The following is a 72089-nucleotide window of genomic DNA, read 5'->3' on the forward strand; positions in this document are numbered from 1 at the left end:
ACTCCTGGAATTTTTATTAATTCTTTAAATGTAAATTGCAGGCCCACGGCTGCACATCCATGCCTCCTGCAGAGCACCAGGTATTGCTGTGCAATTTGCCCTGCAGACCTTTGGTGCAGCACTCAACCCGAGGAACTGAACTCTGCCCTCAGCTGCTTATGAATGAGGCTGGTGAGGTGCCAGCCAGGCAGCTGTTCCCAACGTAGGCACTGCTCCCAGCTGGCGCCTGGCTGACTGTGGGCAAGAGCCAGCCCCTGGCCTAAGTGGGGTCAGGTGTTCGTGGGGGCAAAAACATTTCTACCTTCAGGGAGCTGTGTTTTGGAGTGCTTTCACGTCAGTGTTCCATCTGTGATGGTCTTAGGGAAGAAGTGAAAGAAGGTACTCATTAAGGAGTGACACTTCTTACTAAACCAAGAGGTATAGCTGAAAAAAGGCAAGTCTTTGGGCACCTGTGCTGGGACTTATGCTCAGAAATTCTATTCTATTTCATTTCTGTACCTGCCAATGAAAGTTCTTGCTAAACATGAACTGCAAGCTTTCACTGTTTTGTAATGTGACTGGATGATTTGTATTGGGAAACAAAACAAGACATATAGATATTCAGCTCTTTTGTGTTCAAACCCTTGAGTACCTGCTAGTGTATTAGAGGTGGCTATTTTTAGAGTGGTTGGGTTTTTTTTGCTCACTTCCAGGATTTTGCCATGCCTGATGTCTTCTTGTAGGTTCCTCCCTCCTACCAACCAATGTCTGCCACTTCTATTTTAAAAAGATATTTTTAGAAGCTCTCTTCTGAGAAGCTCACAATGCCCATGCATGGCATGAGAACCATGGCAATCAGCAACCCCTGCTGCCTTCAGGGGTGTTCCCCCAGCATAGCTGCTGCCCATGCAAGGATGCCCTAAAACATGTGCCAAAATGCTGCAAATGTGGCCGATAACCAACTCTCATGGCCCACTGTGCTGGTCCTAGAGAAAGATGTGACAGCAGCCAGTGCCAGGAAGAACCTTCTCAGGGCAGCAAGTGTTGAAGGGACAGGCAGAGCACAGGGACCTGCAGTTTACTGTCGTATCGATCAGAGTCAGCTAAAGATACCAGAGGGCTCCAAGGCTATGAATGTGAGGGAGGCAGAGTCAAGGAAAAATTTTATTAACTGTTTTATTTTCTGTCTGTTTGCTCAGCAGGGTAGCTATCTGTTTGTTCACTCTCTTGTCACATAATGTGATGAGTCAAAATGAATTTTATTGTGTACTACTTGTATTTTAAAAAAAATTCCTTTCCAGTATATACTGCAATAAGTCGTCGTTATTTCCCTCTCAGCTTAATAAAGTTTTCATGTTTGCATGACAGCATAAAGGGAAAAAAAGGCACATAAAGGCTTTCTCAAAAATAACTTATATTGTTTTTCATGGGTGAGAAAAGGTCAGAATCATTGGCCAAGTTACACAGCTTGAGTGGGTTTGCAGTGGAAAGCACCATAACTACAAGCCTGAGCAGCAATAAGACCAATATCTAATTACAACACATACAAATGTGTTGGCTGGAAGCTGATACCTGAAGGTTGTTTCTCAGTTTATAACTGGCAGAACAGTGGATCCCCTAACAGTAATCTCTGCTTTTTTGAGTTTTGTCATGCCATTTGTAATTGGCCAATTGACCATTTCCTTAACTGGAAGAGAAAGGATGAGTCAGTAACCTTAATAGATCATTATTATTAAAATAGTGTTTCATCAGTGAGCAGCAGGGAGAGAATTGAAATGAAGCTCAGTTGGTTGCAGTGAGACCTGTAGCACCTCTGGTTTGCAATAGGTGACCCTTGCTGGCTCTCAGACCTCTTCGCTTTCAGCAAGGGATCCCCTCTGCCCCAAGCCTACAAGATGTGGCCTGTGGTAGACTCCAAATCCACACCTTATGTTTTGTCACATCTTTTGTTTGTTCTGGAAAACAGAGTTACATAATGGTTTGGGTTGGAAGGGACCTTAAAGATTATCTAGTTCCAAGCCCCCTGCCATGGGCAGGGACACCTTTCACTAGACCAGATTGCTCAAAGCCCCATCCAACCTGGCCTTGAACATTTCCAGGTATGGGAAAGTGGGTGGATTCAAACTATAGAGTTTGAAGTTTCATATAATACTGGTTCTCAGCAGGCTTGTTTCACAGCAGCTAAGCTGTCATCAGCAGGCTGGGTGCTAGCACACTTTCCCCGGGACCTGGACTCCTGCAACCAGATGGTGGGTTCTGCCTCTGTCCTTGTGGTGTCTGCTGCTTGGTGGAGGATGCTAGTGGAGGAGAGGGGCTGCAAAATCTGTCTCAGGACTGGGCCAAGTGAGACTTGTCGTGATCTTACCGTGTGAGCGCTGCTGGTCATGAAAGTCCACCCTGTGCCATTCCTGAGTAATTCCAGGGAAGGAAATCAAAATCCTCCAAGCAAGACAAAGGGGACAACACTTCTCCCCCAAGCTCTGGTCTCTCTGTGTTACTGAAAAGGTTCTTTAAAAAGCTGGCTGAGTTTATCCCATAGCACAGCACAGGCCTGGGCCCACTCAGGTTCACTGTTGTATGAAAAGGCTTTACCTCATAATTAGAAGGGTACTTGCACTTTAGGAGGTTTACTATTTCACAAGAACAAAGGAGTCTGGGCCAGGAAAGAAAAGAGGCTGTCTGTCAAACTCCTGAGTCCCTTTCTAAAAGGGAACCGAGAGCACTTCTGGAAATGGATGGGTGGTGTTGCCTACGGATTCTCAACATTGGGTGGCTAAACCTCTATATGGAAAGGACCATGTCCTCATCTGGACTCCTGAACACAGGAAAGCCTTTCAGGAATTGAAACGTGCCTTAATGACTGCTCCTGTATTAGGACTACTAGACTTGGAAAAACACTTTGAACTGTTTGTACATGAAAGGTCTTATTTGGCACTGGGGGTATTGACACAATGACTGAGGTCCTGGAAGAAACCTGTTGCATACTTTTCTAAACAACTTTATGATTTCAGCAAAGGATGGCCATCCTGCCTTAGGGCAGTAGCAGGAACAGTCCTTCTCATCCAGGAAGCCAGAAAATTAACCCTGGGACAGCAATTGACTGTTTTTGTGCCCCATACAGTTACAGCTGTGTTGGAACAAAAAGAAGGACACTGGTTATCACCAAGTAGCATGTTAAAATACCAGGCAGTACTGTTAAAACAAGATGATGTGGAGTTAAAAGTAAGTAACCTTCTGAATCTAGCAGCGTTCTTAACAGCTGACCCGGAACAAGCCCATGATTGTTTGCAGACCGTTGAACAGGTGTACTTCAGTCGAGACAACCTACAGGACACTCCTCTGGAAGAAGTGGATTGGGAATTCTTCATGGACAGGAGGAGCTTTGTGAAAAATGGAATCTGAAAAACGGGGTATGCAGTGGTAGCTCAGCAGGAGGTCATAGAAGCCAAAGCTCTAACCCCCAACACATCAGCTCAGAAAGCAGAACTGATTGCTCTGATGAGAGTGTTAGAGCTCTCACAGGATAAGACTGTAAATATATGGACAGACATGAAATGTGCTTTTGCAGTGGTCCACGCCCATGGAGCAATTTGGAAAGGGAGAGAGCTGTTAACCTCTCAGGGATCCCTCATGAAACATGGACAAATAATACAGAGATTGTTATATGGGGTGCAGCTACCTTAAAAGGTGGCAGTAGTGCATTGTAAAGCTCATCAGTTTGGAGAGACCCAATGAAATATTGGAAATCACCTGGCTGACAAAGCGGCCAAGGAGGCCACCGGTGGGGACATCTTGTTAGTTTTACCTGAGGAATATTGGTATTTGGACAAGGAGGCTGCCTATTATCAGGCTGAAAGTGAGCACTGGCAAAATTGTTAGATCCTGAAAATAGTCCTGAAGGATGGTGGATTACACCCAGCAAACAGATAATAATTCCCCAACACCTTATGAGGAAAATTGCAGAGGAACAACAGAGGGTAACTCACTGGGGAATAGCGTCTGTGGTAGAAGCACTGAAGTTTCAAATTTTGAGCATATGAATAACTGGTATCATAAAAAGCATTGCTAAAAGTGCCAAGCCTGTTTAAAGAACAATGCTTATCAAATTAGACACCCTACACCTGGGACTTAAGAAAGGAAATTGTCCAGGAGACTACTGGCAAATAAACTTTGCAGAGCTTCCATGGCAAAACAGGTACAGGTACATATTGTTACTGGTAGATACTTTTTCAGGATGGCCAGAAGCTTTTTATTGTCACATCAACAGAGCTAGAGAAGTGGTACAGATTTTGTTGAAGGAAATTACCCCAAGGTTTGGAGTAGCCAGTGGGAATCATCAGACAGAGGTTAACGTTTCATTGCTGAAATAGTGCAAAGTTCAACTAAAACGTTAGGGGTGAAATGGGACTTGCACGTTCCATGGAGACCTCAGCTGAGTGGAAAAGTAGGAAGAATGAATCAGAGTATAAAGAGGCAAATTAGCAAGATGTGCCAGGAATCATATTTAAAATGGCAAGATGCCCTTCCTTTGGCCTTACTGAGGATGTGAATTAGACCTACATCCAAGGAAAAGGTGAGCCTGTATGAAATACTGTATGGGCAACCATATCAGGTTACAGAAAGCAAAGGGACTATCCAGATCAGTGGGGATCAGAGTCAAACAGAATGCATTATAAACCTAGGAAAGTGTCTTCTCTCCACAGACAGGTTGTGCTGGCAGCATGCATGTCGCTGGACATCGCTGCCCATCCATACCCACCCATATGGAGTTGGGTTACAATACAATGCTTACCGTTGTGTAGACTAGGTCTATACAATAAGTGAATACGAGGCTTTAAAGAAATTATATTAAAGTCTCAAAAGCAGGATTTGTTACTGAACTTTCTTTAAAAAGGAGTCTATGCAGCAGTGGGGGAAAATGTTGGGACCTAATCAACAAGAAGGGAGATTTAATCCGTGAAACAGATAGCAGCTAACAAGCAAGCTGTAAGTGATGCCCATGTGTCAGAAAAACAAATTGAAATTTAGGGCTTGGAGTGCTACAGTGATCTCAGACCTGGGGGAGGAAGTTAACATGGCTTGGGAAGAAGGATGTACCACTGATGAAGGACACAAACAATACAGAATTTATGGGCAACAAGGACATTTGGCATGACTCAGAAGATAAGGAACAAACTGACAAAAACAATTCAGCAATTGTGCTGAAACACTCTCTGTCTGGGAAAAAGAAAATAAAAAGACTAAAAATGTGAGAAGTGAGAAATTGATAATCAATAGAAGATAGAATACTAATTAATAAAAAGAATTATGTAGTATATAGCCAATGAACATTAATTTACTTGCTAAAATGTATAAATAGTGTCAAATTTTTAAAGGGTGTATACATGTCAAGTGGAGTGATTCCCAATGTACCTCAGTGGTGAATAAAGTAATGTTGGCTTTCTAAGCTAACAAACTGGTTGGAGCATTTATTTCCCAGTTTTCGGTGACACCTGGAGCCCTCAGACACTGCAGTCTTCTGGGGGAAAACTCCTTTGGGCAGCACTTAGTATAACCCAGCACCGGCATCCACCAATTAGCTGGGTACAATTCTGCAGCAGCTGGGAAGGAGGAATTGGGAAGACACAAAACTGCATGGAATACAGATAATTAAAATTCACAACATTTCAGAAACTATACTAAAATCATGGTAACACTGACAGCCCTTTGACAACAAAGTAATAGGTTTTCTTCATTGCAATTCACTCATAGAAAAATCTCATCCTTAATATAACATGAAAGCAAAATCCTTGCTTCCCCAGGTGAGGGAACTCAGAGATAACTCATGTAGGTATATTTTTCAGGATGGCTTCAGATAAGCTGTTCACCAGAATAAGCTAAGCTGCTGACTCATACTGCAGGAAAAATAATGGTGCGGAAATTGTAACACGAAGCAAGAAGTTATCACAGTTGTGGATTTGAGTTTGAAGCTGGCATCCAGCTGGCAGAGATTGGGTGGCTATTAAATATGTCAACAGCCCCAGATGCCAGGATAGCCTTGTGAACAGGAACTCCTGATGGTGTTTTCTCTTGTACTGTTGCTATTTTAGTTCTATTTTATTTCTCTCTATTTTGGATGTTACATAGAGGAAAAAAAGAGACCCTGCACAGCTAGACAAATCAGAGTCCTGGAAGGAGAAGAATGAGGATGCCAGCTGGTCACTTCTGCTTTGCTCCTGGCTAGTATAACTGCTGTGTATTTGATTTTTTCCAAGTCACAGAGGGTTTAAATGATAGGTATAGTATGGCCTCAATGTATGTCATCATCTGCCAGGTGTTCAAGGATTTCTAAGGATTTAAGCTTATCTGTTCTTTGAATATAGAATGAGCAGTGATCCCTGTTCTCTGGCATATGTTGGGTTTCCCTGAGGGTGGAAAGGGAAACTGAAATTTAAAGCAATTCTCATTTATTTAGTATTTCCCTATACAAAAGCTGGGAGTTTTTCAAAGCTGACTGGAGTGCAGTCATTTGTGGAGAACAACCTGTGGCTGCTACCTGGGTTATGTCGGCATGTAACAATACCTGTCTGCCCCCATGAATGTCAGACAAAGCTGTCATAAATCATGAAGAGCAGGCAGTAAAATTATCGGGCATTGCACAGAGCAGGACCTTGTCAGCTTCGTAATAGTTCCATGGGTGGAAAAAAATTCTCATGGTTTCCTTCAGGCTTAAGGCAACTCAGCTACTGATGCTCAGTGGCCATTATCCAATTAAAAGTGCTTTTTTGCTCAGAAGAATTCAGTCATTATTGCTTTTAGCATGTTGGATACTTCAAGGGAGCAGAGCCCACTGCAGTCTGCGGCAGAAGACTTGGGGATCATCTCCTCCTCGTGTCCTGCGGTCTCAAAGCTCTTTGCAAAATTGCTTGTATTTTGTCGTTTGCAGTAGTGCTTTGTCATTTCAGAGGTGACCGGGGTGCAGCGGGGCCCGGCCTCTTCCCTCTTCTGCCCTGTCCAGCTGATCAGTATCAGCCCGAGGTGGGGCGTCCTGTTTACGTCCCCAGGCTGCGGGACTGGGAGTGCTGGCCCGTCCCATCGGCACCACCACTGTCTCTGGTCCCTGGGGCGCTGCCGCCGGCCATCGGGCTCCTCGGAGCGCCGAGGCCAGGCTGTTTGTCCGAGCTGCATGACATTGTATTTACAGTGCCTTTCGGGGTTTCTGCCGGTCACCAGCCGCGACCAGGGAAATATTTTTATTCCCCCTCTACTGCATAACTTGGCTTCTGTTTTCTTGTTGTTGTTTTTTTCCTCCTGCCTTTGTAGCTGTTGGCTGCGGCCAGGGCCAAGTCACGGGGCAGGATGTGCTGCTTCCCTGGAGGTACAGACATGCGAATAAATTACATAGTTTTCAGGAACTTTGCCGGGCACTGAAAGGTGGTAATCTGTACTGCCGAGTTGTTATCATGGCACCTGGCACAGCCCTCCCCTGCACCACTTCATCCCCTCCTGACCTGGAGGCTGCTGAGGGCCAGTCCCTCCTAAAAGGTCTGTGACAGCGGTGTTCGATGGCACAGACAGGTGTTGTTCACACTGCAGAGTTGTTTACACTCCAGCAGCTCTGGGGACGTTTATTTTGCACACATATCTCCATGTTAGTGTTTTCTACCCCCTTAGGCAACTGCAGGCTGCATGTGTTGCCATGACTGGGCTCAGGCTCCCTCGAATCGGCCTCCCTGTTCTAATCTCACCAGCAGCTCTGGGGACCTTTTCAAGGACCTGCTTTGCAGGTCAGGAAACGACCTCTTGTTGCAACTCTCTGGGGGAAGGGGCTGATCAGGTCTGGGCAGCTGTGCCCAGGAAGGGGTGAATACTGAGACTTCCTTGTCTCCCATGGCTGGGGTCCCTCTATGTACCTACAGCTGCAGAGGTGGCAGTGTCCATGCTTGGACCTTTGTTCTGTTTAACTTCCCTGCCCCTATGGAGCATGGGTTTAATGCCCTGCTCTTCTGCCAAGAGCATCTTGGTGCTGGTCCTCAAGCTACAGAAGTACCTATGTATCTTCCTGTTCCCTGATCTGCCCCTGCGGAGCAGTTGGGTGGCTGTAATGGCTCCCTCAGGCTGCTCCTAGGTCTCTTCTACAACCCTGAGGGGATCAGGGGGTCCTGTCATTACTGCCACCTCTTACTGGTGGTAACTTTAGGTAAGGCAAATCTCCAGTCCTTGTTTCTGTACCTGAAATAATGTTTTCTTATGTTACTCAGATAATGTTTTCTTATGTTACTCAGATAAAGCCCAAGGAGAGGTCATGCAGCACATTTGACCACACGGAGGCTTCACAAATGCTTGAGGTCCAAAGTGAGTTGCATCTGATGCAAATGAAGGAAAGCTCTGATGAGGAGCAGAGGCAGAGAACAATCATATTTTTTACAGGTATGTATCTTAAGGTTATAATGGTAGAAATATCTAGTACTGCTCCAACTAAAGATCATACGTGTGAATCAGCCATGGGAAATACAGTGAGGATTGCTCTTTCCTCCAGGTTAACACCAGCCTAATAGATGGTTGGCTGGGTTTAATCTGTTTTTCCCATGTTTCTGTACCTCAGTGTCCCAAGTCTGGAGCTGGGCTCTGTTTTTCACCTGCTGAAAGGGGTGCATATCTATGTCCACAGTAAGTCAGTTCAGGAAAATTTCACTGTTTGGTTTAGGAAGCAACTTTATTCTTCTCAGCAATTTTCATACAGATCTGAGGGCCTTTTGCCAACCCCTATTTCCAAATGGCTTAAAATCCATGTCGTGTGCTCAAAAAATGTATTTAATTTCTATTAATAAGTCTGAGAGAAGATGTCAAATAAAGAAGTGTTGTCAGTATGAGCAAACTGCCTGGTCAGGGAAAGCTCAGAGACATGAGCAAACACCATCTGGGAAATGAAGCAGTGAGCAGTCCTATGGGGATGCACATACACACACTTGCACCCACACCCACAACCCCCGCAAGACCTCTCAACAGCCTGGTAAACTTCTTTTACACATCTTCTGCAGCTGAGAACATGTCCAGGTAGAGCTTGGAGATACCTTAAATTACATATTGCATTGCAGGGAACAAGGCTTGGCTATGGTGAAATTTTTGTGGGCTACATGCATCAGTTGGGCTTAAGTGTTCTCATGAGCACATAGCTCCTGTGAACACATCACACCCATGAGCACATAAATAAATATGCAAGCAACCCAGTATTGTTTTTATTGCAAAGGACACATCAGAATGATGGAGAAGTGAGGAGATGGACTGGACACAGAGAATGGTTGTCCCGATGCCTGCTGCAGCACACTGGCCTCTTGGCCATGCTAACATTTTCAATATGCCAACAAGTTTCCCATATATAGTATATCTCCCAGCCTGTTTATGTCCCCAGGCTGCAGGATTGAGCACTTGCTGAGGGCTCATTGCCTTTCCTTGAAGCAATAAAAGGCATTCATGAAGTTCCTATGCTGAACTGTGGGAAAAGAGCAGCAAGAAGCTGTGACCCCACGGCAAGGGCATGCTTTGGAAACACCGTCATCAAAAAATCAACACATCAGCCCAGAAGGCTCACAGGCAGCCGATCTCCTCCTGCCTTATCAGAAAGATAGCTCCTCTGGATTCTGGGGCAGCAGCCACTGGACATTGTTGAGATGTTTATTCTATCCAGTGTTGATACTGAAGTAAATACAATAACTAAAAATAAAGATTAAAAAAAAATACACTGCAGCTATTTGTTCCCAAGTTGTTATGTTTACCCATACCAGCTCGGCCTTCCATTTAGGCAGGCCTGTAGTCCCAGATGTTCAGTCATTTTCAACAACATGGTCATATCCCAGTAGATTTAGCCTGACGGAGCAACTATATTAAACATGCCTGTAATTTTCCACTGGAACTGGAAGATTGCATTCCTCTGGGGCGAGCGACGGCTGACCGGACAGTCCCCATGCACATACAGGTGGCACAGCCCCAAGTCCTCTCTAGGGTAGACCAAGAAGGGTAGACTGCTTCTGCAGCCCAACAGGTCTTGGTCTGGGATGGAGGAGGCCTTGTCAGTAGCACCTCCTGTGAGATGGGGGATATGCTGCTGGGGATCCATGGCCAGCTGTGGCTGCAGGGGCAGATGTGGCTGGGGCTGCAGGTGGCTTCTCCACCATCCCTGCTTGCACTCAGAGTCTGTAGGCATGAGTAATGTCTGTTGAGGTGGTCCAAAGAAAAAAGTGGTCTTTAACAGAATAAAAGCAGAGGTTTCACTTTAAACACCTCTGTCTGGTCACCTCCTGCTTCTTGATGAATGGGCTTGACAGAGGTACCCATCTCGCAGGCCCTGCACAGCTGGTGGCACTCATCCTGTTTGCAGATGTTTACTGGTGAGCAGGGTGTGTAAGGCCACCTCTCTGGGACATCTCTGAATACAGCCTCCTCCAAGCACTCGGCTTCAGGTTAGTGAAAACTAACGGACAGATATGGGTGGCTTATCCTGCTTTCTTCCACCGATAGCAGTGGTGGCAGAGGATAGTGGAGAAAGCTTTACTCACACAGTGTAGGAGTATGCATTTGGTCCTGACAATACTTATGGCACAGGATTTGCCTTGGAAAGTGCAAACATTGGCAAGGCGGCATTGAAAGCTAGTTGGGGCTGGGTGTTCCCTTCTCTGTGCCAAAGCGTCTGCTGAGAGCTCATGTGCCAGAGAGTGGAATGCTCCTGTCCACCAGAAAGAGTGAAAGAGGTGTCCTGTGAGTACCTTAGGGGAATGTAGGTTCAAGATCACATGTTGCTATACTGGAGGGGCTGTATTGCTGCGTATAGTTTGGGTCTGTGTTGGGGTGTCAGCTAGTTCTAACACATCTGCTTTACCTCCGCCAACCCAAGCACATCACCAACTGAGAGTCATTCCTGCAATGCTGTCAGACAATCAGAAGCACAGGGGCTCAGGCAGCTCTGACACCTGGCCACTGCTTACATCTAACCTCCAGCACTGGAAACAGGGATTGTTGAAGACTCCACCATGCTTCCTTCAGCAGCAGGGAGGTACTAGCTCTTAGGTGCAGGTGAGGCATAAGGACAGCATGAGGATGCTCTAGGGAGAACTGTGGCAACTCCCATCTTTGGTCCCTTAAAACCTGGCACCCACCTCTGCTTCCCTCTTGACAGGAACAGCACAATCCAGAGAGGACAGTCTGGCCTCTGGGAAGCTGCCAGCTGATAGCAATTCTTGCCTGTAAGGCCAGAGGGGCAATTCTGGAAGAAAAGACTCTTCTGTGGGTGCTGCTGGCATTGGGTTGATTTTCCCGCCACTGATTTTTGTCATGCAAAAGGACTGGTCAAGGCATTGCTACTCCTGGAGTCAGCAAGCAATACATCTACTTTTTAGGTGGGCAGACAGAGATATCCTCTTCTTATACACTGTATAACAGATGGGATTTAACAGACAAACCAGGCAGGCTGCTTCCATTAACTCACTGAGTTGCAAAGATTTCCTGTCTAAACAAGATTTTCTTGCTGAGAAGGTCTTGGCTAACCATCATTGTGAAGTGATCTCATATGGATAGAGGGATATGAAAGGTCTGGATGGTAAGTCCTATGGCGAGCAGCTGAGGGAGCTGAGGTTGTTTAACCTGAAGAAAACGATGCTCAGGAGAGACCTTATCGCTCTCTACAACTACCCAAAAGGATGCTGTAGAGAGGTGGGGCTCAGCCTCTCCCAAGCAACTAGTGACAGAACAAGAGGAAATGGTCTCAAGCTGTGCCAGGGGAGGTTCAGGTTGGACATCAGAGAAAATTCTTCGCAGAAAAGATTGTTAAACATAGGAATGGACTGCCCAAGGAGGTGATAGAATCACCGTTCCTGGAGGTGTTCAAGAATCGATTGGATGTGGCACTTACTGCCATGGTCTCGTTGGTAAGGTGGTGATTGGTCAAAGCTTGAACTCAATGACCTCAGAGGTCTTTCCAACCTACTTCATTCTGTGATGCTGTGATATGCAGCTTATCTGCTCTTGGTAAAAAAGCCAAAATCCCCTTACAGAAATCTCTCATGGGCAGATTTGCCTATGGAAGCTAACCCCTTTCCTTCATAAAACCATCAGTGCCCAGCTCCAAGACCAGGACAGGAGTCAGACAAGGTGCCATAAGCAACATCCACTCCTGGAGCCATCCTGGTTTCCTGGTTTCCTACAGTGCTCAAGCTGGCTGGAACTGAGGGCTCACACCCTCCAGCTTTCACAAAGTCACATTAATTAACTAGCCATTGCAAATGTATTTTTAATAGCAATAAAATGAAGCAGGTATGTCAATATGTCAAGCAGGTATGTCAATATGTCAAGCAGGTAAACCCCCAGTTTTAAATCAAAAGAGATATTGGATGCTCTTAGTCTCCAAATGCCGCCATAGGAGGAGCCTTTCCTTGCTCTCTTTTCCGCCAGGGAGATGGGTGCTGCCACAGTGGGGTGACCTGGCAGTCACTGATTAACCACCCACATGGGGGGTTGCTGCCCATGCTGCAGATTACGTCTTGACCCCCTGGCCACTAATTTCTGATGCTTGACTTCACTCTGAAATATTTTTATAGACCTTTTGCCATAGCACTTGTTTCCCACAGCCTTTTGTTTTCCCTTTATAGTTTCAGATGTTTCAAATATAAGGGAGCAAGCTTTATTTCTGCCATCCTCAACTTGCTTTTTTTAAGTATCTGCTCTGCAGCTCAGCCATCAAGCCTGTGTGAGGCAAGGATCTGGCCAGCTTTGAAAGTATTTAGGCACAATTCCCGTTCTTATGAGAAGAGCTTATAAACCTCCAAAAATAAGAGATGAAATAGGATTTTTGTGAGCCATTCATGCTGCTTGGCTTTTTACCACATGCTGATTATTACCCACCTCCAGAGAGGAAAATATCCCCCACAGTGACTTTTCTTCACACAGTCCTATTTCTGTTGTGCTCTTTAGTACAAGCATGAAGACCTCACTGCCAGTGGCATAAGCAGTAACAGGAGAAGATACTTAGATCATTTTATATTTATTACATACATGAGATATAAAAACAAATTAAGAAAATAGTATCATTTTTTTTGTGAGTCCACAGGACCTTGAAAGAAAAATACACACATAAAGTGGATTGGTAGACTTGTGACTTTTCTGGTGTTGTATGCCTTCCTTTTCTTTCCCCTCACACTCACGAACAAAATACACTTTGCAACGTGATTTAAAGATGCTTTACAGAAAGGATATATTTTAGTGCTGAAAACTGCAGTAAACTGTGCTATATTTCATACTGCTGTTAATGAGGAAGTATAATGGCCATATATATTGCAAACAATAACACAGAAGAAAACAAATAAAATGTTCGGTTTTAAATACTAACATAAAAATAAAATAAAATCCAGGCCCACCATGAATCGCTGGGTTGTGATATGTGAATGCAAGTCCTTTCCATTCTCTGCATCCAATCCTTTCCCTGCAATCAGAGTTTTACTCCTCTGGCAATTGCATTTTTATCTCAAAGTCTCTTCTTCTCACACTGTTTACAAAGTCTTGCTGGAGTCCTGCCCACGGGGTCCAAGTGCTGGTCTGAAGCTGAGACTTCAGTGCAAATACTTTATCTTTCAGATTGCATCCTCAGATATTCTGAGTGGCCAGTGCCAGGCTGGCCGTTCCCTTTATACCACCATCCAACTGAGAGGGGTCTTCAGGAGTGCTTCTGTTTCAGGGACTTTTTCACACGCTACCTTCAAACTCTTCTTTCCCCAATACAATTAGACTTCCTGCACTGTGAAGTGGCAGGTAGTAAAGTGCTTTATACAATGAAATATTTACACTAGGGCTAGGTTCATTTTTTAACACTTCAAGGACAAAAGCTCAGAGATGCTGCACCCTCTGGAGCTGGCTCTTCTCTGCAGCCAGGCAGTGGGCCGAGAGCTGGCCTCTGCCCTACGTCACACTTGTGCCAAGGCAGAGGGATTCAATCCAGTGCAGCAACTCTATCCTCAACAGCATCAGCAGAAAATTTAGCCCCTGAAACCTTCAGCAGGGCGAAGAGGTTAAAAGCAAGTGGCATCCAATTCTCTTTGACAAGTGCCATGTCCTAACCTGTAAGGGGGTGTTTCTAAAGAGTGGTCATCATTGCCATGCTGCTGCCAGTGCCTGTCTGCCGCTGTGGCCATCGCCTTCCCCACAGCATTCTCTGGAAGCCTCTGGAAGTCACTCAAGATCCACACTGGTGGGCACTGGCAGTGGTGTTTTACTTCTCATCTGTAGCTCTTCCAGGGTGGCAATTTAGTCTTGGGTGATCAGTGGCTTCATAGGAGTTACTCCAACATTGCACTGGAGCAAGACAAGCATCTGCCCTTCCATTTCTCTCAACATAATGATGAGTTGGGCTCAGGTGAGCCCCTGACAAGGAAGCTACAGGCAAGTGAATGAACATTGGCTAGAAAGGGTTAAATTAGACAGCGCCTACAACTCTGAATGCCTCACTATACATTTTGGCACTATTTTCTTACATTCCAGTTTTCATCCTAGAGGTCTTCTCTCTGTGAAGGGTGTTGCATTTTGTGCATAAAGAAATGCCCTAGACTGTTGCACACATCTAGTTGCAGTCTCTTTTCAAAATCTCCAAGACCTTTCTTCCAAGAGCCGACTTCCACTGATGGACAAAACTTTTCATGTTGACGATGAGTCTGCCTGTTCGGACGTCCTCATGTCCTGCCACGAGATACTCCAAGCCTGCAAAGCAGCAAAGCTGTCAAGGACCGCACAGTACTATGCTTAAGAGGCCTATTGAACTGCAAAGTCAGCCTGGATATCTAGTCCCATGTAAAAAAGCACTTATACAAAGAAATGTATATACATATTGTTTCTCATATATATCTGTATATCTATAGTTCTATCAGTAACTTTGGAAAAATGACCCTTGTGGCTATCTGTCAGTGAGATGGAGGCAAAGGCACAGCAGACCCCAATGAGAGGCAACACTAGATTTGCTGGCACAAGCACCCTAGAAGAACCTGAAGGGGTGGCAATCACACTGAAAAGACCTGTTAATTTCTGCTTCTGCCAGATGTTTTAGAGATATGACAGGAGGGTTTGATGAAGCCTTATGTGGTGTCCAGAAGCAGCCAGAAAGGGCTGGAGTGTGCCCCAACAGAACCCTGCTGCTCGCCCCAGGCATCCAGGTCTGCGCTTAACTTTCAGGGCATGACTCATAGAGCACCTGGAATCAGGTAATAACTGCTAAGCAGAGGGACAGAGCAAAGACTTTGACTTAAATTAGCTAAATAAACACTGCTGCATATCCAAACAGCCTAATGAGCTGCAAATGTGGCATAAATGGGGATAACAAGGAGGATAATCCCTTCCATGGCAGGAGAAGCTCCCTGCCAGGGTCAGCGTTCTGCTGCAGTACACTTAGGGTGCAGCCAGCATTAGACTTCTTCTGTACCAAATCCTTCTTACCCCAGTCTAGGGAGCATAATGTGGCAGTATGAACTAGCATGGGGAGATGGGTCTCCCTATGTGCTCTCAGTCATCCCGCTCCGTCCTGGCAGGGAGTCTGCTCGTGTTTTCTCGAGTTTTCATTCTGCAGTTCAGAATAAAGGGTGAGTGCCTCCTAGTTAAAAGTCAAGGATGTTTTGCTTTAATTCAGTACAATTTGTTATCTACTTCATCTGAGTTTTTGGGCACACACATCCTCTCTTCTGCCAAGTAAACACAGGATATGTGTATGGCAGCATCACCCTTTGCAAGACATTAGTTTTGGCCATGTCAATCTAGCTGTTATAAGACATCTCTTTTCAAGGGCTCCTAAATTTACCTCCCTTGAGAGAGAAATGTGGTATTCACACTCAGAGAGCAAGCAAATATTGCCATGGTTGCTGATTGTTGTAGGGCTTTATAGATTTGCAACCTGGTGCTACAGAAGAGTAAAATTAAAATGAGTCAAATGGCAGGCAACTCTCTGCCTATCTGTGTCTGTGCTTGGCAGAGCCAAGGAGGGGAAGGTCTCCTTTTCCCTTGCAAACAGCTGAGACCTTTAAACCTTTCAGCTCAGTGTCCAACCTGCCTCTGTGGGTGTGTGTGGAGGGGAAGGTGTGCAAGGGTGGTGAAGAGACTCACCTTGTAGGAACTTAAGCATGTTTATCATCTGAAAACAGCCCACGAAGATATAAAACCACATCTGTCTACTTTTATGTTTATCTTTGGTCTCCTTTATGTTTTTGGGAGATGTGATTTCCACTATAGTTATATGTCAGAGAATTGTTTAATATCAGCTTGACTTTTCATCCAGCTATTGTTGGTTTATTCATCTGGAGGTCATAAGCTCTTACTCTGATAGAGGGTTAAATCTGCTAATATTGCATTGCCAACCACTCAGAAATTACTGTGGTAGCTAAAGAAAATACCGAGTTATTAAAAGATACCTGGGATCTTTTTTTTTCCCTTTGAAATTATTGAATCTTAAAGATGCACTCAATTTATGTTTTCAAGTTTCCTATTAGCACTGAACTTCACGGCTTCTTTTCAACGTGAAGGCTGAGATTAATTTATACTCACAGGACCAGCGGCTGCATTTCAATACTATACCAAGCTTTGCAGTGTAAATCATGACAGCTGTCAAGGGAGTAACAAGGGAGTAACACCTGATGTGTCACACACCTGAATTATCCCTAAAGACAGTTGCATATCCACCCTTCTCCTGCTGTCTAAGAGATCTTGATTCTGTCATTACTGCTGTCTTTTCATCTGTTGGGGAAAATCAGTGAAGCTCCTCTAAAGTTAGTGGAGTGGCAAAGCTGGGTGTTAGGTGTGGGGCTGCCCTGCAAGCTTGGTTTCAGACAGCTTCCACAGCATTTCTCCAGGTTCATATTAAGGCAGCTGCATCTGGGCTGTCTTGTGTTTCCATTGCATGTAGAAAAATAAAACAGCTATAGCTATTTGATTATGGATTTATGGTGTTCTAGCAATATCCAAAGCCTTATTGCACTTAAATAGCAGAACCTTGCCTAATGCTGCTGATTCATCCAACCTTTGCACCTGACGAGACTTCATAGTTACAGGTGCGCTATCTTGGCAGCATGCCTTTAAAACTAGACAGTCACTCCAGTGGAGATGAAAGAGGACTGCAAACACCTCATCAGTGAGTAACCTTTCTGCATGATCCAGCTTCACAGACAGCCCTTTACCCTGAAAAGAAGTTTCTAGTGCTGCACACATAAGAGATGTCTCAGTACTGAAGTCGGTGCTTCGATCGCTGATTTCCAAGTGGTGTATGCACCTTATGGAAAGAAAATCCTTTACCTGAATTAGTTGGTAACTGTTGATTTATCTTGGAGTTGTAAAGAAAGCTGTATCAGCTGGAGCTTAGTTTTGCTCTCTGGAAGAAAAACATGAATCTGCATGTCCTTGTCCATACCGGAGTCTGCACACACTGTTCAGCCCCCACTGGATATACTCACTTCAGTGAAAGAAGATGAGAAAAAATTGTGGAGCTCTCATGTCACTGCATAAGAGAATATCTTCCAAATTTTGTAGATGTAAATTAGTGTTACTTGAGTTTAGATTAGAACTTCAGTACAATATCATCACTCAAATTAGATTTAAATGTGTTTTTATGGATTCAAATTAGCTTTAGCTCTGGAAGATATGTCATGCAATTGTGGCATGATGTGCACCTCCCTCCATCTGGGAACAGACTGAGACTGGTAAAACTGAAAGACTGTTACTATGCTACAAGTTTTTCTTTATGAATTCCAATTTGATGAAGACTGCTGTTGGAATCTAAGTGATGGAACAGCCAGTAATTTTTAAGCAGCACTGGGATGCCATCTCAGCTCACTGGCATGAGGTGACAGAGGTGTGGGAATGAAATCTGTGTTAATGTGGTGGAGATGTACTGCTCAGGGAGTAAAACCTACCGGGATTGAGGATGGGACAAGTGCAGCCTCTGTTAGTCCACGATTCAGGGTAGAGTGTCCTCTTGCCCCGGAGGATCTTCAGCTTTGTAGATTTCAAGACTTTCTTGATCTTCACATTAACTTCTGCATGGGAGCCTTTGTCATGAGCTGACAAGATCTTCGTTTTGATCACTGGAAAGCCAGGAATTCAAAACAGGCATATACAAATTATTTACAGTTCTCCCTCTTTTTTTTTTTTCTTTTTTCCTGGTCTAATGCAGGTGTCTGGGTGAAGCAGTGAGGACAATTGCTTCATTACAATGGATCCTCTTTGCTGGGGAGCCTGGGATCAGTTAAGCTTCCAATAGAACACATACATCCTCATACCCAAGGGCAGGAATGCTGACGGTTGTTTTGGCCATGGCCCGTGGACGTGCCACATGGGCAGCAGGAGAGGTGCAATGACCTGATTTTCAAAGCTTGTGAAGGCCCCATTTCCTCCCTGAGCTTAGCAAAAACTTTGGGTTTCTTAGCACTTTTGGAAATCAGCTGGATTTAGGGATGGACCTGGAGGCTTTGCTGGCCTTGGCCTGAGCAGCCAAGGCAGCAGGCAGGGGTGTGAGGACCTGTCGTCATTCCACTCTGGTGCTGGTCTTCCCACTTTGCGGAACTGCCAAATCCAAATACAGTGGAGGAGAACGAGATGTTGGTGGAGACTGGGGCAAAACATGGAGTACCTTGAGCTCACAGATACCCACAGGCACACTCCCACCACATGGCATTCTACTGCTGAGCCCCTGTGGTGGAGGTGCAGGGCTCAGTTCCTCCACCTGACCATGCTGATGCCAACGCTGGAAGATATCCCCATACGGTGGTGCTTTATTCAGCACCACACATTAGGAAGCTCAGGGCAACCTCTCACAGAATGGCCTCCTGGAGCTCGTGATTGGCCCTGTATTTCATCTGTCTCTCCAGTTTAGCTGACACCTTTGCATGTTGAGTGAGGAAAGGGAGGGAATCCTGAGTGCACTTTAGGTGTGATTTATGAACTTGGGGGTTTTGTGCCTTTTTTTTTATTTTGTATCTTTTGCAAGACTAAACACAGTTATTATTGTGGCCAGGAAGCAAAGTAAAGCAGAATCAGATTTTCTCCTAATATCACTAAGCCAGGGCAATATTTCAACAACTGGCAGCCCCTAGAACTCCCCTTTGTCAGTTGCTCCGCAGCCTGCAGAGGTGTGGGTTATCTCTGTGCATTCTCAACTTCGGTATGAGATAAAACAGGTGTGAGAGACCCCTACAATACTGAAGGAAGGGAGTGCTGCACAGAGCATTCCTTGCTCTGCTACGGTATGAAGGAGACGGTTCGCTGGCACATACCAGAGAGGTCTTGGGAAACAAAGTTCCTCCTCTCGTTCATTTAAATCCAAGAGACACACAGACAATATAGATTACCCCATTGCAACAGCTGAACTTTGTTGACAGAGGGAAGTTCTCAGTGGCTGCCTGAATTGTTTTCTCCATGTAGTGCCTTCTGTGGTGATAACCATCCCTCCTTACATTTGGTGTCATTCAGACACGGTGATTTCCAGACTATGATTGAGGCACCTGGTCTGCAGACAGTGTTTCAGTGATCTGTTTTTGGTAACAGTGCTTTATAGTCTGTCTTGGACCCAGACAACCTCCCAGGGACAATTCTGGCTCTTGTCCTCACATGATTTTGGTACAAGGGTATTTCGGCAGCAAGAGAGATGGGGAACAGAGCAAGATGCTTCACCCACCTTGACTTGGCACCATGATGTCTATATATTTTGGAAAGATCAAAGACATGCCCTTAGACTAAGCAGCCCTTGGGTTTGCCAGGATGGAACAGTTCATGCAGTGGCATCTCTCACGCTTTACATGCACTCTTGCACTGCCTTGCAGCACTTGCCTTTACAGCCCCCTCACTCACAACTCACCATAGGTGTACTTCATCCCACAGAAGACCTTGGGATCCCCTAAAACTTGCTCTTTACATTCGCATTTACCTGAGGAAAGAGAAGAAAGCAAATGGCTGTGGATTGTACTTAAAAGAGAGGAGCATTCACAAGCAGGACCCAGGACTTGTCAGAGGGTTCTCAAGTGGCCCACAAGCCCCATGCAAAAAAAAGCAATTTGCAACTATTTTCAGATCCCAAGTGAATATACAGCCTTAGTCCAGGGACAATTATTCCTTGTTTACAATTAGAAGAGAAGGGAAACAAAGGCCTTATTATTTTGCCTGGGGATGCAAATAACATGCGGTATTTTCCACACCGTAATGTACCAGACAAAATTTTAAAAGGAAATGTTGCAGAGGTTAAGGCAGATTAATGACTTCCGTGATCTTAGAACAAAGAATAACATGATATACTTATTTACGTTTAAAATGAAGTCGCCCAGACAAATGATGGAGCTTTCCCCTCAATTAACTCAATTATTGTATCTTTGAGATTTTATCATGCCTCTCTCTGAAAATGGAGGAAATGACGCTTGCCTGCTTGCATGCAGTGATTGCAAGGCAGGACAGCTTGATGCTGCGCTGTGGGGACAACCTGCCTTGCACCAACCTCACATAGCACCCACCTCCTGCAGGCTAGGGACACAGGAGGTAAATAACCTCCCCAGCTGAAGCTAAAATGCTAGACCATTTCAAATTGCATCATAAGCTGCAACTGTATCATGGAAATAAATTTCGATTTAGAAATTTCCTAATTACCTACCAGCAAAGTGGTAAACTCCACCCTTTAAATAAAGTCGCTGGTTTGTCCAACATGTAATAGTTCTAGTGAATATAAAGATACCTTTAAAACATGATGGTCAAGTAAAAAAATGAGGGTATTCAGCCTTGAAAATCAGAGCTGGGACTGCAAATTCTTGCCTTACCAACAATGCTAAGTGCAGGCATTCGGCATGCAGCATCTGCCTCACGGTTTTGCATGTCCTCGCACAGATGGGATGAGCCGTAAGGCTCCTCTGGCTCTTGGAGGGGAAGGAGATGGTCACAAGGACATTCCCTCACATGCTAGTGGGAGGATGTCCATCCCCTCCTGCAACTGCCAGGGTGCTAGCTACATGCCAGTGCAAAAGAATGGTGAGAGGAATTGGGCAGGTGAAACACATGCAAAACTACAGTCCTACCGGAGTGTCGGAGCGCTGAGAAGCCCTGCTCATCCTCCCAGCCCCAGGTGGGCTCGCTCTCGTTGAGCACTGCCTGGAAAGGAGGTGCTTCGTTGTGCCAGGTCACATCTGAGCTGCTGAGGGGAAAGGGAGACGGTCAATTTTCCTCCTGGAGCCAGCAGAAAGCAGGGCCACTACCAAGCCGTCCTCCACACACAGTGTGACGGCATGTCTCGATGATGTTAAACGCAAGAGGCAGTTTTGGAAAGTGAACAGTTTGAGTGTTGTCAGAGTGGGTTATGAATCCATTTTGGGTTTAAAATATGTTATAGGGATTTATATATCATAAATATCCCCAATGTGGTAAAAAGAAGCAACATATAAGATTTGGAGTGTGGGGTATTATTAAAATTTGCTCTCTTCTAAAAGTCAGAGCTTGACTCCAAGTCCAACCCAGTCAACCTAAGCTGAGTTACAACAGCAACAATATTAAGCCTTTGGTGTCCGCTAACTCAGATATCGCTGAGACCTATATTTTGCTTGTGGAGAGAAACAACTGTGAAGGTTATGCAAAACACCTGATACATTAACAACACCATTGAGAGCAAAAAATCCGACATCGCTGGTCCCTGCCGTGGTGTGCCAGGCACCCAGGTGAATCTCAGCCTCACCTCCCATTCTATCCCCAGTTCTTGACCCTACCAAACCCAAAATATTTTTCATAATGGATATTTTTCAGCCTGCGTGCCATGCATAAATAGTGCCTTCCCTGGAAGGAAGATCATGGAGGTATGGCGAGGCTGGGAGAGGGGGCAAGACCCTCCAACTCACCTGCTGCTGTGGCAGTCACCGGTGTGGGGGTCGCAGCTGCGGGCGCAGTCACAGGGGCGGCAGCCATAGGCTCCAAAGCCCCAGTAGCCGGGGAGGCAGTGGTCACAGCGGGGCCCCGCCACACCGGGCTTGCAGGGGCAGTCACCGGTGCTGGGGTCGCAGAAGGTGCGGGGGCCCAGGGGAAGCACAGCCGATCCCAGGGGGTGACAGGAACAAGCTGCAGGGGACACCGTGAGGGACAGAGCACCTGTGAGTGCACAAGCTCTGCAGGAAAAGGCACAGGAGATGCCTGACAAACAACTACTCTGCCTAAGGACACTGGTGGGGTTTCTGTGCTTTTTTTCCCCCTCACCCATACAAACCTACGCAGAGTCTCACTTTGGAATCTGTATTATTTTAACTTCTGTGAGCTATTTTAATTAATCAACCTACCCTGGTGTCATGTTATGTTTTGCCAAACAGGCCTTTATTACTTTCCTTACAGCATCTGGACTCTAGTCCAACTACCCGTGGATGTGCCTGGCTCACTGTGAAATTTAAGCAGCTGTGGGTGCTTCATTGCAAAAATGAATCAGAGCGTAATTGCTTTTTCAAGTAATAACAACTGTCTTGCATCCAGGAGGTTAAAAAAGCCCCTCAGAACAGTCATTTTAATTAAAGTGGAGGCTGAGCATAAAGTACCCCTCTGTCTCTGTCTCTGTCTGATTTTTAAAGCCATCATTTAAAAACATTAAAAAAAAAGAATGAGGACACTAAAAGTTCAGAGATATGCTTTTGCATATACTCCAGAACACGGGTTTGCAGGGTGCATGTCAGAAATGCCAGTTGCTCTCCCTCCTCCCCCACAGCCCCTTGCAGCAGAACAATACATTAGAAGTGTACTGGGACACACAGGGTTTATGATGCCCTAAAACAGGTGGTGTGAAGTTTTCCTTGCCTGCTGCTTAGGATTTTTCTTTTGCATAAATGCAATTTATGTCTTTTGCAAAACTACTTTCCCCCCGAGATATTAATATTTTCAAAGACCAGAAATACAGATATCAAAAGCATAAGCCAAACCTCTGACCATCTGGCCAGACCAGCAGGCAATGTGGTGACTTGTGCTCTCCTTCCCTCAGGGTTTGGTTCTCTGACCAGGAGACCATAGTATGATGAGTCTTGTGCATTATGGCAAAAAATTCCCTGCTGAAAAACTGTTGCCCAAAACTTCATTTACATAAAAACTGTATTTCCTGAGAAAATTTCGTCTGGAGGGAAAATTTTCACTAAATCCTAATACCAATCTTTTTATTTTGCAGCTGCAAAGGCAATAAAGCAGAAAAGCCACTGCAGGCAACACAGCCTTTCTTTCTCTTAAAATACTTATTGCTGCACACATATATTTAATTTTGCTCTGACAACATTTTTGTGGTTTCAGGAATCTGACATACCCGGAGTATTGTTTCAAAATATTAAAGGATAGATTAATATTGGCAGTTAACTTAGAGGTGACTACTATTCCAACATCTTTGCCAAAGTAATCCCCAAATTTTCCCCACTCTTCCCATTCCCAAACAAATATAATTATATAAAATTAAAAGATTAGAAAGCCTCTCCACAAACTGCATAACTAGCCGCAGGCAGTGAACTCCAGTGCCTTTAATAGCATAGTTTTCAACAGCACTCACTGAGACTTGCATACCTTTCTCCTGAAGTCTGTGAAGTGTTTTACACCTGATACATATAGCCAAATGCTCTCTTGTCCTACTAGATGTGGTGGGTATTTCTGGCATTCCTCAGCCCCTTCAGGGGAAATATCAAGCACTTAAGGCTCTTCTATTCTCCTGTAGCCAAGGAGACAAACCCACTGCTCAGTGAGAGACTTGGTCCTGTTTCGTTTGGGTTTCAGCTGAGTTTTACAGACAACCCTATTGGGATTGGAGCTTTTTATGTTTTAAAAAATTCTTTCACACAATTCTTTTCCTAATAGAAAATTTAACATCGGTAGCAACACCATGGTGAAGGAAGAATATTAAATTTACAAAGGCTGCTATGAAAAACAGAGCAGTAAGCTCACAGGCAAGTAAAAAGGCAACCAAAAATGAGAATGTAGTTGGCTATACTTTTAATAAAAGCCACAAAGAGATGTGTTGTAAAGGTTGGTAATTTCTAACAGGCCTGCATACCCACTCCATGGACCCCATCCTTCCTGGCTGCTCCTCTATGATCCACCAAGGTGCCAATCTGCTTTCCAATGGTGGCCAGCAAATTGAAGCTTTTTGCTCTTGCATCTTGGGTGGAGGCTCAAGATGACACTAAATGACATTAACCTGAATGGTTGGGTGGCAAATTTTCAACACGGTAAACGTTTGTGATGGGCTGCAGTGGGAACATGCTGGGCAATGCAGATATAAAGTGAAGCCCATTACTACACACCGAGCACAGAAATGAGACTCTAAAGCTCAAATGAGAGCACATTGTATCCCATTTGAAAGAAATGAATGAAACCAGGATGGAATGCTTCCATACTATGTCAAGAGCAGGAAGAAAAAGACTGCAGGACTGATTATATGATGTTTGGAAGCTGGAGCTAGTGCTCCCTCACAGGCAGCTGTGCTGTGTTGGTTTTAGACCCCATTTTCCTCCTTCCACACAATCTGCACAGATTGTAGGAGACCCATGTCCAGGAAGGTGAGAGGAGCAGCTGAGCAGCAGATAAAGCAGCTACAGACAGTGCTGAATGGCATTTCATTGTGGATACACAGGTGCAGAGTGCAAGACTCAGTGCAAGGCTTCTGACAGTACCTGTCTCATGAGCTGTGGCCACCTCACCAGGGAGGCTGGGGGTTTCCACAGCCAAGGGAGCTCTCGCGAGAGAAGGGCTGGCCGGGCACCAGCCTTGGACCAAAAGAAACCTTCCACAAGCTTGATCTTTTGCTTGCTTTTTGATTTGTAAGCAGAATTGCTAAAAATGCTGATTTACCACTCTGTATACATAGCAGTATTTTGCATGTGACTTCCATGCGCATATGAATTAACAGCTGCCTGTCCTGGCATGGCATGTGTTGACTGGGAAAACCAGTGAGTAAGATGCCAGCAAAGCTGGATTTCTCCACCCTGGATTGGTGATACTGTTGTGGTTTCTTCAGCTGCCAGCTAACCTTTCAAAATGACAAATATTTACCCTGAAAAACCTACATATGAAAAGCAAAAATAAACAAGGCAATTATAAAACTCGATTTTATTGTCTGCAATTCTACTGTAGCTGAGGCTTAAAAATTCATGAGGATGTAAAAAAAAGGACTGATAGGTATGGCGGGGGGAAAGAGTCATCAGATTGGTGTTTTAAACATCAGAATGTCTCATTTTATCAGGTACACACCTTCTCCAGAGCAAATATTATATACGCTCTTTGCCTACAAGAATCTTTAAAGTATCCTTAAAGATTATGGTTTAACAACTCCTTTATTTACTTTGACCTAGGTATTTTTAAATTTTCAATGGTTGAACAATAACGGTGCCTTGAGTCAAAGCAATGCCATGGCCTTCCCAGAAAGAATAATAGGGCTCCATGCACGTCTCTTGTTATTGCAAACCATGGCATGGTCCTTGGAAATGTTCCAGGCATAGGCTGTAATCGATCTTATATAATTTAATTTAACAGTCATTAGTCATTTTCTACGGCCCTGCAGCTGCCATCTCCCCCAAGATGCTGGGTCCCTGGGTGCAGGGAGAATTCCCAGCAGCAGGAGACCAGAAGTGAAGAGATGGAGGGGTCTCAGGGAGGAGTACATCTGTGAGGGTTTGAAAAGCCCAGAGAGAAATTGTGTGTGAGTTTGTAGCAATAGGCTCTCTGAAAAGAAAGAACTCAGATAATCCCTACATTTGTGGAACCCAGTTTGTGCTAGGAAAAGTTGTCTTCCTCGGATACTTTAGTACTTTATGCTCTGTAATTCATAAATACAGGGAAAAAAAGGGTGCAACAAAGTAGAGGTACTTTATGCAGAAGGCAAATAAATGTAGACTTTTTCTTACTGTACTCAAGAGTATCTTACAGTTTTTGTCAAATGTATGTTATCTTTGGCTTTTAAATACCAGAGTTCAAGTGATACCTAGTGATCCATAAAGAGGCTGGATTGTTGCATTAAAGGGTAATGGGGGCACACGTGTTTTTCTTTTTTTTTAAATGCAGAAAGTGGAATGCCATGGACCAGTGACTCAGAGATTAATGCAGAAAGCCAAGAGAACCAAGCACTGGCATATGTCAACAAAAATACTCATTAATCATCTAATCTCCATAGCTTCCTCTGGCCCAGAAAGACTTGGAGAAACTTTTTAATCAAGAACTCTGGAATTTGGCTAACATATAGCTAATGATGTGATCTAATGCCTGACTTCGTTAGCGATGGTTTAACTTGCACACAGGCACAGGCACACACACACACTGTTGGCAGCCTTCCCTTTGAGCTGTGGCTGTTCTGCAGAGATATGTTTCAAGACCTCTTGTTTCCATCTGGCTTTGTAAGGAAGGAGGCTCTGTGCTGGCCAGCTCAGGAGGTGCCATTTGACTTTCTCTTGGACCCTCCAAACAACCACAGATTTTGAACTGGGCATTTTGGTACCTGGAAAACTCTACCATGAGTCCCTCGTGAAACTCCATCTCCTCAATGGACTGCATGAGATGACACAGGAGGCCACTCCTATCCCTTCCAAGGTGAAGGGTGGTGTTTTTAGGTGTCCAGAACATCACATTCAACTCAGTGCCAAAGCTTCACTTGGCCTCAATGGCCTCAGAAAACTGCGTGTTCTTCCTTGATGGGAGCTGGCACATAATTCCATCAGGAATTACAACCCTAACAAAGGTACCAGAACCACAGTAAAAGCATGTTTCAGAGCTTGAGAGTCCCATATAGAATTAATTTTAGTCTTCTGTCTTGCATTATCTACCAGGTGTCAATTAATCCAATTGGTTCTTTTTTTCATCAGCAAGGATGAATCCCTGAGTTAGAAAAAACCATCAAGCCTCTGCTTATAGTCTAAATGCAAGACTTAAACCTGCTTTTCTGCTAATGAGACTCCAAAACCAAAGTTCATTGCCTAACTTCTGGAAATAATTAAGGAGGGAAAGTATCTGATGTTTCAGAGAAGGAGACTTGGAACTTTGATGTACACAAGTAGGTAAAGGAACTTTAAAAAGTCATTAAATTCACTGTTAAAAAAATTGTTTACATACTACAGCAGTGAAGTAATTATTTACACAAGTAATAGAGAACTGTGGTCAATTCTGTTTTCCTAAAGAGAACTAGGGTTGTAAAACAGGTGGTTCACCTGTTGCTGCTCCTCCTTGCAATGAGTGAAGGGTAGACAGGAGGAAGACCTCTGTGACAGACTGGTGGGCTCCTGGGAATTTCATGAGGATGATATGCAGTGAGGGAGCGGGACAAAAGCAATTGTTCCCCATCCAACATTGAAGAACAAGGTGAAACTGCACACACCCTCCCAGCCTGGGGTGCAGCTCCCCACCACAGAAGGATTTCCTCTTCATTTAAATGCAGGTACTTCTCCTTGGGAGGAAGGAGTTGTGTTCAGTGTCTCCTCAAATAACATGGGCAGGGTGTCAGATTTTTTTCTGTCACTTACGAAGGTTCTCCTTCAGATTTGGGTCAGTGAGGTGAAATTTGGTGAAGCCAATGGGTGGCAGCAGGCTCAGAGAAGAGAGCATGTCTACATTCCATATTTGGCTGACCAATGTAATGTGATTGGCATGATTTGGGGATCCGGAGTCCCCCATGGTAAGTCACTATGCTCACACTGGTCCCTGTGGCTTTTGGATTGCTACTTTTGTTTGGGAAATATTTCGTTTCACATGTGGCTGAGTCATTGCCTTTGGTCTGGTGGCCTTGGTGTCCCACTTTCTGAAGTATCAGTTAACTTGTTCCTGTCTGTCCCTCCATACCCACCTGCTGCTGCTGTGAACACAAACTGGTGGGCAATGCTATTTGTCAGCTGCACCCCTCTTGGCTGAGGCGCCCGATTCTGAGGTTGCAGCAATCACCAAACAAAGTGAACATGAAAACAGGATGCAGCTTTTGCTCTCCAAAAATAGCAATAGGAGAAAGTAAATTAATCATCTCTCTTCCTCTGCCCTCAAGCTACAGAGATCAAGACAGATTTGTCAACAGCATCTGCAGACTTTCACCCTGCAAATATCAACACTGTTTTTGCAAATAGCATCACAAAGGGAATTCAAAGAGCTCTCTGTCCTTCACTGAAGCCAGAAGATTGCTCCAAGGAGGGGCAGGAAGATCTCACCTTTCATTTGACACTTTCCCACTTGAGAAGCACTTCGCTAGTAAAAGGTTTCTGACTTACGTTTGCAGGCATCTGGGGCAGAGAAGGGCTTCCTGAGGTCCCGGTAGAAGCCCAGCTTGCAGCGCTGGCAGTGCTGCCCTTCTGTGTTGTGCTGACAGTTGTCACAGACACCGCCGCTGCGATTGCCTGATGCCAGCCACGCATCCATGTCAAAATGACAAGTGTCGGCATGCCCGTTACACTTGCACGCTGAGATGAAGCCAAAGGGAATAGAAAGACTCATTAAGGCAGTGAAAGATATTGATTTGTAGAAGAGAGACATAAAAGCCCAAGCCATGTTTTGGAATGGGGACTTGACCTACGAACCTGTTATTCACTCGTAGGCATGGAGTATCATTAAATTTTCATCCCTACTTCCCAGCCTCTAGAAGTGACATTTAAGAAAAAGTATTTTCTTTAACTCTTTTATTTCCAATACAGGTTTCCCAGTACAAGGACAGCCATAGATGGTCAGGCCAGTGCAAGGAGACAAAAACAGTGCAAAGAGAGCCATTCCTGCCACACAAACACACGGTGGGTGCTGGGCAGAAGCGTGGCATTGGCTCTTCATGCACTGAGGTGCTTTGCAAGCACCTACCCACCACCCCAGTATCTGCTGCCTCTTGGAAACATGGGAGAAAGGCACACATGGAGGAAGCATTTTGCTCTGGCAGAGGCTCTGGAGACACTGTTCCTGACCAGATACTTACACTGACACTCTTTGGGGGCTCCGGTTTTGCCGTTGGCAGCCTGCCAAGGCTGGTCGTTGTAGAGCGGGGCACAGTGCTGGCAGTGGGACCCTGCTGTGTTGTGCTTGCACATGCATTTCCCATGGACCTAGCACAGAAAAGAGAGCAAGGATCACCCACAGAAAAGCCCAAGGAGTTTACAGGGCACAAGCTATGCCCACATACAGGCCAGCTAGATGTTATCACATACACAAGAAAGAGGGATAGCATAATGTCTGCCTTGATGTCCAGTGCAGCCAAGGACAAATATTCTGCAGTTACACTTTCAATTAGATTAGTATTTGTGGATCTGCATGTCATGGTATTGTATAATCATACTTTTTTTTTTCTTTTTGGGATCTAAAAGGATCTTTAGAAGTTTCCAGGTGCAGCATGAATTTCCAGAAGAGATTAAAAAAAGCCAAGATTCAAAACATCCTTAGAAACACTGTAAAACCCTTCTCTTTTTCTCCCTCCCAAACATGAATACACCTTTGCAGTACTGCAGGAATAGCACCCACAACCTCAGCACCTAGCTCTGTGTGCACAGCCATCACCAACACAAATAAGTACAGGAAAAAAGAAATTCAACCCCCAGAAACATAAATATCTACTCATCCTAGGCAGAATTTTTGCCCCACAAAGGAAAAACCAAGTATAACACAAGGACCATGACTGACTATTCTCGGACATGTTCATGACAGATAATTTAACAGCTAGACAGCCCAGTGTAAGGAGGTAATTAGAGATGAAAGGCCAGCATAGCACGCTTAGTGCCAGCTGCCCTGTCAGTTGCTGGCATTACTCACCCTGTTGGCAAATGCAAAGAAAACAGGATGTAGCCAGAGGGCACAAGCAGCTCAGCAGTGCCTGGATGCAGTGAAATGGAGCTCTGCAGCAGCATGGCTCTGCTGGCAAGGCTGATGGCCCTGCCTTTTCCCATGGAGCAGGACAGGTAACTAGCTACTGTAGCTATTTTGGTGTGTGCCTGTGCTTGCAGCTCTACTCTGCTCCACATTTTGCTTTTAAATACACAGTTCAGCTTCTCCTGCTGCTCAGCAGTGAGCCAGAGGCCTCAGTCTGCCCTGCTAGCATGGCCCTGTGCTCATACCACAAGTTGGCCATAAAACCAGTGGAGCTACACCAGCTGCTGTCTGCTTTTGGCATTGAGAGGAACAGAGGGCAGTTGAGGTGCCTGGTGATCTGGCCTGGAGCTGGGCAAGACTTTAACTACTACTGGAAAACTCTGCCTTCACAGTATTTAACTTGCGGTTTTACAAGTGTGCTGTTCCTAACTGCATGACTTGCTGCTGGGATTGCCACAAAAAAGGTTCCTGTGAAAAACCTGAACAGTAAACAAAACAGAAGAGGACCTTGAACATGTTGTAAACGGCTCCTGCTTGTTACGTTGGTACACAGACACACAGACACACACCACACACACCACACACACACCTGGCTGATGATAACTCTCTGATTTATTCACTTTTAATGAATAGATTTCAGCTGGTATCTCACAACGGTCAGATGTAACCCCTCCGTATAGACAAAATTTCAAAATGTACCTTGAAAGTCCTTCAAAGACTCTTCAGCAGCAATGAAAATAGCAAAACCTTTCATTCCTGCCTTATTAAAATGTCTAGATCATCAAAGGAAAATACAGAACAACAACTGGGCTGTGTAAGCAATGGATAGATACAGATGAAATCAGAATGCACAAGCATCTAAGCCAAAGTGAAAATACATTGTTTTCTGTGCTATTTGGCCTCATTGCAGGTATCCGTTGGTCTCACTGCAGATACTAGATGGTCTGTCTGGCTTATTGTATTTATATATGCTCAAATCTGTGCTAATGTTTGAAAGGAATGAGAAGAAAAAAAAAGAAAAGAAACACCAAATTTGTGGGGAGAATATTTAGTTCTCAAAGTGTGTCTTGTGTTTTCATATTTTCATTTTTGCTACCACCTACAAAATGTTCTTCAAACTCTAAGATGCCTCACTTTCTTAAATTACAACTCTTCAATAAATTTCTCTCTCTCATATTTTTTAGGCAAGGTCTACACACAGATCGATGTTACAGGGTCACTTCACGCATATTTAAAAGCATACACCTGCATGGAAACAGAAAATGGCTAAACCTGTATTGGTCATGAGGTCATCATCTGGTGGTTTTGATGGAGTTCTAACTCTTTGATGCCACTTCTGGTAGGAGTTTCTTGCAAGCCCTTTGGCCATTGAGTAGTTAGGGCTAAACAGGTTGTACTAGCCTGAACCACATCTGTGGCAGAGAAACCCTTCAGAAATCCTTCCTCACGGGAGTGTCCCAGCTGTTAGGATAGAGGGACCCATCAGACCGAGGACATATGTGATCGGGAAGGAAAGCTGACCTGAGTGAGTCGGAGGGTGCCATGGTCAGAACCAGATGGTCCCCCCTTGGTGCTTTGAAAATCATAATGACAAAGTGAGAAGGACATGGGAGAAGAATTGCAAACAGGGGTATCTCTCAGACACTGGGACACTTGGGATTAGTCTCTCCCTGCCAAAGCCCACAGTCTGTAGCCTCACCCCCCAAATGTGCAGCTTCCTCCTTGCCAAAGCCATACAAAGAATCAGTGGGACCCAATCAATCAGCCAGAGGCTGCTCAGCATTAATAATCCAAAAACTCAACTGAAACTCAGCAGCACCCAACAAATTCTCAAAAGGTTAAGCATCCTAAGACACCAGCACAGAGAGATGCAAAATTCCCCGCTGAGGAACATTCACAGTTCCAAAGAGTAAGAGCTCACATTTTCTGAAAGCCCAAGTACTGTATAATAGAGCATGCCACATTGCTGGAATAAAGGGAGGTGGGTGAAAATAAAACAGAAGAGGATGGGTATTCCAAGAACCTGCTGTGCCACCATTAATTTGGCATGCACAGCTAATATGTAAGCCACTGAATAGCTGTGCACCAACATATTAATATTAATCTGTATGGGAACTCTAAATAAAAAGGTTTTATAAAACTTAAAAACTGTTGCAGCAATGGAAGGCTTGAGGGCTCTCAGATGCTGTGGCAAGGAGAGCTGCAAAAGAGCCAATTTGGAGATGATGCAAATCAAGCCAGCTGGTGTTTAGATAGCAGCAGAGCACGGCATGATGCTCCTGGTATTGATGGCTTGTAAAGCTCTGATGCACCTCGGCTCAAGGAAACAAATGATCTCCTGAAAAGCTTAAAAAAATACCCTAATAGCATGATTCTCATGTCCGTGTAAAGGCAACTGTAGGACCAGCACAGAGGCCCGAAGGCTTGGGCTCCCCAGCTCACTCGGTGGATGCTGTCGCAGCTGGGTCAGGAGGAACCACGTTACCAGTCCTTATCAAAAGGGTGCTCCTTTGCAGTTTCTTTTCCTCAGGGTTTATCACAACCAGAAGTGTCAGTGTCTTCCTCAGCTGTTCCCTCCCAAACACAGATCCCACTGTGGATCCTGCATTCCCTTTGCTTGCCTGGGCATGGCCCAGGATGACTGTTGAGTAGCCCAGCCTGCCATGCACGCTTTGCAAACCTGTGCAACCCTGCTCACTGCTCCCATCTCAGTGGGATTCATGTTTGGGTGAACACACACAGAAGTATTGGATGCAATGGCCCAGCTGATCCTGCTTCTGTACCACATGCAGCTACCCAGACTCCAGTCTTTGGGAGTAAGCTTTGGAAAAGGCAGTAGGGTTTCCAGTTCCAATGGTGCTGTGCCTTTATAGTGGTGCTACTTAAATGGGCTTGACACTGAGAAAACTTTGCCTCTCCAGGGTCCCCCCAAGTCTCACAGTGGTCCCAACCCCTCTCAGCCAGGCAGAGCATGGAATGCAAACCCACTAACGAACAAGCTGAACAGCTAAATGGGCAGTCAAACCAGTGAGGGGAGGGAAACAGGGTCTTTAACTGCTTGTTTTTCAGTGCAACCATTTAGTTAGTGCCTTCTTTTCCCTATTCCTTTTTCGTAGGTGTTTAATGAAAGTTGGACCCAGGTGCTTCAAAAACCTTGCCTCAGGCTGATGTATTTATTCTCTTACAATAGCATTATAATGACTACCCCCCAAAAGAGCTCTGCTTTAGAAAAAAATATCTCCATCCTAGCTTTATCCCATTGAAGAAAATATCTTTTGTCTTCTACATAATTCCAGCACAGAAACATTTTTACATGTTGGAAGCAACAAAAGAAGGTGAAAATTAGCAAACCCTTTGTTGCAGCCCATAGGCAGACATTATTTCTTTTAGTTATAAAGAAATACTCTGATAGCTGGAAATAGGAGAAAGACAGGACAAGAAGGGGTAATACAAGGAAATGAGAAGTGGTGGCAGATGAAAAACAGCCAACAGACTGTCTACTGTGAGTAAAACTAATGTCTGTAAGAGCTGTAGGAGGGCCAGTTATAAGACTGCTCTGCCATGTAAACACCCTATCATGCCACAGAGCAGCTGGGAGATGGAGCTAAGAAGCCAGCCCAGCAGCTCTTCTGGGACTCAAGGTAGAGTGGGGAAATGATGTACCTGGCCTCCAAGATTTCTCCAGCATCTCAGCACATTCCTGAAAGCAGAATGTGATCCCTATGCACTGACAGGGAAAAGAGGACGTTTTTTCCTCCCTTTTCATTCACCTCGACTTATAGTTAACTGTAAGGCGTACCCACCAGGGTCATTATGGAGCATTGCTAAGTACACAAACACAATTCCCAGTATGTCTCATCCCTTTAAGCATTCACACGGCTCTTGACTCATTTAAGCAGCAAAGCCTTCTTATACCATTTTTCATTTTGTCATGGGGTCTTTATATCCCAGTTCACTTTCACACTGTTCCCCTTCTTAGCTTGACAGCCCCGTCGCAATGTCAGTCATTAGAGGGCACAAAGCAAACAGTGTTACAAAAGTTGCCTTCTGTAAGATAAACGAGTGTCTGATTTCTCTATACAAAGACAGTTGCTAGGGCATGCTTCCTTCCAGAGCCTTTTGTTGCCGAATTATAACCTTCTAGCGCTTCCTTTCAGATTGCAAATACATAGGCTTTTTCTTTAGTCAAATCCTATAGATTACTCTTCTGTGCATTTATCATGTTCCAAAATGTTGAGCAGTGACAAAGAAATGCTGCATTGAGGGGAAAATGCTTTCAATATCCTGTTATGAATTGATTTATATTGCAAGAACTCACTCACTATATGGAGTCCAACACAAATGCACACTAAAAGAAAATCAACCAAAGACCTGATAGCGTAAATAGCCTAAATGGCTGGGAGGGGCAACTGCTTTGAAGAGAATTTCTTTGTTGGAACTGCTAAAACTGTATTTTTTTTTCACTTTCTTGGAAAACGGGCATGATATCAGCCTAAGGGAAAATCACAGCATTCACACTGAGTTTCTAACCACATCTTTTAAACTGTGTTGCGCTCCAACAACTGTGCCAGTTTTAGAACCAATGCCTACTGGCTGCTGTCAGCACACGGGGAGGTATTCTTTTCCCAAAGCACCAGACAACCAAATTTATGCATGAGAAAATTCTCATATCCTACCTCGTTCTTGTGAAAGAATACAAAGCCTGTTGTCCAGGGTGTGGGGGCTGTCTGGTGGGGTTTTTTTAATTCCTTGTACAATAGGCTTCTGTCAGTGTTGCTGTAGAAGACCTTGAGCACCTTTTGATGTCAGTAGCACGATAACAATTTATAACAGCCACTGGGCTACCACACAGGAAGGGGGAGGAATATTCACCCTGCCTGACTACACAGAAGTGCTTTAGCACAGTACCTCAGTCCACCCAGGATCCCAACCATACTTTATCATCCCACCCCTTCAAAACTATAGAAGGAGCCTGGGGAGATCAGCTGGCTAACTTGGGTACATCAAATGCATAGCTAAAACTAGGTGAAGCATATCTGGGATTTGGTGCCTAACTGTAGGGCAGCTGCCAGAAATCAAATTCAGATGTATTTACGGATCAGGTTCCCAAATGGGTCTCTCTGTTCAGCCTAGAAAATAAAGCACAGTTCCTGGAAAAGTCCTTGATTTATACTGACACAGCACCTTGGACTACTAAAGAAGCATATAAGCGTAATTTCAGCAGTGCTGTTTTGGCATGGCAGCAGCACCACACCAAACCATGCTTCGGGCACATGTTTTAAGTCCACTGAAGCTTCTTCATCGCTAAGTTCTAGTTCCCCATTTCTTTTCTTCCAAGCAAAGATGTTATTAAAACTGTCACAGAGGAAACAAGAGAACAAGAGGATGAAGAAAACTGGACAGTTTCATTTGTTCCCATTGTGTTCAGTGCAGGTGAAAGATGCGCAGACAGCATTCCACTAGAGGTAATGGATGAGGGGAAAGGAAGGACAGAGTGGGAAGCATTGTATAGTTAATAATAGTAGATTATCAATGATATAATGAAGTCATCAATTGATAGTGGATCTCATCTCATGGAGGTAAAAGCAGGAAGCACTAGCAATGACACAGCCCTTTAAGACTGATAATTCATGCCACCTGTGAAAACCACTAAGCTGTTGGCAGGACTCTGCAATCAGGGAGGGCCACAGAGTCTCTGAGATGGATGAACTCCAGCTCTCACTTTGAGACAGAACTGCACGGCCAAGGTGAGGTATCTCTTGGTTTGCTTTCCCCATTTCGGAGTCCTAAATTGCAAGATCCTACTTATCTCGAGGCTTGCACGACACTCGCATCTCCTCTTGTGTGACACTTGCTACAGTTGAGAGCAGCCCATGGGGATGCTTTAGCAGGTAAGGGGCCAAGCATGCACTGCAATGGCTCCACGAGCACAAGCAAAGGGTAAGAAGATCCTGCACCACAGATCAGAGGAAAAAACAGACTTCTCATGGCCACTGAAGATCAGGAGGAATCTCCCATGAGCGTGAATTCATTTCTCTACTCACGTTTGTAGTTTGCCATGTAATGTAGCTCACAAACTGATCAACTGCTTTGCAAAGTATGGTATGAGGTCTGTTTGTCCATGCACAGTTTTTTCTGGGTATGCATTGGGCTGTTGCTGATGAGTTTTGGGTAGTGATCCTTAGAATAAATTTGGGAGACGTAGGAAAGAGAGAAAGTGTATCTGTATCAACCCGACAGCTGTCTGTGGCACACAAGTGTACAACAAGGGACAGTCAGGATCATACTACTCATGAGGAGCAGCCCTTGCTATCCTTGGAAGGCAGCCAGGGCTTCTCTGTAGTCTTCCTGGGGAGCTCATGGAGATATAGCCTCCCATAGAGCAGAAGTCCCATCTGTATTTTGAACAGAATTCACCTAAAGGCTGACATGGCATTCCTGATACTCAAACAAAACCAGAGCTTTCCCACATAAATTCCATTCTCTTTTAGGAGAAAGAGTGAACAGGGGAATTGCCAGCAAGAGAGGAGCACCACAGAGAGTTTTGCAGCTGGATGGTGGTGAGGGCAGAGAAACAAATCTCTTTTCTTATTAGTTCTTAGCTACTGTTTTTTGCTGTTAGGGTTAATGTGAAATATTCTCACAGTGAATGTTTGGACTCTGTAAAGTCCAACTTTGCTTTGACTTGACTTGGATTGCAAAGGAGGTTATCCCACTCCAGTGAATGGAGCTAGAGCACAATATTTACCTTCAAAACTGTCCGTTTCTCAACTCATGGATGCCCAGACCTCAAGAAAAAATTGCATCCAATGGGAGAAATCCTGCAGCAGTAAGCTGGGCCAATGTCCCAAGCTGAGTGGAGCATCCTGGCTTCTTGGGTCAGGACCCTGCACCAAACTTGATTGAACAGCAGCCCACAGCATCCCCACATCCCCACGCTGTTTTGCCAGATTCTCTCTGGGTGAGATGGCTGAAATGCTTCTGGTTACTTCACAAGATCGGGCCAAGATCTGGCAGCTATGCCCAGTGCTGCCATGACACCCTGACTTACTGCCCAGAGCAGCCCAAAAGAAAAACAAACATATCATGTCTGGGTCTTCCACTAGGCAAGCAGGGGCTGAAACTAAGCCTGCAGTTAGGATTTTGCCTGTACACTGAGACCAAGTAGAGGGTTAAGAAAACTTACACATATACTTTTTTGAAAACTTGGGAGCTTTTTAAAAGGATTTTAAACTTCCTTAAATTTTGATGTTAACTCTCTAACTTAGGGGATATTCTTCTTGAGTGCTCCGGTCTAAACAAGCATAAAAACAGAACCAGATTTTATAATCACACTGTGAAATAATAATGTGCTTCCCAGCTTTTGTTTTCCTTGGTTTTATAGTGAAGGTTCTGCTAAAACCCCAGATAAAAACAGTTACATAAAGACTAGATTGAAGTCCCCATCTCTCTCTTGAATGACTGACCATAACGCTTCAGAATTATATTTTCCCTGAGTTTTTCAGGTGAAATGTACAAATGTGCTCCCTCTCTGAAATCCTAACCTTTTTTCAGTAGTTTTCTGACTTCTCCCAGCTAAACAGCCACGAACACCACAATCTTTCATCCCTTTTCTGTTCATTCACACACACGTCTTCCTATCATCTTGCAAATAATCTTCTCTTCCAGTCCTGAAGCGATGCACTGGCAAACTGCAGCCTGGTATGCATGAGTGGGTTGCCACTGCAGTTCCTGAATAGCAGTAACCTCGTGCCAAGCAGGAGCCTGGCATGGGCAAGGCTCAGTCAAAACTACCTCAGTCCTATGATGGAAAAAGTGGTATTGGGAGAGGAAACCTCTTACCATTCCTTCACCCTCCCTGCAAACCATGGGGCTATGCCACCCCGACACTAACACATGGGAGATGCAGAATAAGCTGTATGACACAGTAAATGAGTCAGCCTTACTGCAGAAATATCATCTTTGGGACTCCTGCCACATAAACATTTATAATCAGAGTTGAATTTCCCCCTTGGGGCCAGCGCAGGGGCTTGTTGCTATTTCTTGCTTTGGTTTTCAGTGCGATTTTGGCACTTACTTCCTTCCCACAGCACTGCTTGTTACCTGCTCACTATCCTTTCCATACTATAGCCATACCGGAAGCCTATTTGGCTGCAGGCTCTGTTACAACTCTCACTGGTGCTCCGGGGCACGCTCCCATGCAATTGTATCCCACCAAAATAATCCTGAGCACAGCACTGTATGCTTTCAAATTGGTGTATTCTCGAGACGTTGCAAGACTAGTATTAGAAGGGAAACGTTGTTGGCTTCATGTCTGAGATAGTAATTTAAGTGAAATGAGAGTTCCCCGAAGAGCTGGACTCCTTAGCTTGAGTAACTGCTTTTCTTTTTTTTATGATCTGTTCCCTTTCTAACATTATTCAGCACAATATGTTTGGCTGCCCCGGCTTTCCTTACTGCTCCTCTGCCAGCAAATCCAGGGTTTTCTGAGCCAACGTATATGGGCAAAAAGGACAAGATGTGCTGGGGGCAGCAAGTGTCCCTGAACTGGCTGGGTGCAGGCATGCCATGCCACAGGCATATGTCAGCTGCTGCTGTGCCCATCCCCTCCCCAACGGGTTAGTGGCTCTTGCTTCCTTGGGACATGGGCGGACTGGGGTTTAGGTCTTGGTGGGTCTCAAGGCATTTGAGCTCAGAGCTCTTGCGATGAAGTCCCCTTGAAGCCAGAGTACAGGGTGTTCATCCAGAGAAAGGTATTGCAAAGTGCAATAGAAAGCCTGGGAGTGAGAATCAAAACCAAGCTCTCTGTCCCCTTGGTTCAGGACCCAATCTAATATCTGAGGATCCTCCAAAAGCAATGGCAGTCACGTGATGCCTAGTACCTTCAGAGAAGCTCTCCTCCTACTTTGTCAGCAAAATGCCTCGCATTTATTATCTTTTAGATATTGTGTTATTGCAAGTTAGCATTTGGGGGAAGATGGGAGTCAGCAATTTAATTTTTTTAAGGATCTACCTAAAATAAACAAATTATAGAGGAGCACCTTTGAAGGATGAGAGTCCCACACCAAGGCACAAAGGAAGTTCAGTGCTTCAGCCCCATATGGAGACCACCTCCTTTGTAAAGACCATTTCTGCCCACTGTGCTTGGAATTCAGGGCATCTCTTGTCAAATATTGCATACTTGGACCTATACCATCCCTTACTATTTTTAAAACTCTGCTTTCCTGCAGTTCAGACATTGTTGGGTGCATGTACATACCACATGGAAAACACCAGCTGCCTTGATGGGCTTGAATCCAGCAACAGGGATGCAGTGGTCAGCATGGCCATTGCAGAAGCAGCTGCCCTTCACGATGAAGTCATAGATGGCAAAGTGCAGGGATGGCGTGGGCTGTGGGGTCTGGGGGGCCGGGAGGCAGGGGCAGCCCTGCCGCTCTAGCAGCCGCACTCGCAGGTTGGTGATCTTCAGCTGTGCCTGGGCTTCCACACTGTAAGGGTCCTCCGCGGCGTAAGGCGGTGACAGGGCTCGGAATATCACCTGGGCAGAGAAACACAGCAGGTGAAGCAGAAAGGAGAATGTCAGCCCGCCTCACAGTGGGCCATGGAGTGTAATGGTAATGAGAGCATCCTCTGGGAGCATACACCAGGTTCTCATGATGCTCTTCCCCCTCCACAAGCAGTGGGAGCAGCAAATCCACCCCCAACCCAGTGCGCACCAGATGATCCCCTGTGATCCCATATGTCCCTCTCCACAAGAAATACGGACCCTATGGGTGTGCAGTTACGTTTCACCATTAACTTTAATCAGAAGTGGGTGCCAATGCTTTGTGGTATGGCCCAGTACAGGGACCAGCTCTCCTGCAGGTGATGCTCAGATGGGGTACTCTACATTAACACTCCCTTCCCCAGAATGGGTGTATTTTTTAACAAATACAGCTCAGATTTCCAAATATTTGGTTCCTATCAGTCCCAGGCTATTTCCTAGTGGAAAAGTGATTAGGTATGGCAATTAGTACAGCAAGCTGATAGTCAAGAAAACTGAGATAAGAAAGAAAGAAAAGTGGGGGGCTTCCAAAGTTTAAATAAATACTTATCAGTCATTCTTTAACTTCAGTCTGATTGAATAGGTAAATATTGGCTCAAGGTGCAAATTGAGAGCACTAGATAAAAATAACCAATTTTCTTGAAAAGGTTTATTTTAAAGTTGTTGGTCTAGCTGCCTACAGTGAGAAATCAGAAACAGTATATACTTCATATGACTATGATTGACATAAAGCAACACATTTATAACACATGTAATTAGTTACCGGTACATTTAACTTACAGGGACACTTTCAGATTAGTTAAATTGCTCTTCACTGAATAGCCACTGAAGGCTTGATGAACTACAGTGTTGATAAACAACATTCAATCAAGTCGTTTGAGGGTGTGATGCAGCCTAATGACTCGATGCACCACTCCCAGTAGTGACTTCAAACCGCCTCAAACTACCTCACTACCCTGCTGATAGCCACCCAAAGTGTCAGCCAGCCTCTTACAGACAGCAAGGAGGTGTGTGGCATCGAAGGGTGACCACTGTTTCTCGCCTGGTGAGAGGCAGGGCACAAACCTGCTGCTATCGCTGTCAGAGATCACAACCCCTAAATCCACTCCTCCCAAAAGAAGCAGCTGATATGCTTCAGCTGATAAAGGCTTCTATTTTATTTGACCAGGATTCACAGATCCTGGAAATAATGACCGCAGTGCTGCCAGCTGGCCTGCCCGCGTGCTTTGCCTACCGGCTGCTGCCTCCATCAGCGCCACCACTGCTGGCACCGCTCCTGGCCAGGACCTGGCATTTCTCCAGAGCTGCCAGAATCCAACCGGAGGAAGCTTTGTCTCAGCCTGGAAGGAGATTTAGCCCTTGTTTTGGAGCTAAATGGTGGCAGCATGCTTTTGCGTGCCCCGTCAGCCTGTCAAGTACAGTTGTGACCAGCGTGGTGGTGACAGCGGGGCTCAGGCGTGCTGGAGCTGGGTGTCACATGCTGGCAAAGACATCACAGCAGCAGTTCTGCACTGCCATCCTTCAAACCCTCCCTCCAAAAGGTATTTGAGCATCTTCTGCCAGAAAGACTCAGATATGGGAGAAGGTTAACCAGGAGAGGTGGTCAAAGGACAAGGCTGGTGAGCAGCACATCCCTTGTGCAGAAGTGTTGAGTCTGATGAGGGGTATTAATAAACAGTAACACACTTCAAAAGATTTTTTTGTTTCTCCTTTCTTCCAGGAATATAGAGTTTTTTCTGCTTTCCTAAAATAAAAATATAGAGCAGGTATGAATAGAAATGCAAGCAAACCCAACTATCAAGTCTTGCACCTCTTCCCAAGGCTTCTTATTCACCCAAATTTAAATCAACATCATTCTGATCACATTTACTTGCTACTGGCTTTGTGAACACACAATGCTTTCAGATATGGAAAGAAAATTCCTTGGGATACATCCAAACTAGTGACATTGATTTCCTTTTAGTGAAGATGATAGAAAATGATAGGTCAAGGATTTTCAGTAAAAGCTAGCATTTTGGATTTCTTGCTATGACATAAATTGCATCTCAGAGAGTTCTTTGTTTGTCCTTGTTCAGATGAAAGCAGGGAAGGAAATACACAAATACACAGGGAAGGAAATACACAATTTATGCTAGATGGAGCTGCAGACTTTCCTCTCATGTTATTGGTTTTCCTTGTTTATCTATCCCTGTTTAATGTGACTGATGCTTGTGGTTCTAGCAAAGACAATCGCAGCACAGAAATCAATAACCCCAAGTGCCTCTGCACTGAGAGAGTTAAATCTTGTCTGTGTGGAATTCAGGGGGAGTTATGCTGCTGATTTCAATGGAGCCAGTATTCCAGCTCAGATCTCTAAATGCTACAAACATTTCTTTTTATGGCTACGTGAAAACAGTGATGCTAAACATGAGCCCTATCTGTAATTCCCAAGGGCTGTGGGCTCTCAGTCACTTCCCTGCGGCTGTCCTGTATTGCTCCAGCTGTGCCCAGCAGCCCCGGCCCTGGCTTCAGAGCCACACTGCACCCTGCAGCAGTGTAACCTAATGGGGTAAGTCAGCAGCGTCACTGCTGCCAAGACAGTAAAACATCCTCATCCCTCCATCCCAGACACTAGGAGCTCCGCTTTAATAAAATACAAACTGGTCATTATAACATGTAGGACACCATACAAATAGCAATGCTCTGCTCTGACCCAGCAGATTAAGCTGGAATTCTACAAGCTCCCAGACACTGCATAATAAGGTCAAGGACATGTTTCCCAGCAGGATTTCCCTGTTCAGTCATTAACATCACTAATTTTTCCTAGCCCATCTCAGGAGTCAGCACACTGCTGGGGCTACACTGCCCTCATACAGCTGTTTTGGGTTTGCACCCCTATGCTGCCCAGCATCCCAGCACCAGGTACACACATGAGCAGTGCCAAATTTCCTGCTTTTACCTCTTCTTGGGCTTTTCTGTGCAATTGTCCCAAGAACAGGATAGGCACAGGGCTGTTCCTCTCTGTGAATGAACCATGGTTTGCACAGCAGACCTGACTGGGTTTTCACATTTCTGGTTCTTCTAGCTACCACAGTCAGAGGTCTCCTCAACCAAAATATTGTTTAGTTTTAAGAGTGCAGGGGAAGTGTGTAGGAACAATTTGAAAAGAACACTTTGTCAACATGTATGTGCATCTGATGATGCATCTTTGTGGTGCTACGGGGTAGGACTTTGATCCCGCTGCCCATCTATGATTCTGTTGGGCCAGTGCTCACCAGCTGCTCTGGGACACTCATGATGAGGTGTCTAAGTCAGCCATAATCTCCTCTTTTCAACAGCTTTCCAAAGCCCTGCTGGTTTATCCTGCTAACACCACATAGGTGTGCCAGGCTCAACTCCTCAGTGGCTCTGTCACCACAGTTGTGGTCTTGGCTGGTGTGCAGACATGTCATGTCTACTTTTTAGTTCCCTCTTGCCCCTGGAGAAATTATTGCTTATTTTCACAGAGCAAGGCCTTTGCCAGGACATAGCTCTGCCACGCACAGGGGGACACAACCCTTTGGTGGTGGCGCAGTGGCATCAGAATCCAACCATCTGCGTGAAGCAAGCCTCAACAGGAAGCACCCCATGGTGACCAGACCTTTCCACTCAAATCTGTCTCTGTCTATGAGGCTTACCAACAAAATGTCAAAACCCATCACTACAACATTAGGTAGGCAATGTGACTTACATGGTAGTCAGTACCATGTATGATAGCAAGGGCTGGGAAGCCTGGATCTTTATATCAGCAGTTCTGAAATGTACGTACTAATTAAAAAAAAAATTATATTTTGTAAAACAAGTCAGAAGTAATATATTGAAACCCCACAGCACTTCTATACTTTACATGCCATATTATATATCAGAAAGTTATTTTCATTTCCAGTGTTGCTAGCTCACCATAAATCTTACGATATTTGGGATTCTTCTTAAACACAGTACCAGGAATTGAATCTTTATCTCAGCTTCCATTTAAAATTAAGTATCTGGCAATATCTCACATCTGAGCACAAATGTCACAAACCAGGAGGCAAACAAAAAGAACCACTGCCTTTATAAAAGAAATTTTCTAGTATTTGGGGTAATGTTCCTCCAACATCACACAGAATTATGCTGTTGGATCCCATGTCCTATAAATGCAATGTCTGCATGAAGCAACATCAATAGAGGAGTGATTTACAAGTTGCACAGGGATTTTTTTGGTGTGGTGGTGGTCTTTCTACACAGCCAAACAGGAACTGTAGTCTGCAATCCCTGAGTGAGGAATGCCACTGCTATACCTCAAAAGGGTTGGGTTCACCTGACCCTCTTGGTATAATGCCTGGTGGCAGCAGGTGGGGGCCATTCCACTCCCAGGGGAAGCCCACTTCACTCGCAGGGGAGCAGGAGTGGATACGCTGTCCTACAGCACCTTGCAAATGCCATGGAGTAAAAACATTCTGCTCTTCAGCCAGATCACTGCAGCTGTCTGGAGTCTGGGCACATCATTACAGAGACACCCTCTATCAGTTTCCACAGAGTTTCAATTTCCTTATGGGCTGTCATGAGCAACTCTTGCTCTGTTGATTACTTCACAAGTTTGAGTGGCAGAAGAAGCCTGAGCTCCTTACCATTCTGCAGATGCAACAATGTAGCCCTGTATATAAATAAAGCATCAGCCATGAACATGGTGCACTCAAGTAACTGCATGCACCACAATGACCCTGACATATAAATACATAAAGTCCCTTTGCAAAAAGGACCCTACTATGTTTACAGGCAAGAGGCAATGAAAGAACATCTTTATATATATCTCCACAGTGGGAAGGAAAATGCTAATGAATGATTCTGACAGCAAAATAGGAGCAAAATAGGCTCTGAAGCCAAAGCTGCCTGAGGAAGCCAACAAAACCAATGAAAGATTTGCCAGGAGCAAAGGTTTTTCGATGAGTCATGGGCCCATCTCAGACTGCTGCAGCCTCCACCGGATGCAGCTGCAAGGGCCCAGACCTTTGTCAAGACTCAAGTGTCCACAGTGATAAAATGGGGCTCTTTGGGACACAAATGCCCACGACATTGAAGAGACATGCACGATCCACAAGAAGCCTCTTCCTCGCAGACCTTCAGAACTAGACACAGTCACAGAGGCTGTGGACAGGGACTGGCAGCTGCCACGCATGTGCCTGTTTCCTGGGTCCCTGCACCTGCCCAGAGGTGCCACATCCAACCTCCAACTGAGAGCCTAGCCTCAGCCAGGAAAGCATCAGGAAATAACAATGTCAATAATTTACATTAATAAATGAATAAATATTAATAAGTAATATTAATAAATTACACATAATGAGTGGATGGTAGACTCAAGAAGCATATACATATGGGAAAAAGCCAATAAACAGGAATGTGGTAGAAATAAAAGCAATAAAGCAAGACATCCTTCAGCAATGAATCTATTTTGGTACCTATGGGGAGCCCTGACACCTTTGAGGACCGTTTTTTTTACAATGGGAAGCCTCAGACAGAGGAGCTGACTGGTTTAACAGGGCTCCCTCAGCCCTGCTAGTGCAGGAGAAGCGCAGGCACCCTGACTGCCAGACGCATGGTCTGACCACCAGACCTAGTGCCTGCAACAACCAACAAATTCCCTGCCTACATACGTCCTCTGAGAGAGACAGGTACTCTGCAGATAGGTTTTTTTTGTCTCCCAGTTTCAGCATTGAGAGTGCAACTCCATGCTAGCATTTATCCTCCCAGTCAGTATTTAAGTTTCCAGGGATTTTCCTCATCAGTGTGGTCAAGTTCTGCCAGGCTCTCTCCTTGGCTCTTTCTTGAGGGGAGAGCTGTGTCTGCAGAGGAGTGTTTTGCTCGCAAAGTTAATTCCCTACTGAAATAGGCCTTGTGCCATTGCACTGCATGTGCATCCATGTGCCTGTCCATCAGTTCACTCTAAAAACTTTTGAAACCACTGTCTAACTTCAATCACCTTTTGGAGATGTGCCTTAAAGGTGTTAAGCTCCTAAAAGTTTTATGAAAACAATCTCATTCCTTCACAAAATCAAGCCTGGTGGGCTACTGCTCCCTGTGATGAAGGCTGCACAGCCACAATAATGGTACCTCCTACTAACAAAACAGACTTATTTCATGTATTACCACTCCAAGCAACAAGCCTGTAGGAGAGAACATCTATGTGCTATGTTCACTGCAATGACTGTAGGCTAAAAAAAGAATTTTTGGCAGATGCTGTAAATTATTCACATGGTGTGGGAAGTTTATCATCATGAGCTGGGCAGGTATTATCCACCAGTTCCTCTAATACACTTCTTTGTTTTTCTGCCTGTCAGACCAAGTGGACTTCAGAGAAGAAGAGCCTGTCTTTTTTTTGTGGAGCGGTCTGACCACTCCCATGGTGCACATTTCAGCATCACCTGAGTGAGAGGAAACAGCAACAGAAATTGGAAACTCTGCCTTGCTGCTGCAGAGAGGAGACCATCAGAGACAAGATCGCAGTGAGCAGCAGAGCCTGTCTTCTAGGCCACACTGTTAAGCACTCAACCAATATCCCCAAGAAATGATGACAGAAACTCACTGCAGCCCCTGAGCTCCTTGAGACGCTGCAGAAATGGCACTCCTGCAGCAACCTTAACAGAGTTGTTTCATGTAGTTTGATAAAAGACAGCATTTGGCCCATGCCTACAGCCCTTCTGCAGTCTCTTACAGCATGTAAACCAAGGCAAATAATCTCTTGTCTCACCATCCAAAAGTTATGCAATCTTACAAAGACTTCAGGAGGAAAATCCAGCTATTTCAAATTGGCCCTTGCAAATTAATTTATACCAAGGCAACTTTTATCTTTTGGGAAACTCAAGGCATTCTTCTGCCATTCTTAAAAGCGAAAAGCAGTATGGGAAGAGCTCCTACTCCCATGCAGCAGCTGGCCAGTGAGGGGCTGGAAAAGGCACAAGGGAAACTAGGCAAGAGCCTTGGGATTTTGCCAGGATCCTTGAAATCTCTGGTAATAATCAGATGAGAGCCATCTTCTCAGCTTCTCTTCAACATCCCACTACACAATTCCATCAGATGAAAATGAAACACTCCTAGGTCATTCCTGTCTTCACACACATGATGACCACAAAAGTAATGTTCATATCAGAAAAAATCTCTTTGGTTAACAGTGCTTCTCTAATAATTGACAATTTATTCCATCATGGCTTTATTTCACCTAATCACTACTTTCACTCAAACAGATAGGAACACTCAATTTCTTGGCTCACAAAACCCTCCAGATGCATATCATTGGCTATACAGTATCAAGGAAAACAATTACTGCTTTTTTCTCATCTTCGGAATCACCGTTTCCAAGGCTGCACTATCCTGCATAGGAAAATGAACCAGTACACTTCAGTGGATAATATGAAGAAGTCCTTTGACCTATCAGCAAGAAAGATGGTATTTAAATACTCTTCCCTCCAGCAATTCCCCTCCTTTCCCTATCCCCACAAAGATTTATGTTCTGAGCCTTGGCCTGCCGGTAGTACCTGTTGTGCATATGGAAGACCAAGAAAACCTGGAGCTACCTCCAAAGAGCCAGACAAAGAACTGGACTTGCTTCTTTATTGGCAGGGCTGTAGGAAAAGCTGGCTCACTCCCCAGAGCTGCAAAATAACCCCTTTAAAAGCTTCTGAGCACAACACATCACTGCAAAAGCCTGGAAGGCAGCAGGTTAGTGTTTCAGTAACTGCGACGGTACTAAGGATCAAGGGGATTTCTTTCAGCCTAAGAGCAGCACAATTTCATGAATATTTTTCAGCCGCTCTTGTTTATAATGAAAAGGCTTTGTGTCTATAGGAATGGCTGTTTAAACCACCCAGTTACCATGAGCTACACTTAATTTTAGGAAAAAGAACACCTGTCTGAATTATATGTAAATACACACTGTCAAAAATGTCACAAGAAACAGCACCCCTCTTTCAACCTACAGCTACAGATTTTGATCACTGGAATAAGGGATGCTGCAGACAGACTGGTGATAAAAGGCTCATAGCATATGTGTCTAGTAAGTTTGGTTCTGGACATTAACTTATTTTCTTCCTGGAAATGTTGCTCAGAGAGAATCTGAGGATTTCACCACTCGTGCAGGATATCCAGTGTTAGACTGGATATCTCACACTGACACCCACTGTTGCATGGTGATTAATCTCAAATGAACTTTTGAACCAAAACTTCTCAGACATGTCAATACATTGGTTTAGGTTACACACTTCCCATGTAACCAGTTGCATCCAGGAACCCTGAAGAGAAACATGGCAGCCCTACTTTCCAGCCAGAGAACTGGGAGCTGAATAAGTGAGCTAGTCTTCTCTTCATGCCAAAAATGAACTGTGAAATGAAGCCGTGGGGTGCAGTGTCTGAAGAGAGGCTCCGCCGGCACCGTTAAAATCCTGTGGCACTTTTCTCAAGGGAAGCAATAGTCCTGCTAACAAGGCCAGATGCCAATTTAGAGAATTAAATTCTGCCTACCCAAACTCCTCTTGTTTCATGTGGGTACAGTGCTCTTCACGTCCTACATAAGAAGTTTGGAAAGGGTCTCCTGGAGCCCCGGGACCCATTCCCTCCTGCTGTTGGCAGCCTACAATGTACCCCCTTTCATAGACTGGTCAAGTTCTCTCCAAAGAATAATTTGTTTTAGCCATAATTGGAGGTTGATCCAGAAGTAGTTAAAAACTCGCTATTCTAAATGGGGGACTGCTGATATGCACTGTTAAACACTGGCTATGCTCCATCCCAGAGGCAGCTGCATTTCAAGAGCTGGCCAAGCAGAGGGCCAACCTCCAAGTGCCAAAAGCACAGGGAAAGCCAGGAAAAAAAGGAGACAGTCCTGTGGGCTAGCTGTAATGGGAGGAATCATGGAGAGGATCATGGGGCAGGTTGGAGAAGCACTTTGCTCTTCATATGCCCTGGTCCTCCAGAGATGCTGAGCATCCAGAGGGCCTTGTAATGGGACATGTCACTCCTCCTGGACAGCCTGCGGGAGAGGGGGAGGGATTTGTCACAACCCGGTCCACAGATCTGGCAGTATTGTGCCTGGTATGCCACATATGGAAAACTAAAACTTTTTAGTTTTCTGGTCCTCAGAAAACAACAGTTGGGTTGCTCAGCCTTGTCAGTGACTGAACTCTAAAGTATCTTCCATGGTAAAATTTGCCAGAGACCAAAGGTTCCTCTTCACATGTGTCCAGAATGGCCCCTGTCTCCTGTCCTCCAGGGCACAGGTGAAAACTAAGCTTAGGTTTCCCCTTTTCCTCTGAATTCACTTTTTGCTGCCTCATTATTTGAAAGGAGAAGCTCCTCTCCTCCACTGTTGGAAACTTGGGGTTTCCAAGCTAGTGGTAACCCCACACAGTGCTTGGGAAGACAGGCCAAGCCAAGATATGCACTTCACCCCAGCCATCAGCAAGGTGGGTGGTGGTGAGATGGTGTCCTGCTGGTGTGCTGCTCCTGCCATCACAGTAACCTCATGCTGAATGGCCAGCTGCCACAGCCTGGGACTTTAAGGCTCCTACGTAATTTAATTGACTCCAGCCTAGCTTCATTTACTTCATCTCATTAACCACTCCTCTAGAAATCTTGTGCTTATGAAATAACTGTCTCCATATCTTGCTAGATTTACTGATAAAATGCAAAGAGCTGGACTGGGTTTGGCCATCACTGCAGTCACTCCTAGATGGACAGACTCTCCTTTGTATGTGACATTTCTGAATAATTCATGTTTTCCCAAAGACAGGATCATCAGGAAGACGCTGTTAAAGAGGTCTTTTTCCTACAAAGTGTACTTCAAGTGTAGAGATAGGATTTGAAAACATACTTCCCTAGCTATGTCCTTGCATATCCTGAGCACTACTGAACACCAGGCAGGATCCCTCTTTCCTTCTTGTCAGTTTGGGCCTTTGTGCAGACATCAGTGGCACAGGGCAATTAAAAAAGCTGCTTGCAGCCCTCTAATGGGTTGATATCTGTTTTGAGGTTATTCTTGCATATTTGCCCAGGTTCTTTGTGGAGTCCCAAGTCCTGCAAGTGGCTGAACTCAAATCTCCTGCTATCCACATGATCCTTGGAAGATCTCAGCGCAGTGAAAATGTAGCTTCAGTTAAGGACAACAATGATAAGCTTGAAAACTAAGATTATTCAGGCCTAAAAGGCAAAAAACCAGGCAGAAATTTCTACAACCCAAAATCAGGACTTAAAATTCACTGATCATTAACTCCTATTTGTGTTAGCGAGTGTTACAACTCCTCATTCTGTCAGGGTCAGAGCTGTGAGGAGAAAGACACAATTTACTTCTGCTCTACACAGCAAGTTTCAGGTAAAACCAGTAGGACTGGTGTCCAAATCCTAAAGGAACAGAGACAGGCTGCATGCAGTAACAGTGCAAGGCAAAACATACGAAGGTTTTTCTGCTACAAAAGGCACGAGATCAATAAAATGCTCAGTAAGACACACATCCCACAGCAAAACAGTGGCATGTGATGTTTCACAAGTTAAAAACACGTTAGAATTTGTTGCTGGAATATAGTCAAGCTGCAAACACGTCTCTCCTATTAATAGCAAACAGCAACAATAGCTGAGGTCTCCAAGTGATTTATTAGCAGTATTCTGAATAGATGAACACTAAAATAAGTTACTAATTTACTAAAATCTTGTCAAGGAGACTCTGCTTCAGTAAGCCCTTTTATTCTGGAGCTTGTCTAAATGGGGACACTCAGGCGAGCTAATCTGAATTGACCACAGATGGGAATGTAAAGTGAATGAGATAATTGCATTGCAGAGTGGACAGTCACTCTCACTCACAGTAAAAGAATTAACATCTGTTAAGGCCCCTTGTCGATGAGCCCTCAACAGTGATCTCTAGCCAAGGATAATTTTAAAATTAGAGTGTCAAAAAGGAAGTATTAATATGATCTGAACTATGAGAGGGAAGATAGCCTTTTATGCATACTAGTAAAATTAGTATTCCTGTCTGAGCATGAAGCTGACAGAGTTTATTTCTGCATCATGTTTACTTGGATCAGATTAGTTTGGCTGGTGAATCCCGTTCTGACTGCCCTTGCAACAATGTGGCTGAAGGGTTACACCCTAAAAAAACAATGAAAATGTTCAGGATTAGTAGCATATTTGTGTGATTCAGGCTAAAACTTGACCTCAGCCTTTCTCTTAAAACACTGATGATATAAGGCCAGCATTTAGTGGTTTCTGCCTATGCTAAACAAGCTGCTGATGTGAAACAATTAATTCACTAAATTAAGCATAGGGAAAGTCTGTAATGACCCCTCTATATGCAGCTGGTCTGAAATTATTCCTTGACAGGGAAGCAGTTTCTTGTCCCTTTCACAATGTTGCAAATCCAACTCCTCCAATAGGCAGATGCTTGAAGCTTGCTGGAAACCCAAGTTGATTGTAGCAAGGCTTCCTCCTACCGCCTGCTTCTCCTTCACCCACACTAGAGGGGCCTCATAGTGGGGACAGCCTGGCCCTAGATGTTGAACAGTGAGAGCTCCTGAAAGCAGTGCCAGCCACAGGTGGACTGCTGAACAGGATGCAGTAAATGTCTGGGGATGCCAGGGCAGGAAGTGGGCACCCACCACCTCCCTCCTTTCCTGTTCCCTACTAAGGAGGGGCTCAGTAGGTTTGTTTGGCTCCTCTATACTTGCAGAGAAATCACTGCTTTGCTGGTTGTTGAAACAGTGGTTCTTCTTTGCATGAGGCCAGACTACAGCCAGGCTGCTCAAGCACGGGGATCAGCTCAGTAGACTCTCTGAGCACATCTGACCTGTGAACTCATGCTTATTTCCACCGAGAAAGCCACCTAGACCAAACCCAGGGCACTAGTGCAGTGTTCTCGACATCAGTACGTGCCATGCAGCCTTCAACCTCTTTCCTCTGCAGTTCTGTCCAGATCTGTCCTTTCCCTCCTAATCCCACCATTGGGCTGTTGATCCTCCATCTTTTGCCTGCTTCAGGGTAGAGTATTCAGATGCATCCAGATCAGATGAACCATGTCTGGTGGTTTTGCAGCATTAGGGACAGGCAGCAAAGAAGAGCAGAAACCTGCCAAGCCAGTAGACCTTCCAAGAGGCACACGTGGCATGTGACATAATTACTTCTTCTGGTTCCCTTTGCTGTGGTGCCACCTTCCAAACATATAGCTTTCCCAGTGCTCTCCACCACCCCAGTCCCACCACTGCAAAGGGAAGTCCAGACCTGCACTATTACAGAAGAAGGATGAAAGGCCTCTCCCAGAGCCATTTCAGCATTTCCGAGGTCTTGATCTTTGAAATGAACCTGGAAGCTTGGCATCTTGCTTTCTGCACTATCATAAATCTTCTCAAGATCAACATCATGGCAAACTCTGATGAAGGAGGATTTTTGTCATACAAGTTGAAATAGGCATCTAAGGAATGACTTGTGACGATCAAGGCAGAATGCAAACCATCTGATCTTTCTTTGCAATAAAAACTTAGGCAGATACAGTTTTGACCCAAATTAAGACAGGTGATATACTGAAAAGAGGCCATAAGCCCCCGAGTAGTATGGGATTCTGCACACTGTTGCCTTGAATGGGGGCTTGCAGGCACTGTAATGATAGGCAGAAACACAGGCAGAACAGCACCACCTGCACTTTGCAGAGGGCTAGAACCAGAAACCACCAGCCCAACAAGCCACAAGTGTGTGTCATTTGGGGTGAGTCACCACTGCCTGAGGCCTCACTTGAGGCAAACTGCTCATCCAAGGGGCTGAGCGGGAGAGAGCAAGCCATCAGCTGCATGCAGAGACCCCAGCCTCCTGCAAAATCCTGCGAGCCCTTACACTGTGCCCAGAAATGCACATGTGGTGTTGAAATGTTTGAAGCGTGAGAAAGTGGCGACGCAGTTTGGATCACGAGTTACAGTTGTTACATCGCTGTTAAAGAAAATCTAAAAAGTTAAAGAAACCCAGTAGCACTCACAGAATTTGTATCTGTCCTTTAAAGAAAACTGTGGTAAATGAGTTGCAATGAATATTACTTTTCAGACCTGAACATTTGAGATGACTGCATATTTGAAACCACTGTTTCAAGTGAAAATTACTGTTTCCATATGTCTGAAATTAGGTACTACCAGAAGTGGGAGTAAAGCACAACATAACTCCAAAGGGAACACAAAACTAGGATGTTTCTTTAGGTGAGATACATGTTGCTATTGGCAGCTACAAGTAATTGCTGGAATGTAGCACACTGTAATAAATTAAATGTGATATTTGCTAAGCATGCAGGCTTGCCATCTGGTCACCAGAGAGCTGCTGCTATTACTTTGCAGGTGAAAAGTGGTGTTTAAGTGCAGAGAACTGAAAAATGCCATACAAGCAAAATCTTCTAAGCTCCAGCCCCTTGGATGCAATATTTGTTTAAAAACTGGACCAATTAAACGCTCTTGACTTTTATAGCTTCTTTGCAATAACACAGACTAAAGCAATGCCAAAAGAAGAGATCTCAAAGGAGCAAGCTTGGCACATAGCCTGGTTTTGCACCATGCTACTGCAGATGGATCAAACACTACCAAACTTTTCTTCTTGAGATGGGCATTGCTTTCTACACACAAGACCCTGATTCTACTGTCCCCACACATTGCACCAACCCACAGAGGAGCTGGCCTGAGGCTGGGATTTGCACAGGTTCTTTCCGGATACAGCCCCCATCCTGGTGTGACCACAACGAAAACTGCAGGTGCTAGCTACGTGGGACCTAACAGAAATGAGGCAAATACTGCCTTGTATGATGCCCTGGGTTTCTCATCCCTGAGTCACAATCCCTTCAAAAGATGAAAAAGAAGTGTGTAAGTTATACACCCAAGACATGTCCCACCGGCTGGCCTAAGAGCTATGGATTACAGTCTCTTCCCTGCCTCACAGGCTGGCATAGCTTTATGATTCAGGGTGGTGTGACACAGAGGCTGGCACAAGTGCTGAGGGCCAGAAAAATTCCCAGTGGGGTACGTACATACTTTCTTTTGCAGGTCTCACTTTGTAGCTAGCCCTGATTTAGAACCACAGAATGGTTTGGATGGGAAGAGGCCTTTACAGATCATCTAGTCCAACACCGTTGTCACGGTCAGGGACATATTTCAGTGCACTGGGTTGCTCAAAGCCCCATCCAAACTGACCTCGGATGCTTCTAGTTATGAGGCATCCACAGCTTCTCTGGGCAATCTGTACCAGTGCCTCATGACCCTCATAACCAAAAAATGTCTTATGTCCAATCTAAATAAATTTCAGTTTGAAACTGTTGCCTCTTGTCCTGTCAGAACAGGCCATGGCGAAAGGTCTTTCTTCGCTTTTCTCATAAGCCCCTTTATATATCCACTGTGAAAGGAAGTTTAGGCAGCTTTTTTGGGAGCACAAGCAAAAGGTGGCAGCAGAAGAAAGAAAGATAGCACTTGCTCTCACCAGCCATCTGATATAAAGTCTAATGAAATAACCATCCTGGGTCTGTCTGACAGGTCTGGAGATCCTTGTTTCTGAGCTAAGGAGAGCGTGGAGCAGCTTCTCCTGAGCAAGACACCGTCTGCCTCTTGAGACACAGCTAAGAGATGCACTTCGGTAAAAAAACAGCTTTCAGTATTTCTGCAGAGTTGCTTCCTAGCCAGAGCATGGCTAGAGGTGACCCCAAATGATTGCAAAGGGGTCTGAATACATGATTGTTCTCAAAATGGTCTTCAAGCACCAGGTTTTCACCTCAAAACCAGTTCTCAGCAGAAACTACAATTATATAAGCGACTCCCTGACTCACCAACCAGACTTTCTCCTTTCTTTTTGTTAGGTCAGAGGGGAATTTTAAGTTTGATTAAACTTGCAAGCAAGTTCATTAAATCAGGCCACTAGAGGGAGCAGCCTTTAAAATCTAGAGCTGGTCACCGGAGATGCGTCCACACAAGTGGGAACCCAGGAGGGCAGCCCCATGGCCGTGGTTCCCAGGGGAGGCTCTCCAGCATGGCGGGACAGGCTTAAGCACTAAAGAGAAGAGTATTATTGGTAGCACTTCAAAATTTATGTTATTATCTGCTGGTTTTGATACTGAAAATCATCTTTCACATTATTTTTTTCAAAGCAAATGTGATGTTGTTTTTCCTTTTTTCAAGTTCTTTTCATGTAAGTACACATAGGGGAAAAAAAAGACAAGATATAAGTTCCTTAATTACCTGGCTAACCTGGTTTATGGGAACCATACTTCAGTGTGTGGTCAGTAGCTATTTTCACTGGTTACAAGCCTACTTCTCAGTGAAGGCAGTCACTATTAGAAATCAATCTGGTGACTTTTAATTTTAACGTAGTTGCATCTTGGTCAAAATCAGACTGATTTGCATCACCCCAAAACTACACGACTGCAAGATCTGGAGAAGGCCATCTAGAATGATGTTCCCTTTGGTGTTCCCAAGGAATCAGCAGCATATGCCTAGGTTGCAGTTGTGTGGGGGAGTTAACCAGGTGAAAGGAGAGGAATTTTTGGAAAAGATGGGGATTATGAGCTCAGTAAAGCAAGAGACAGGGCGGTGCCTATATCACCTAGGAAAGAATTGCGATAATTCACCTTGTGAAATACGTGCGATGACAAGGGATGCTGGTGTAACAAAATATGGAGCATAAACACCACTGCAGAGATTGCAGACAGAAAGGAGGCTGGAGCAGAGGCTTTCTTATCCCAACGCAGGCAGACTTACCTCTCCTCCAGTGCAGGGGAAGGGACTCGAATATCTGGAAGTGCAAATGGCTCCTCTCTGCCTCACATCATCCTCCAGCCCGAAGGTGGCTGAGCAGTTAGCAGCAAAGTATTTGTAAGGCTTCCACGTCTCACCAAAGTCCTGGGAGCGCTCCAGCACCATGGCAGCCGGCCTGGGTGACTTGAAGACCATAATCAAGTGAGTGAAGTAGAAGGTGGCTTCCAGGTCCAGCTGGATGGTCTCGCTGGGGGCATCCTGGGCTGCCTGCCACCAGGTGCGGGGCAGGCGGAAGGGGGAGTCAGCCATGGCAGCGGGGGGGTGTGCCAGCCCCGTGTGGGCTCGGCTGCACCGGCCGCAGGTGGGGCGCTTGCAGCGGCGCTCGGTGTCCTCAGTGTAGGTGCAGAAGGGCTCGGCGGCGTCACGCCCGCAGGACGTCTCCGTGCGCAGCGCCCGCCCGTGTGCCAGGTTGCCCATGCGGGGGTTGCAGGCCTTTTCACAGGGGCTGCTCGCTCCTGCCACACCGCCCAGACCTGCAAGAGAGTGAGGGGCTGAAGCTGGCTCCTGAGGTGGAAGCACCCCACCCCTTCAGAGCAGATGTGCCTGCAGTACGCTTTTCAGGGACACTGCTCCTGCCAACACCATGTGATGCTGGTACCCGCTGAGCCCTGGTGGGGCTGTGGGAGAGTGTGGCACTGCTGCTCAGCTCTGCCCTCCGTGGAGCTCAGCGTGTCTACGAAAGCAAAAAAAAATCCAAACCCCCTCAGGTTTTCCCTGAACTTGGGAAAATCCCTACCATGAGATGCAGAGCAGGCAGCAGGCAGGAGAGATGCCTCCACCTTGCCCTCCTGCCCTAAGGGACCAGAGCAGGGCTGAGGCTTTGGGGACAACGATTGTGGCCATGCCACTCATGCCCCGAGGCCTCCAAGGGGATCCAGGTGATCCTGGGGAAGTGCAGAAAAGCACAAGAAAGATGGACTGCTGCCAAGGCCACATGCCACCACAAGGCCAGGAGATGGCCATGATGGCCATGGGGGATAGCATTGCTGTGACCCAGCTCACCATGCAGCAGATCAGGTGTTGGGGGTGCAAGATTAGATAGGACTATCTCCTGCCAGTAATGACCTCAAGCCTTCATGCTCTTTCCCACCACTCCATCCCTACCCCAAATCTCCCCACAGTCCCAAACTGCTGCCGACATCAGTGTTTAACTGAAGCACTGCCTAATTTTGGAAAGGCTGTCACTGATGTGTGTAAAGGGGGGGGGAAAAAGAATCTTTGGTTGAAATTATGCTGGCAATCTGCCTTGCAGCTGAGGCTCTGCGGTTTTTGTTCAAGTTTTTCTGGAAGCCTTGTTGATTTAAAAATCCACAGTTAAAGTGTCAAAGAAAAATAAAATCACCATGGGGTTTAATGTGAAACCACTGGCAATATAACCCTCCTGGTGCAGGAATGTTTGATTAGGGGCTCTCCACTTTATTAATAGATATGAGTAGGTCAAGGCTGTATTTGATGAACTATAACTGTTTGACACAAAAAAATAATCTCTGATGACTCTGATGTGTGCAGGCCGAAGCATCTGAGGTGCATAATGTCTTCTTTATCACCAGGCCAGTCATACATAGTCAGCTTTGTGCACCAATTAATGTCTTCTTGGCATTTTTGTTATGTTCAAAGGTCATTTCAGTTTAGCATCCAATAAGTCCTTTATCTGGGGTTAATTCAGCTTTTGTCTACAGTGTCATAGTTGCAATTAAGCTATATTACACACTAGCATTGCTAAGCCTTCCAAGACTGACAGCGTTCTCCACTTCTACTGCTCCTCAAGAAACACCCTGGATAAAAAACATATCTACCACCAAAGGTCTATACAGGTTTTCAATAGCGATTCTTCAGAACATACGTGGAATGCTCACTACGAATCCAGTAGAAAACAATTCTGAATCCAGTCTCTGTATTTCAGTGGGTAAGCAGTCTTGGGAAATTTTTAGTGAACAAGAAATGCTCAGTCAAGTTAGCTTCCTACGGGGTGCTGGTAAAGCTGTGTCTGAGATGACCTATCGTTAACTGTGCAGAATATATTTCCTCTAGAAAAGTAAACCAACAGAACTGTAAGGTTAATGTAACATCACTTACATCTCCCGAACATCCTTTTCAAAGTGTTGTATAAACATTAACTAACCTACGTAGCATTCCTGAGGGATAGGTAAGTAAGTGCTATTATCATATTATCAGGCTAGCCAGTAGTTGGCCTAATTTATATCTTTGGCTGCTTTCCTGGATTCTTTGGCTACGTGTAACACAGTGCAGTTAGCCGCTAAACAAACAGATGAACATTTACTGCGGTTCCCTCAGTTGTGGGATTGCAAAGAGATTTGGGAAGCAGCAGAAAAAGAGCAGGGCTCTCAGTCAGTACCGTGGGACAGGTAGAGATTATTGTTTTCTGCACACTGACTGCTGCCTCTGGGGATGCAGTGGAGGAGGACCTGGTCAATGGGACGTTTCCGTGACTGCTGTTCCTGGCAGGGCTGGCGTAGCTGTCCCCAGGGCAGGGACAAGGCTCTGCCTGAGCCCGACCAGGAGGAGTTGGCTACCAAATCCCATGTGAGACCCTGGGAGCTGAGAGTATTTAATTGCTCCAAGCTCCGGCTGTGCTACAGCCCTGGTCATGCATGGTCACTGACTGCAGCTGTCCTTAGGCCAGGCATAGAAGGTCCCTTCCTCACCCAGGGTCAAATTTGGGGCAAGGGACCTTGACTTCAGCAGGATTTGAGAAATGCTGCTGGCACATAGACGTGGGTCCCAGGGGATGAAAGGGAGGAGAGGAAACCCCCTTTGAAAGCGTGTTTGTTTTCACTTGAATTGGAAAAGAATTGCATGACCGATGCAGAGCACCGCATGTTATGAAAAGTGACAGCTTTCTAGTGTAACGCTGGCTGCCACAGGAACTCAGTAAAAGGACAAATCCAGAGCATTGAGAGTTCCATGCTGGAATCCTACTCTGCCACAGCGCTGGGAAAGGTGCTTTTCCCTACTTGCACTTAATGCATCTGCCCACCTAAATCATCCAATTCTACGTACTGTACATGCCATCGGACCGGGATCTTCACTAATGAGTAAGAGCATGCAGTGAATACCATGACTCACCTGTAAAACATCCATGGAAAATCATATGCTTCCTGCTTAAGCATTTTAGCAACACGTGGCTTGTGATGTTTCGTTTATATCTTGTGCCTGATTAAATGTTTGTTTCCCATCTGGGTTTTTTCTTCTTTTTAAAGAAGGAAATTGGCACTCAGCTTGCAACCGGCCGAGGAAGCGTTATGCAAACTGTTTATGCCCGAGTGTCTGCTGCGGGGCGGCGGGACCCCGCTGCGGGCAGCTCTGAACGCGAAGTGTTTACGCTACGGGAAGAGGCTTTGAAAACCCTCCCCGCCCTGCCCGCCGCCCTCCGCACCCCGACGGCTCGGGGCACCGCCGCCCAAAGAGCCTGCGGAACCCGCAGCGCCCCGCCGCTGCCACCCGCATCGCTCCGCAGACGGGCCCCCCTCCCGGGGCAGCTCCCGAACTCAGGCCTCGTCCCGAGCCCACCCGGCCTCGCCGCCCCGCGGAGGCTCCTCGAGCAGGGGCGGCCCCGCACAGCGCGGTGCGCCGTGGCCGGACCGCTCTTTGTCTGCGGCGCGGGATGCGGGTGGGATGCGCATCCCGGCCCCTGCCCTTCCACACACACCCGCGCACGCGGCGCACCGAGACGCACCGCATGTGCGGACGCGGGAGCGCACAGCTTGTGCGCGCACACCTGCGTATGTGCACGCGTGTGTGCGTGTGCACGGACACGGGCAAACGCAGCCGTGCGCACGCCCGTGTCCACTCGCGTACCCGGGCGCGCACACACCTACGCGCACCCGGCCCGTATCTGCCTCGCACGCCCGCGGAGGACGGAGAACGCCAAGCGCGGCCGGTCGCGACCCACCTGCAGCGGCGGCGGCGCCCCGCAGCAGCAGCAGCAGCAGCAGCAGCGACGGCAGCGGCAGCCACATCCCGCGCCCCATGGCCGAGCGCCCCGCGGCCGCCCGCCCTGCGCGCCCCGCCGCCCCGCGGCGCGACCGGCCCCGCGCGGCATCAGCGCCCCGCGCGGCCCCGCCGCCCGCCGCGCACCGCACCGCCCCGCGCCGCCCGCCGCCCGCCGCGCAGCGCCCGCGCCGCGCCCCGCCCCGCGCCGCTCTTCCCTCCCGCCCCGCCCGCCGGGGCCGCCCCGCCGCGGGGCCTGTTGCCGGTGCGCGGCCAGGCGCGGTACTGCAGCGGAGGGCACCCCCCGCACACACCCCCCACACACCCCCTTCCCGCAGCCCCGGAGGCTCTGTCGCGGCAGCTTGAGGCGGGCGGGCTGGTGTCCGGAGAGACAGAGATCCGCGCCTCGGGGAGGGGGCTGTCCTGCGCCAACGCCCGCAGGCGCTGGCTCCCGAGCCCGGGCGTGCTGTCGGGGCGGAGAAGGTGGAAGTGAAACTGTGAAACGCAGCCTTCCTCCGTCCCGGCTCGGTTTAAAAGGAGCGACTTAAGTGGCGGCAGCTAACCCCGGATCGCTCACAACTTTGAAGACATTTCTTGTTTTATTGGTTCTTTTCTGGTAACTCATCGATGGAGCCATGTAATCATAAGAGGTTTTCCCTTCTTTCCTGGGAACTGGAAATCTGTGGCTTAGTTCGCACATTTTAGGGCCAAAAAGCCCTGTGTGGTCCAATGTGTTCAACAGCACTGGTCATCATACCACACAGCAGTTTTAAGCACTGAAAATAGGAAAGGATGCAGCTACATCTTCTTTTTGCCACCATACCATTTTTAGGTCTCAGCAGAGGGCCATTAGGGTGGAGCTCTTCTGAGTAGTCACATTTTTTACTTACCTGAATCTAACCTGGGAGGCAAGCGTGTTGCAAGCACTGCAAAATGTTGCTTATGTCTTTCTCTGCACTTTGAACTTGGATAACTTAAGAACAATTCTGTTTTAAAGAGCAGCATGACAGTGTCTTAAGACTATCATGCTGCCTTCTGTAATGCATTTCAAAAGTGCTGCTGCAGTTATATCATCACCAAAATGCTCCCTGAAAGGTAATTAGTCCATAATCTACTGATAGCAGTCAAACATCTGACTCACACAGCAGTGTTATCTCTATGTTTTTACCTTAAAAGGTACAGGTAGGCTGATCGTTGTCATCTTTCTAATTTTTCAGTGCTGAGTTACATACCACAGAGAAGCATTTTGCTCATGTTGCCGCTGTCATTTTCTCTGCCCTCCAGGTAAGAGTGTCTAGACAAGGACTTCTAGCCTCCAGGCACCTGTCGAGCCCCCATGGCTGCTTGTGAGCTACTCAGGGGCTTGTCCTGCAGCCTGCCTGTTACAGGGAAGACTGCTCCCACATTTCTGAGCCTCCTGACAGTGGTGGCCATGGAGGAAAAGGGTGTTTCGAAGGGTTTTTGTCTTGCATCTTTCAAAACAGTGATGTGTTGCCACTGAATCATACAGGGGTTTGTGTTGTTGGACAGGTTGCAGCAGTCACATTATGCAGGGCTGGGAAAGGAAAAGGGCAAGCCACAGGTGGGGAATTAATCTCCATTTTAATTCATAACTTGTAGTTCCTCCTATGTCAACAGTGCCAAGTGGTAAGTCTGCTGTAGGGTAATAAGTCTGGGTGGACCTGAGCAAGAGCTCACACTAGTGTGTCAACTCATTTGGCATCAGGAGCATAGGGCAGGTTGAGGTCCATGAGCAGGAGAAGTCATTTTCTTGAAAGGAGACGAAAGGGGACAGAGGATGGCTCTGGAGAAATTCCTGAGGCGGGAGGAAAGGAGATGATCTGGACTGAAAAACTGCAGAACAAAATATTGAGGGAGATGAACAATGGTATCATTAGCTGGAGGGGAAGAGTGTAACCAGGCTTGGGCTTGAGTTGGAAAATGAAAGAGCAGTGGCCAGTGAGGGGAAATGAGAGGAGAAAGGCTACATGGTGGGTATGCAACTGCAGGGATAGGAGAGAGAAAGAGTATGTGGTGAGGACATACAGCACTGTCAGAGGTAGGAGGCCTGATATTGCTGAAACAGACTAATTCCATAGAAAACTGGAGAGACAATTTCCAGATAACCTCATGTAGGACATCCAAAAGTCAACTTGATATCCAAACATTTAAACGCTTGGTAGCATAAGCCCACTCCTTTGAGGGGCTGCCTGTCTTGTATGCCTCAGTCCTCACAAGCCAGATAACTGAGTTGCACTTTCCTACCTAGCAGCTCTGCTCTTCCTAGATGAATTTGTTTTATTTGTTGGAGGCTACACAGTCTGCAACTCTGGCCATGGGCAGTTCATACCCTTGTCACACCTCCTTCCTGGCTCTTGGTGGCCTTATGGGACCTGCTCAAACATGCAGCTGCGAATGCACCCAAGCCAGTGGCTCGGTGAATACCCCCTGTGGAGCTGTGTGTGGCCACAAACTGAGGGCATCTTCCCAGGGCAGGTGTTGTTGTCTGCTGCTTTGCAGGGCTGGTGGGAGTTCAGCAGAGGGTAGGAAGTGTGCAGAGGTGTTTCAGCACAGTTTTATTTTCTTTGTCAGTGTTGCCTCTTGAGGTGAGAGTAGCAAAATCACATAGTTACGAGGAGGTGAGTGTTCTCCTCTCCCCAAATTTTCCTCAGGATCATAAGCTTTTGGGTTCATACTGTACTACTGGTTAAAGAAGAGCAAGAGATGTTTACAGCTGTCATTCAATAGTTCATTATCACCCTTCACTGTGAGGGTGGTGAGGTACTGGAACAGAGTGGCCCAGAGAAGTTGTAGAAGCCCCATCTCTGGAAGTGTTCAAGGACAGATTGGATGGGGCTTTGAACAATCTGGGCTTGTGGAAGGTGTCCCTACCCACAGCAGGGGGGTTGAAACTAGATGATATTCATCCCTTCCAACCCAAGTATTCTATGATTCTTGCAATATGGTTGTAGGTAGCCAGGTAGATGGAAAGGCCCAGAAATGTGATCACCTGTCTAGTGTCTGCATTTCTCAATTACACTTAAGAAGTCTTTAAAGAGTGATGATGTTCCCTGAATATACATGTTACAGTAAGTTTCAAGGAAATTAGTAGGGATGGAAGGCCTGGGAGGATGGCCTCTGCCTCCTCAGAGATGCTGAGTAGGTAACCTGAAGGAAAGACCTGTGTTGGCAGAGGGTGTGATGTTGTTCTTGGGGAGGTGCAGCAGAAGCCTTTCAGCCTTATCTGTCAGAGTGAAATCCTGGCCCCTGAATCGCGTGAAGAGAGAGGATCCTCTCTGAATCTCTTCCCACAAGCCTTCTGCCAAGGGTAAGGATGAGCTGGGAGTAACATTTTTAAGTCAATGTAGGAAGCTAATTTTAGAAGCAGGTCACAAGGGGAATACCTCATCTAGCACCCAGTCAGAGCCATCTGGTTTAGACTTCTGTCATAAAAAAATCTCAAAAATTCAAAAGATCAAACTTACTTTTTAACTAGAGGCTTGTTCAAAGATCACCATTTTTCCTATTGCCATCCGTGTAGGTATGCAGAACTCCTGTTACAGTTTAACAGAGGGCCCTTGGGGCCAACGCAGTCCCTCAGACATGCCTGACTATTTTAGGTGGCGTCACATGTGCACCTGCCAGTGCATTCACTTCTTCTCTACAAATTGGGCATGGCCCACTCAGTTCTGTGCAAGGAACAGAGGTGATATCCCAGTGGACCATCACACTTCAGCGGGAAGATGAGGGCTGGATCTGAGCAGTCTCTGCCAAGCCGCATAACTGCAGGGCAGCAATTCTGCTAAACAATTACCTATATGCTTTAGCTTTAGAGATGCTTATTTTTAGTTTGTTATTTATTTTCCATTGAGGGCCCTTTCAGGTGTCCTCTGGGCAGAACTGGATGTATCTCACACACTGCTCAGCAGTAGTACTCGTTCTTTGATCTACTGTGTGGGAAGTAGTGATGCTACTGTTTCTATGAAGGATCTACTGGATTAGCAGTCTTTTTGACTTCAGAAAATATTTGATCCAGCTCTGGTGGCTGCTGCAGTTTTCAGAAGATGATCCACTCCTCTAGCCATGAACAGAGGTTGATATACCATATACACATTTAAACATGTTAAAAGAGCTTTGTAGAAAGGAATAGAAAGTTGTTTGTTTCAATAAAAAAAATGGTTTTGATTGAAAGCCCACTGAAGTCAATGGAAGTTGACATCTGATCAGTGGATTTTGGATGGAGTCTGAAGTAATTTTCCTCTTGTCTGTTCTGGTACCATATCTTTAATCCTTTCTATTAAAACATGTTGTTAAGTCTTGTACTTCTCCATATTTTTGTAAATCACTGAAACTCTTCCAACTGTCATCCATTAAACAATGAAAACTTTTCACTGACTCATCAGACCTTGAAACAGCTTGCTTCTTAAGTTTTCTGTATGAAAATAAACCAAAGGAAGTTCTAGAGCAACCATTACAGATTAAAGCTCCATATTTCACAGAGTCACAGAAAGGGTAAGGTTGGAAGGGACCACAGTAAGTCATCTGGTCCAACCACCCTGCTCAAGCAGCGTCATCCTAGAGCACATTGCACAAGACTGCATCCAGACAGTTCTTGAATATCTCCAGCGCAGGAGACAATCTGTTCTAGTGCTCAGTGACCTGCAAGTTCCTGTTAAAGCTGAGTTATGATACATGACATCACCCTACAGACAACTGGAGAAAACAGGGGAGCCAAAGTGGCCTTACTTTGCCCTGTACCTGAGTACAGTGACAACCAAGTATTTTACATGCTGGACCAGTGTGCATACAAGAATGGGAGCACTTTCATGGATTTAATGTAACTGGAAGTCAAATCACAGAAGGATTATGGCAATGATAGCACTGCTCTTCAGAAGTCTGTAATGTGGATGGAAAGCACTCTGTGTCTGCCCGCCACAGGAAAAAATGCAAAAGGTCAGTCAGAAACCTGAAAAAGAGAGGAAGAAGAAACCCTGGAGTTACTCACTGCAGTTCACATTTATGTGAGGGCAAAACTGAGACCATCACAGTTGCTTGGGTAGACTTCTGCACAGGGCAATAATGCTAAATCCCTTCACTAATCTGTTCACTATGTAGTCTGATAAAAGTCTGAATCCTTCTCTTTCTGTTTATAGCATTGGTTATTTTAGTGTCTGAATGGGTCTCCCCACCCCAGTTGAAGGGACACCTGTCCTTCACCAAGGGTTCATTACCTGGCCATGAAATAAGGTATCGCTTCTACTTACAGTCCTCTCTTGGGATTCATGGGAGGGGAAGAGAGGGTTAAGACTGTCTCAGGTGTCCAATAGCTGTAACACTTCTCTGACTACTATTGCCAAAATGCCTTCTGACAGGGATTTGTTTTAGGAAGAAACGTCAGTCCCAAGCCCAGTGCCGAAGGGGATTGCCTAGCAGCGCAGAGGGCTGGATCCAAATGCATTAAACTCTCTACGTCCACTGCTAAAAAAACCCAACCCTGAGCCTAATTTTCAATAATACTTCTTAAAGGTTTTGCTATATTTGCAGAATTAAGGGGTGAGTTAGTGTTTCATTCTCTAAGCCATAGTAGCTCAAAACCCACATCAATTGTTTTTCATGTGCAGCTGGTTTTTTATCCACAAGCCATGGCTCCAGGCATTTTGAGGGTTTTTCTCCCCTGTTTTTTCCCTCTCTTCTTACCATCCATTTTGGACAAGCAGGAATGAAGGGAAACCAGCTAATCTGCCTGTGCTCCATTTATAGGGGATTCAGGAGAAAAAAAGCAAAACAAAACACAGAAAGGGCTGGGGAGGACTTGCTAAAGAAAGAAAAGTGTTGGTAGGCACTCAGCGTAATTTTTTGCAGTAAGACCTGTGCTTGCTGGATTATTGCTGTCACTGTTTTCTTAGCTCCCACATAACCTCTGCCCTTCCTCCTTCCCTCCTTTCCTGGGTAATTGATATGCAAATATCAAAACAATGATGAAATTTCAATGCTATAGAAACCCACAGCACTGACGCTTTCTATGTCAGTACTCTGCTCCATCCTGCATGCTACAAATTATTAGGAGGATTAACCTGCTGGCTGCTTCCTGAATGCCACCTCTGCCAAATTCAGCATCTAGTCAGCAGAAAGTCTCTGAAACACTCCTGGCAGCCATGGAGAGCAGCTGGGGCACCTAGAGGTGGCTGGGATGGTGAGGCGGCTGGCCATGGCCTGCAGCAATGGGGCTGGCAGTGGGATGAGGCTGAGCACAGTGCTCCCAAGCTCTCACACTGACTGTTGTTTCTGCCCTGTCACCTGGGAGCAGGGTGCCAGAGGACAGCCCAGCAGCCAGCAGCAGACACAGCAGTGGGATGTGGGGCTGAAGGAGTGGGCTGGTGGGACAGAGAGAAAAGGCTAGGAAAACTGCTATTGCCTCTTCACTACCCTCCAGTCCACACAGGGGAGCCGGTCCAGATGCTGCCTTGTGCTGGAAATCCATCAAGTGCAGCAGTCAGCGCATCTTTCATCTCCAAGAAATACCTGTCCAGCCATGGCATATCACAGCCTGTTTCTTAATTCCTGGTAGGGGAATGACTCCTGGCATGGCTCTGCCTCACTGCTGATGTAACTGCAGAACCAAACCCCCAAACCTGGCGTTCAGGGTGACAGAGGGAGTTGTCCTCTGTCAGTGGGTGTTGATAGGTGTGTGGAGACAGAAATCACCATGCTGTGCTCCCCTCTGTGCCTTCAGTGGGAAAGGAGGGTGATGTAATTGTGTTTGCTCCCACCTCTCAGCTGGGACATCTGTCAGGAGGACTGTTTGGCAGGACCTTGGGTGTGTGGGCTACAGATGTTGGTGGGGCCATCCCACCACCTTTGGCATCTGCTCTCTGCCTTTTGGTTCAGACCCTGAGTATCACCCTTCTGTGATCTTCCTCCCCTCTATGCTACTGAGAAGTCCAGGAGTCCTGGGGACTGTCACAGCATCCAGCTCTTCCCTGGTGACCTGATAAATGGAGCTTCGGTATCAAAGTGCAGGAACAAGCCTATTTTAGTGCACCTTACAGAAAGGTAATTAAGCAGTGGCAGCAGCAGGGACTCTTAGATGAAAACATAGAAGAAATGTAGGAAACTGGCTTAAAATCTAACATCACAAACCAGGAGTAGACACTGGATGGTTCCTGGGCTTCCTCCAGGACAGCGACTTGTTGCCGAACCTGCTTCCCCAGTGGGACCGTTTGAGAACCACATTACGTTTGAATTAAATGAGGTTTAATAGCCTTCAGTCGCAATCACTACTCACACGGAGGGAAAATGGTATTAGTAGAAAGCAAGACTGGAAAAACATGCCTCTGTCTGCCTGACCAACAGGATGAGCAATGAAAATCTAACAAACTGAGTTTAGAAGCACTCAAAGAAGCATTTGGCAGTGGTTTCATGGCAAACTTGGGGAGTTTGTAAATCCTCCCCTTCAGACATTCCAGGTTAATTTAAATAATGACAATTTATCAAACATAGCAATAAAGGCAGCATTTAGAGAAAGTACATTATCATTTTGTCATCTCATTGGACTCCATTGAAAATGAAAAATAACTGTCAGAAAACATGTAGAAAAACATTGATTAAATGAATACACTTTGATTGAATGAGCTGTTGGTATAGAAACTTCCTCCCTGGGTCTCAGAGGTACTGTGAATGTTGGTCCCCTCTTGACTGAGTCCCTTTGGTAAGCAATGCAAGGGCTCCCACCCTACTTGCAAAGGACATGTGGCGCAGCCTCCAAAGGCAGGCAGAGCTCCACACAGAACTGATGGGGAGTTCATTCCCATGAACCAGCAGCAAAGATGAAAGGAGCCATAGCCTGAGTGTGACAGCATGGCCAGAGAGGGCAAGAACGTGTCTGGTTGCCATCCTCCTTCTCCTCTGCGTAGCAGAGACTCCACAAAAATATGAAAGAAATTATGCCTGTTCTGTACTGATGAGGAAGCTCTCCTGACAAACAGATGTGTTGTAGAAGGTCTATTTTCCCTCCATTCTTTGGAAAACAAAATATCTGCATCAAGGAGTCGGGAATAATCCAAGGAAGCAAGAGCACTGGCTCAGAGGAAGATACTGGCCATGTCACACAAAGGTTTGCTTCTAATGATTGCAGCTACGCTGGCATGAAAGTCTATCTTCTAAGTAGCCATAACCACAGTGGATTTTGCACCCTGCTATCATATTTGCCAAAGCTGTTTCATGGAGGGATGCTCTGGGAATACACCTGGCAGCTGCCTGGGAGATGCAGAGCATGGCTAGGTAGGTGGGACCCTATTGGTGTCCTGTTTTGTTTTTTTCTTAGGCCGTATTTGCAGGTCACAACATGAATTTCAGGTTAATCTGGTTCAGAGGAAGCCTTCAGGCTATCCTACACAGTGTCAACCCAACCACCACACATCATTCACATCTCCCAGTATCAGTGAGAAGCAGGCATGTGCTGGATGCAACACAGAACAGCCTAAAACCTACTTCTTTGAATATGACCCTGGAGTGGCAGTAGGAGCAGTTATTGCACATGAATTGCAGATCTCAGCATGCCAAAAACAACACTCAGACCACAAGGCTGTCTTTAAAATCTTGTCCTCCAGCATGTTAGAGAAATCTGCCTATTTTCTTGTTCCTTTCCTTAGTATCAAAATCTCAACTCAGATGTTGCTTTTGCTTTGGGGTCTTGGCAGTGTTTCCAGCTGTTCTAGACATTATTTTGCTTTCTGCTGGATGTACACCAGGGTGACATCATGGCTATTTCTGGTCTCTGACAATAATCTCCTCTCTTCTGATAGTCAGAGGACAAATTCATTTCATATTTATGATTCCTTGACTGTATGAGACTGATGTGCAGGAAAATGTGTACACTAAGACTCATCACATCAGGATGCAGTGGAAAGATCTAATGCTAGAAAGAGCTCAAGCTAATTGAGGTACATTCACTACAGTCAGACTTCATGCTGAAGATTACCAGGTGTGAGTATCACTGTGTGCTGGCTGATGAAAAATACATGTATAAAGAATACACCTTTGGTATGTCTAACATGCATCTAGCAAAGTATCTGGAGTATATCATGTAGTCAAATGAATTATCTTCTTGAAGTGGAAATGGAAGAGCACTTCAGTCTTTAAACAGAAAGAGCTCCATAAATGTGGAACGTGCTGTGTCTATACTGCTGTGGCAGCATAATGTAGCAGAGCTACCGATTCAAGTAGCTCGTGCATGTGAGTCTACATTTACTCTAGGCACCCTTGGGCTGCTTTCAAGCTTGGATCCCTAGGGACTTTTTAAATATCATTTTTTATAAGTAGTTAAATATGAGAGCCTTGGTTGTTCTGTGTGTCTGGACGTAGAACATGTATGGAGTGGGAAGACAGACAGGGAACCGGCCTAAGTAACACTATTCTCAGCTGCCTTATTCCAGCATGTGCTAAAGATGCCAGGGGCCTCATGACTTTTGTTCTGGTTGAAAATTGAGCAATTAAGCTAAATTAGCCTATATTAAGCTCTTGCTTACAGCTAGTTTTGGTACCTCTAAACCATGCTGCAGGCAGCAGTGAAGATGTGAAATATCAGTGTAGCCAGAAAAAAGCCTGATCTCATCTGAGAGAGTCCTCTGGGGGTTCTTCATCCTCCTCAAAGCAGCTCAGATTTCCAGGCCCTAGTGTGCCTCTGATTCCACAACATCCAACAGGAACATGAAGATCTGAAGACATTTTGCAGTACATAGCGGAACAGTGACAGTTTGTTACACCAGGACACACTGGCTGTGTACCTTTACCCAAGAGGTTTAGGATGAGCTTTCAGAGAAGAAAGAGAAGTTGAGCCAACTTCACTCTACACAACCTCTTCTCACCAGCATAGACCAGGCTGATCTGGTAAATTTGCAGGAAGAAGAGAAAGTATAGCTGCTATAGGGCTGAGAGGCCTTAAATACCCAAGTCACTTCTGCAAATGGGCTTTGGGCACCAATGAGTAGTCGCTGGGTCCTACGTGAGATCTGAAGGGATCTCACGCACCTACATGCAGCCAGGTGCATTAGTTATCTACATCTTCCACCAAAGACCTGTGGACTCCTATAAAGACATTTCAACAGGCAAGCCTTCTTTAGGTGATTGCTTTAAGCTCTGCCTGAAATCTGCAGGGTAATAATTTTGGTGTCTGGTGGCTGAAGGTCACTTTTGCTGGACAACTGGTAATTCCTTCAAGTGCCACGACTTGCTGTGACTGTGCTTGGAAGGAGAGGAAAAAGCACACAAAAAGGGACAGCTACCAGCCAAATGTTACTCAGTTTGTATGAATAAGATCACTCTATAAACAGCCCTGACACTCTTGCTCACAAGGGTATGCTAAAACACCAAGGTCCCAAAGCAGCTGAAGTGAAAGATGTCCTCACCCATGAACAGCAAAGTACCGGTTTGAGTCCTGGGCAGAATTCCTCCTTCTCAGGAAAACATCCTAACCAACCAGATATTGTAGGTTGAATTGTTCTCAGTGTTTTTTCTTACTCATTTAGGTTTCTTTAGTAAATTTTACAGCCTGCTGCAGCAGAGAGATTGTGCATGAGAGGATGGCTTTATCACCTGCTGTTTTGGGCACCACATTAGGAGGAATGGCCTATCCCTACAGCGATATATATCCAAGTGCAAAGTAAATGTATATGCAAAGATATATAGTGTCAGCAGAAGCAATAAAAAGCAACACACCCCAAAACACCCACCACAACCAGAGCAGTGTGGTAGGACATACAAGTGTAAATGTCTGCAGGTAACAAAAAAGCTTGAACCTTTTCTGGATGCATCCTGGATGCACTGCTATTTCAACTGAGATGACACCAGCAGCAGTCACTGTTGATACTATTGCTGTTTGAGTTTCAACTTTTACCATTTACACAAATGATACCAAAAGTTGCTGTGGACATTATGAAAATATTTATTCCGGCATTTCTAGATCATTACTTCTTATAGCCAAATCTATGTCCTTAACCCTCAAGCTTTTCAGCTACTCCAAACTTCATCTCTCAGTCAGTGAAAGCTTTGACCAGAGTTCTTTTTTCTCCTTGTCCTGAACTGATCAGCTGAAACACATATCATATACTTTAAGGAGGAAAAAAAGTTGTCTATTTGGGCTGGAAAATAAAATTAAATGAGCTTTCATTTTTACTGTTCCTTTCTTATCTCTTCTTGTTGTTTTCTTCCTTACTCTAAGTTCTTCTTGAGTCTCAAACTTGCTCTGCTTTTCTGTTTTGCAGCCTAAATGCAATCTTTACTTCCTGCCATCATGACCTTTAATTCCCTTCTGTTCACAAAGCCAATCCTACCCCTGACATCTGTCCTACACCTACACCTGTTATCTGTCCTCCCTTCCCTGATCTGTCTTTCATAGCCACCCTCTTCACTCTTTCCCCTTCTGCTATCTTTTTTTAAGAAAAGAGTATAAGATTGTGTGCAAGAAATTACCCCTAAAGAATATCAGACAAATAATAAAGGAAATGCTCAAGCAAGGCAGACTGTATTCTTCTGGGTCATTATAATATCTCTTTGTTTTATAGAGCATGAGACCAAAACCCAAGCAATTCTGCAGAATGAAAAAAGATGAAACAATCACTCTTTGTGATTCCTATCTTTATAAAATTACTCTAGACCTCTTCGAAAGTGTCCATTGTTAGTCTTGAAACTCCTCCTCACAGGGCAAGCACAGTGACTGTGGTGCCAAAGCAACTGTTGTACTTAGCATCTGAATACAACAAAGTCCAGCAATGTAGTGGCATGTTTCCACCATTATGAACATAACATCTCTGACAGACAAACACTGGAGTAGTCTTGGCATTGCAGGAGTAGTAGTGCAGTTTGCAAACAAATTCCCTGATAATTTCCGCTTATTGCTCACTGGTTGGATTTGCAGAGTCATTCTGACACATGAGAATGAGATTTCCTTCAAAGACTGCTAAACTGGAGTCTCTGCTCCAGATGAGCATCAGCAGCACTCCAGCACCCAGGGCCACACATGGGATCACATGAATGACCAGTCCTTCAGGCAGCTATAAGCCACATGCATGATAAGGACATTACAGTCCAAAGAAAACCCCTTGTATAGACACAGGGTAGATGATGATTTTATCTATGGGTCCATCTAGCATAATGAATTACCTGCTTATGTCCTGGACCTCCAGTGTCCTGACCCCTGTAGTCCCATTCCTGGGCACCTAGCTACCTCCATCCCCTTACAGTGAGCACAGACAGCTCACCCAGGGAAATATGGACACGAAAGTGGCAAGATGCCTAAAAGCAGATGACAGGATGCTCTGATTTACAACACTTCTGTCTGTTTGTGGCCCCAGTCCCAGTGGAAATTGCATTCCTACTCACTGAAGCACCGCTAAGCCTTTCAACCCTAGTCCTTTTGCTTGAGTTTTATGATGCCAAGGGGATTGGGCTCACTGCCCTCCAGTAATCCAGGCAATGAATTAATGTTCCCTTTGCCCTAAGACTTCTTCTGTAACAGCAAAACTCCTTAGACAGGATGTAGAGGGCTGTTCAACAACTTGGAAACCCCACTGTTGGAAAGATGTTGACATGCTGATGGGATTCATACAAGAACAGGAGGAAACAAAGGGGGAGGACAGACCTCTGCTACACGAACAGAGAATGAAGTCTGATCTGGTTGAACAATGACTGCAGAGAAATACTGATGGTATACGGAGGGTGTATGAGTCATATATGGTTGTTCAAGGCAGTGCAGTGCGCAGCTGTGCTACACAAAAGAAAATCATAACTGAATGCCAGGAAAAATTAAATGAAAGATGAAATGAAAGAAGAAATTAAAGAAGTTCAGGGAATTTCCAGCTCCATTAAAATACATAATAATGGATAATACAAGGATATCACAGCACTGTGAGAGTGAGACATATGAGACTCCTTTTTCCACTTCCAGTTTCTGTATCTTTAGAGACCATAAAACAGAATGTGCTGCCCTGCAGAGCTAAGATTTTTAAGGGAAGCAAATAAACACATACATAGTTGCATAT

General features: G+C 45.6%; 1 protein-coding gene across 1 annotated transcript; it reads right to left on the bottom strand.

The window, feature by feature from the left end:
- Positions 1-13047: 13047 nt before the first annotated feature.
- On the bottom strand, positions 13048-59098 carry NTN4 (netrin 4). Its single transcript, XM_032688763.1, has 10 exons — positions 59015-59098; positions 55045-55574; positions 39020-39298; positions 28877-29003; positions 28188-28376; positions 21837-22053; positions 21027-21139; positions 19826-19894; positions 17886-18056; positions 13048-14697 (listed from the first exon to the last, which is right to left on the bottom strand). The coding sequence occupies exons 1-10, from the start codon at positions 59091-59093 to the stop codon at positions 14561-14563; spliced, it is 1911 nt and encodes a 636-aa protein (XP_032544654.1). The 5' UTR covers positions 59094-59098; the 3' UTR covers positions 13048-14560.
- Between the last annotated feature and the right edge of the window lie 12991 nt (positions 59099-72089).

The sequence above is a fragment of the Chiroxiphia lanceolata genome, chromosome 5 (genome assembly GCF_009829145.1).
Source record: "Chiroxiphia lanceolata isolate bChiLan1 chromosome 5, bChiLan1.pri, whole genome shotgun sequence".
In the NCBI taxonomy this organism is placed as follows: domain Eukaryota; kingdom Metazoa; phylum Chordata; class Aves; order Passeriformes; family Pipridae; genus Chiroxiphia; species Chiroxiphia lanceolata.

Excerpts from the sequence above, each read along its gene's own strand:
- NTN4 (XM_032688763.1), bottom strand. The coding sequence starts at position 59,093 with ATGGGGCGCGGGATGTGGCTGCCGCTGCCGTCGCTGCTGCTGCTGCTG. Across the intron at positions 55,575-59,014 it reads GGGCGCCGCCGCCGCTGCAG|GTCTGGGCGGTGTGGCAGGA; the intron begins GTGGGTCGCGAC and ends ACTCTCTTGCAG. Across the intron at positions 29,004-39,019 it reads CAGCTGGTGTTTTCCATGTG|GTCCATGGGAAATGCATGTG; the intron begins GTATGTACATGC and ends TTTCTGTGCTAG.